Source organism: Haemaphysalis longicornis, unplaced genomic scaffold (genome assembly GCF_048455015.1).
Source record: "Haemaphysalis longicornis isolate Haplotype H1 unplaced genomic scaffold, Haemaphysalis longicornis Haplotype H1 scaffold_9, whole genome shotgun sequence".
In the NCBI taxonomy this organism is placed as follows: domain Eukaryota; kingdom Metazoa; phylum Arthropoda; class Arachnida; order Ixodida; family Ixodidae; genus Haemaphysalis; species Haemaphysalis longicornis.
In genome coordinates this window covers 52,658,497-52,730,141 of record NW_027526460.1, presented here as the reverse complement: position 1 = coordinate 52,730,141, position 71,645 = coordinate 52,658,497, and the positions used below count along the sequence as shown (strand labels likewise).

At 46.9% G+C, this 71,645-nt stretch overlaps 3 protein-coding genes across 4 annotated transcripts in view; 2 read left to right on the top strand and 1 right to left on the bottom strand.

Moving 5' to 3' along the window:
* Positions 1–11,350: 11,350 nt before the first annotated feature.
* On the bottom strand, positions 11,351–16,860 carry LOC144151669 (uncharacterized). 2 transcript variants are annotated; one of them, XM_077682785.1, is made up of 4 exons: positions 16,703–16,860; positions 13,126–14,098; positions 12,051–12,119; positions 11,351–11,465 (listed from the first exon to the last, which is right to left on the bottom strand). In XM_077682785.1, the coding sequence occupies exons 1-3, from the start codon at positions 16,737–16,739 to the stop codon at positions 12,074–12,076; spliced, it is 1,056 nt and encodes a 351-aa protein (XP_077538911.1). In that variant the 5' UTR covers positions 16,740–16,860; the 3' UTR covers positions 11,351–11,465; positions 12,051–12,073. The 2 variants fall into 2 exon arrangements, with proteins under 2 accessions (XP_077538911.1, XP_077538912.1); XM_077682786.1 differs by lacking the exon at positions 12,051–12,119.
* An 8,062-nt stretch (positions 16,861–24,922) lies between these two features.
* Positions 24,923–66,963, top strand: LOC144151397 (trophoblast glycoprotein-like). The gene is made up of 3 exons (XM_077682438.1): positions 24,923–25,962; positions 53,854–54,002; positions 65,596–66,963. Exons 1-3 carry the CDS (start codon positions 25,256–25,258, stop codon positions 65,787–65,789), a joined length of 1,050 nt encoding a protein of 349 aa, XP_077538564.1. The 5' UTR covers positions 24,923–25,255; the 3' UTR covers positions 65,790–66,963.
* Positions 66,964–71,294: 4,331 nt separating this feature from the next.
* The window catches only part of LOC144152566 (uncharacterized), an 11,143-nt gene continuing 10,792 nt past the window's right edge, over positions 71,295–71,645 (top strand). The window contains exon 1 of the mRNA XM_077683872.1: positions 71,295–71,449. Within this exon, the coding sequence (XP_077539998.1) occupies positions 71,372–71,449 (78 nt within the window). The 5' untranslated portion in view covers positions 71,295–71,371. The remainder of the gene's footprint in view (positions 71,450–71,645) is intronic.

The following is a 71,645-nucleotide window of genomic DNA, read 5'->3' as shown; positions in this document are numbered from 1 at the left end:
TAAATGCAGTGCTTTCTTCAAAAACTATGACATCATCGCAAACAGCTTGGGAAAAGGCAAAAATTGTATGACGTTTTTATACGGTGTGGAAATTACATACAGCGTGAACTCGGGTCATGATGAAAAACATACAAACATCTATGTGGACTTCCACCAGCATGTCTGCTTTGCCAGTGCCTTCAGAAGGGCGAAAGATGAAGTAACGATAAAGACGCTGTTTAGGCCGTTTCAATCAATTTTTGGTTTAGTTAGCGTCATTTATTCAAAAGCTCCATAATTGCTCTTATGGCGTACAATTTTTGATGACACATAAACCTAAAACCACATAAACGTTATTTGCAGCCATGCTCAGAAAATAAACCTGGGCTAAATATGGCTCTAAATGTTTTGGGGACACCTTCAAAGCTTGACAACTGACTCTCTGTCTAAAGACAACAAGACGTGTCCTGCTTCTAAGCAATGCCACAGCCACTTTGCTCCTGTAGATGAGCCCGCGGCTTACCTTCAACTCTAACTTAGTGTTGCGCAAAGTAAACCCCACAAAAAATGCACTGATACTGTTACCGGGGATCGTAGCTGCTTGGAAAGTGGGGTTCTTTACTGTTTGGGTTCGGGTGTCTAGTTAGGTTTTCGGGCTTAAAATGGGTGAACAAGCGCGTGGCCCGCTTCAACATTGAAAATCCGAAGCTTGAGTGGGCAAAACTTTAAATACATTCTTTCACTATCGGAATTTCACCAACAGGCGGTACAAGGACTCTTCGACTTATAAGCACGAAAGCGCACAGATTCTCGCCATTTTTGGGAGTCATTCCGTCGGCATATTCATAGCAGGCTTCTTCGCACGAAAATTAAAACAAACATCGCATGCTGGAACAAACCACGCGAGCTGAATAAAAAAGGAAAAATTTAATGACTTACTTTCCTTGCAGGAGCCCTGCTCCCAAACAAGGACGATGCAGGCAACAGCAAGTAAGAACGCAAGCTTCATGGCGGTTTCTGCCGAAAAAGGTTGTCCGAAAGTTGGTCCGCCTAATTCCTGTAACATAATTATTCATGCTTGTTTGCCACACTTCTGTATTTTCTACCTCTCTTATCTTCAATTTACGGTTTTTAGGATTACGCATAAATGAAAATTTGAGCCAGCAGCATAAAAATAAGGCACGCCTTTCACGGCACATATTTTCCATACAAGCAGTTCCATTGATGCCGGTACTACCGCCTTTTATTGGATTTTTTGAGATTTGTTTAGTGGACTATCAAGCAACTATTGTCCCTCATTCCTTTCCACAACAGGCGTGCTCTATTCCCCTCCCCCCCCCCCCCCCCTTCAAAAAAAAAGCGCTAGCCCTTTTCGTTTTCGCATTTTCGTTCTTATTGTACATTTTAAAACATCACTGTACGGTGAGATAACACAAAACATTCTACAACATTTATGTGCGCACTGAAGGCGGCTTCTTTAGGGATGAATGTTCGCTTATGATAACGCCACTTCAACGTCTCATTTTTACTGGCATCATGGCGACTAAGGCTCGATCGTTCTCACAATCGCTATAGAAAATCTCGTTTTTTAATTACACTCGTCTGTCTCAGTGCATGCTTGGAGGTCGTACTTAGCAACAGCGGAGCTTAAGACGCTACTATAAATATTTCCCTCTTTGTGCTGAATTTGGGAACGTCACAGAGAATACCTTTGTGACAAAAAAGACGTATATAGAGATGGCTGAAGCAACATTGGGCAGTTGAGTAACCCACCGCGCCTAGTTCTGCTGAAACACTTTCAAACAAAAAACAGGCGGCGTTGTAGTCAAGATTCAAAAGCGGCCTATATACGCACCCGTCAACTGAAGAAGTGGGCAGTGTATTGGGCTCTCACCGGTATGTCGCAATGCAAGCCCACGGGTGTTCCTGATATATGTACCCAACTGAAGGGGGTCACTGTGTCACCGCATCCTGAGGTGTTGCCACGTGTGCTCCCATTACCGCAAAAATGATTCACATGCACTATGCTGTGGCCCAGTTTAAAGCCGCTTAGGGCACTTGCTAGAAACATAGAAATGTTGAGCGCTCTGCTGACATCTACTTTATTTTGTTCATCTTTGTGCCGTATTAATTTAGCCTAGCGCTGCGAACGGAGAATCGATCCGTCCATTTCATCGTTCGATTCTGGCCACGGTGGCGGCTTTTGAGATAGAGGCGAAAACCTAAAACGGGCATCAACCCGTGAAAACGGCCGTGTGTCGATATTTTGCAGCCCATTAAAGACCCACAGCTGCTCAAAAATAACCCGGAGCCCTCCACAACGACGCGCCTCATAGCCCGGGTGTAGCTTCGGCACGTTAACCCCCATACCCAATTGTAGATTTCATCCATTCTATTTCATACCTTATAATTCAACCATTTAATTCATTCCCTGCCATTACATCCATCCATTCCCTGCCACTTTACCCACCCACTCATCCATACATACATACACCCACCTACATACCCACTCACCCACTCACTCACCCACTCATCCATCCATCCACTCATCCATCCATCCATCCATCCATCCATCCATCCATCCATCCATCCATCCATCCATCCATCCATCCATCCATCCATCCATCCATCCATCCATCCATCCATCCATGCATGCATGCATGCATCCATCCATGCATGCATGCATGCATCCATCCATCCATCCATCCATACACCAACCCACCCTCCTACAAATACGTCCATATGTCGTCCTTAATGGTCATTATAACCAATATTTATATTCATGGCAGACGAAGGCCTGAGCGCGACCACGGCCGGTGCTGCAAAGCGCGCCTCCATGACGTCGGCTTTGGGATTCTCGCATTTGTCGTCTGTTTCACTCGAGCTCGCTTTCCCTGCTTTATCTTTGCGCTCGGTTGACTTATGATGCTTGTAGGGCAATACATAAAGTGGGAGACCTAGCCCCAGATCCCATCCTGCTGGGCAGCCGCGGCACACCACAAGGGGCAGTGCTCTCCCCTTTGTTGTTCAATATTGCGCTCATCGGTCTCCCTCCCTCATTGGATTCTATTCCGGACATACATCACGGCGTGTATGCAGATTATATTACCATCTGGTCGAAGACAGGATCCCTAGGCGAGATAGAGGAGCGCCTACAAACTGCAGCCAACACAGTAACTCATTACGCCAAGTCTTGCGGCCTCCAATGTGCCCCACAAAAATCGGAGCTCCTCCTTGTTTGTACAAGAAAGAAACTCCTCCAGAGGCCACCCACTGTCACCATCCACATAGAGGGCCACACCATCGTACCCTCCTCGCATATCAAGATCCTTCGTATGACCTTTCAAGCCGATCGAACAAACTCCATCCTAATAAATAGGCTGAAACATACCTCGGACAAAGTCACACATATGATCAGGTGTGTGACCACCAAAACACGGGGAATGCCCGAGGAGGACACTCTCCGCCTCGTCCAAGCATTCATAATCTCAAGAATTACATACGCCATACCCTACGCTCTTCTCTCCAAGTCAGAAATGGAACGGCTGGATGTCATCATTCGGAAGGCCTACAAACAGGCACTCGGACTTCCCGTCAGCATGGCCACCGACAAGCTATTGAAGCTGGGCCTGCACAATACAGCCGACGAGCTTATAGAAGCCCATCTTTAGAGCCAAAGGTTGAGGCTGGGAGTCACAAGCACAGGGAGGACTCTTCTTTCTCGTCTGGGGCTCACATCCCCTCTGCAGCGTCAGGCATCTCAAATGAGAATTCTCGACCACAACATCAGGAAGCGGCTGTACGTCTCACCGCTCCCTAGAAACATGCATCCTGTGCATCACACTGGGCGCAGGGAAGCAAGAGCCAAGGCCATCCACACATACTACGGGAGGGAACCAACCACAGCCTACACGGACGCGTCTTCCTATCCCGGCATAAGAGCAATGACAGCCATGGTTGTCCAGAACAATAAGCACGTCACCAGCCTAACCCTACCCGGATACGACCCCTTAATAGCGGAAGAAGCGGCTATCGCTCTCGCCATAACGCAAACTACCGCCAGCGTAATCATCACAGACTCGCAGCACGCGTGCCGCAACTTCTCGTGCGGACGAATTCACCGGACAACCCACCAAATCATCTGCCAGCGTCCACCAGACAGATCTATCATGATCACATGGGCACCCGCCCACTCTGCCGTCGCGGGCAACGAAACCGCCCACCTGTTGGCCCGAGAGTTATCCCGCCGGGCCCCGGGAAGCAAGCAGGAGAGGCCAACTCCGCTGGTCACGTATCACGAGATAACACAGCACTACAAGTTGGGACGTATCACCTACCCAGCACCGCATAAACACCTAACGAAAGAGGAGGAACGGCAGCTCCGTGCACTCCAGACGAATACTGTCCCCCATCCCACTAAATGCCATATCTTGCACCCCACCGTATATTCCCCACTATGCCGCTTCTGCGGAGCCCCGGGACACTCTTTCATATGGTAGGGGGCTGCGCGCACGCCCCACTACATTCGAGAAATCCCTCCATTCCTTCTCGCGAGATTTGGGAGAGAGCTCTGACCAGCTCCGACCTCAATGACCAGCGTCTGCTGGTGTTGAGGGCTGTTGCGGCGGGGAAAGGTCAAGGGGTCTTGGACTGAGGGCTCCTCCCCATTGCTTTTCGCAATAATCACGTTTACTCTCTCTCTCTCTGCCCGCACCAGATTTTGCGTGTGCGTAACTTTTGTCATAATAATAGACTTAAAATTGCATACACTAGCTCAAGGTGTGATCAGTTAAAGTATAGCTTTGGATATCGCTGCGGAAGAAACATTGTCGGCGTCGCCCTCCTGTGCGAAGCGCGAAGAGTCGGACCTGGGCGTCAGCCTCTGTATTAAGCAATCTTTCGAACAAAGGGAGCAGCCAGCTGCTAGTAACCGACAACAGAGAAAATGCAAGACCAAAACAAATTTCAGGACTTCGGGGCTGTCGGCTTTGGCAGAAGGCATTACGATTCCCGGTAATCGTATGTAAAGTAAAACAGTTTTTGTTTCCTTGCTGAACGCTTGAAAGTATTGTATCACATCCCTTTACGCTGGTATGGCATGAAAGTATGCCTACATGCACTTTTGGCTGCAAAAACAGTAGGTTGAGTTCCAATTACCTCACTGTGTGCATAGGCGCGCTGGTTTTATACCACCTTTATTGAGCAAAAAGAGGCACGTCTACGGTGAAGATACAGTAACACTGGGTTTTTCGGACCTGGAGGGATATTTTCGTACATTTCCCACAGCCATATCTTCCAAATATTCAGATATGCGTTATAGCAAAACTGCATTTAAGAGGAGGAGGAGGAGGGTGAGGAGGAGGAATTTTTATTTAATAGTAAAATCGAGCTGATTAGTGGGCCGGGTCCTCAGTCCAGGATAAGAGAATAAGAGTAATATTCTTATATTAGTAGAACGCCATCCCGAATAGGCCAGGATTTCTTCTTACGCCTGAAAGGGTTGTAAAACAATAAAGAGCTGCTTGGAAATATTCATCGGTTTCGATTCTTGCAATACATGGACGTATGCTATAATTGTGTTCGTTCAACACCGTAATAATGTCATAATTTTTCGGGCTGAGAGTCAGGTCGTTATGTTGACGATGGTTACGATAGATATGCGGAGCACAAAAACCGCCTTCCAGTACTCTGGACAACGTTGTCTGGGGCGCGATAGCGGTGCCGTAGCACAAACCTTCTCATTGTATTTCCATGTCAATAAACAACGCACGCTGTTGATACGCACCTTCTTGCACGCAGCCATAACAAAAGCCAATTTGTGAAGAAGGGAATGTATGCCATGCAACCTGAAGAAAATATCCGCACGATTTTTTTGAGCCTCCCAAACTTCCCAAAACCTACTAATGAAATGTTTGTGACGGTTCAGAAAACTTAATGCGTTGGGCACAGAAAAAAAAATGCATCTGGTACAAGTCAACAACAACGAAAGAAATAGAAAGCCGCTTTATTTCCTGCTTCCCGATGCCCGTGTAGGGGCCGCTGCTTGGTACCGCAGCATTAGACTGTTGACTATTCTTAAGAGCATCTTAAAAATACTGTAGGGAAGCCTAGGCATTTTGAATACTCATTGAGGAGCTCTGAGCGCTGAATCTTGTGAATAAGCTAGAAAGGACGAGTTACACATGATCTTCAGACCGATGTTCTGAAGAAAGTCGTTGTCTCTCTCCTCGTGTGTTGCAAAGTTGTGGGGTATACAGCTTGAAATTATTCACATGCGTCAGAAGCTGGCAAAAATAACTGAATTACTGAAAATGCGCTTTTTAATGCACGAAAGTATCAAAGCGGGTGATTTCTAGCACAGCCAATGCTTGCCCCTCACAAGCGGAGTGTAGCAGACGGCAGCGGCGCGAGTCCCTAAGCCGACGTCAAAGCCAGAGGGGGCGCCAATCAAACATCTCACCGCCAATAGCGTTTCAACCTTTCCTTCTGGGGATGCCGGAATTCATTATTTGGCCCTGAATAGTCTTATTCCACCCCTTCATTGAGTCAATTGGCTTTCCCTGCTATTAGTCTCGTCACTCGGTAGCCATTCTGTTCTTCAGCTGGTTCACCTGTTGTCCGCTCTCCGCATAACGGAATTAACTTCTTTATCCCAATTTCAGCTATGATGTATTCTATCCGAGTTTGTAACGTAATCCAAGATGACCTTTTATTGCCCCTAATCGTTCATTCTGTTATACCGTTGCTTGCTGAACTGACCCAAGTTTTCCTTCAAGGTGTTTATTGAGCGCCAAGTTACTGCCAATGAAGTCATAACTGGAAGTACGCATTGTCTGTATACCTTTGTTTACAGCGACAACGGTACCCTCTCACTGAAAATACCCTCAGTGTATACTTAACGTACGAAGGATTTATTTTTTCTTGTTGAGATCCACACTGAAGACTTGTCTACAAGTTTTAAATTCGTCCGCCTCTTCAGGAATGTTCTTTTCTGGACCAAGGTTGCTTTGTATTTCAATGTTTCCATACTGAATCGCTGTTTACACAATCAAACAACTTTTGTTTCCTCTAAATGCAGTGTTAAGGGCTTTATTATGCTCCTAACATTTCTATTACCTGCTTGGTGACAAGAATGCGATCAATTTTTGAAGATATACCTGTTCTCTGAGTTTTTAAGTCAATTTTTAACTGGGTAAATTGTTAAGCTCCTTCACACTCTCGTTTTCTTTTCTTTGATCGGAATTAGGTTGGCAATTTTCCAAGCAGGGTACCTTTAAAGTCCTCAGGCATCTTCACGCAATATCACTCCCCAACACTGAATGGGAATTACTTTTATTCCGTCGTTTCTCGCAACTTTTCCTTTTTTTACCTCCATGGAGTTTTTTCCACCACGTCTTCACTTGCACACGGCTGCAAATTTCGCATTTCGCAGCTCAACAGCCATCCCGCTGCCTGGACCTTGAACTGTGAGGAAGCCTCCAGGAGTAGTACGTCGCGCTAAACCAATAATCTTGGCATTAGGTTTACTATATGTGTTCTTTATAAAGGCCTAATAAAGCAACCCTAGGTATGTATATCTGTGTGATCAGCATGTTCCACTGATGATTTTGGGACGTTTTCTCTCGATATACACAGTGTGACAATATTCAGTGCAGTGCCGTGCCAGAAGTAGCGCCACTAACTACTAACTCCACCTATAGACTTCTGCGAGCAAAATCGTCGTCAGTGGAGCCGGGCTGGTGGAATTGGTGGGGGAAGAATAAACCAGCTGTTTTGTGTACGCTGAACAGCTTGAGTCAGCTACATTTCTGTCGGGCCACATAAGTCACACAATTGATGAGGAGGAGGGGACATATGAAAGCGACCATTCTGTCACCTCCACCTCCTGCTATTTCATGCACTAACTATAGATAAAGCGCGTTGTATGATGGAAATGTTTGAGCCTACTGCAGCCCGAGGGAGCTGAAATGCGCAGTTAGGAGGCAGGCCGAGATTGCTACTGTGGCCATTTCGCCTTAATCTCAGGCATTTAAAAACGTGCGCAAAATTAACGCGACGATTGCAGGCTATTTCACACGCAGCGACAGTTTTAAACGCCAACAAACGTCGCGTCAGCCTAACGTTACAGTGCATTTACGGCTGGTTAGCCACACTTAAAGGGGCCATTAGCCACACTTAAAGGGGCCATGAAGACGAAACACAACTACGGTACATAAAATAGACTGGTTTTTCCCGATAACAATGATACCAATTTCATCGCAAACTTCCAACAAATAGCGAAAACATTAAGGAAAACCGGTGAAGCAGTGGCGTTCCATGGCCACTTCTCGGTGATTTTTCTATGACGTCACACGATATTGGGAATCCATAGACCACCGACCTAAACCACCACCAAGAAGCATTACTGGGCGATTGTAATGCAGCCTCTATAGTTACGTTTGATCGTATCGGTTGAATGCTAACGTGCAGTTAACTAACTACTAACTACGTCTTCAGTGCTGGGCCATATTACGTAACTCTTGCCCATAAAATAGCGCGAAATTTGAAAGTTTTCTATGTCCTGCGTTTTTTCGGTTAAAAACTTTGTTTTTTTTTTTGCGGCTGGAATGGAGCTCTGTAAGTAATCAAGGGCTAGTTTTCTTTTTTTTTTTTCAAATTGAACAAAGCTTTATTTCGTCTTCATGACATGCACCTTTAACTAACTACACGTGCACGTGTAAGGAGGGAGGGGTCGATCCGGTTCTGTGCGTTAAATTTGCGCTGGAAATGGCACGAAGCTGTTCGCAAGTTTTGCTATATTCTGCTGCTGGAGATCGTTTTCCTCTTCCCACTCTAAAGCCTCCACTCGGTGGCCTGCGGACGAGAGCGTTAACTGCGCCCATATCCCCTGACTAGAAAAACACCCCTTTGTGTATTTCGCAGATGTTGCTATATTCTGCTGCTAAAGATCGTTTCCCTCTTCGCACTCTAAGGGCTGCAATCGGTGTGCCGCGAGCGACAGCGTTAACTGCACCCATACCCACGACTACAAAAACACCCCTTTGTGTATTACCTCTATTTCCCTGCTATCGCTTTAAAAAAGGGAAATAAGTAGCCCAGAGTTGCATTCCCATTATCACCTCATATAGATTTTACCAACCTTTCAACGTATATTTCTTTTGTGGGTGACCCTCAAAAAGTATTAGTTATCGATAAGCAGAAAAGCATTCCCTTACAATATGTATTTTTTCTGGCCACGGAGAGATGACCGCAGAGAAGAAAACTTGCAGCCTTTTTTGCCTTATTTATTCTTAACGATTGGAAATCTCCGCGAAAGCGGACATGAGAACAAAGTGGAGATGGGGCTGCAGGAAGTGGAGGGAGAAGAGAGGGGAAGTAAATTCAGTTCGCCAACCAAAATCTAGCTCATCCAACCGGGATAGCCCCAGTAGCGTCTATGCCACCACGAAAATGACACTGATCGCTCGCAATTTTTTTAGTGAGGAGTAAGGGCACAGTCGTGGCTAACTGGGTAGTAGAAAAACAGGAAATGAAATGAAAGGAAGGGAGGAGTCAACAATGACTGGTTGGCTAACCTCCACAAAACCATTTATATAAACAGCAAACACTCCTAATAACGAATTCATTTTATTCAAAACCTTGCTCTGTTCGAATCGTTTCCAGGTTACCACATGCAGCAGTACATTGAAAGAAAGTCATCTACGCTTTAAACGAAGTACTGCTATAACCCAGCCTGTTTCCTGTCCCGACGATTTCGTAATAGCGAGAGTTGTTAAAGGGGCACTGACACAAAAATTTTGCATCTTGTTTTTTTTTTTTTTTTTTGCGATAAGTAGCTAGTGACCTACTTAAAACCTGTAGAAACCTCATTTGCTTCAGCGTGCGACGGTTGTTTAATTAGAGGCATTTTCAATGCGGCCAGTCGCAGTTTCGGTTTCAGCGAGTGCCGGGAAACGACGGATTTTGTGGATTTTGTGTGAACAAAGCTGACCACGTGACCGTCGGAGGTATATCACAGAGCAGAGCCGTTTTTGCGAATGCCCCCACGTACTGATCTCGTGAGGCGCTTAATTAAAAAGCGACCGTGGATGTGACGCAGGCGCTGCGAGTGCAAATGCTACCGCGGCTAAAGAACGACGCGCGACGCTCGAGACGGTGGGTGGCAAGACGCGCGCTGGGAGCAGCCGGCCGGTCTGCCTACAGGTCCGCCTACAGACGTGTTCGGCTTAGCACTGCGGCGGATATTCGAGTGCCGCTCTCGTAAGCGGTGCAGATGACAATTTTTAATGCAACCCGCAATCGCATCATTAACTCCTTTCTCATGTAAGCCGCCATGGTCGGGACTTGGGGACAATTTCGTGTAGCGGTAACAAGCTATCACTCGAGCTACCTGCACCGGCCTGGGCCACTTCGCGGCCGTGGCCGCCGCCTGCACAGCGACCGTGCGGCTAGCTCAGGGGGCTTTTCGTGCCTCCGGCGCGTTTTCGCATCCGATGGTAATAAACAGTAATAGAAACAGAGTGCCTGGAATCGCTGTAGAACTTTGGTCGCGGCCAGCTGCCCGATTAGCTGACGAAATCACGGCGCCTCCGCCGCCAACAATCGGGTCGTTCGTTCTCGAGAGCACAAGCTCCGCCCTCCGGCCCTCCGATTGGAGCGGCGAGCCGGCGAAAAACGCCGGCAGTGCGGAAGCGGCAAACACAAACTCGTGACGTGTTGGATGTTGTTTATTTACACAATATCCTCGGGATGTCGATTGCGCGTGTTCCTCTGCTGGCTGCTCGGTTGCGTTTCGCACACTTTAAAATTAATTTTAAATATGTTCTAGGCTGTATTCGCCGCTGATATTTTGCAGATGATGTATATGTGTTCCCACCAATCTATCTCCGAAGTTATCTCGCCTTCAAAATTTTGTGTCAGTGCCCTTTTAAGATTTGTGTCTAATTTTGTATAAAATAATGACGGTGTAGTAATATGATTAGGGCAAACCAGAAGAGATGAAACGTCTCCAATTTTTTCGTGTTTTGGCGCAAGCTTTGCTGTTACACTCTTAAAGTATTAGTGTCCTAGGTGTGCTGGATCCTAATTTGAGACTAACAAGGTTGCGTTTCGAGAGGTTTCGATGTCGCTTCAATGTTCATGAGATGTTTTTGTGTCCCAGGATATTGGCAGTGCATCATAAAGCTAAAGTGGTTCTGTATTTCAAGGCCAACGGGATAGACCTATTGAGAAAAAGGTCATTCGGCTGAGTGTAGTTAGATCTGCTTTTGCAGGTGGCACAAATAACATCAACGCAAGCACGACCAAATAAAACGCCCGAGATAGGTTTGTTTGCGTTTGCCCCGGAAGAAAAATAACAAGACGAAGAAAGTTTTGTTTCGAATTGAACGATCATAATTTATTCGTCTTTAGACTCATTGTCATCGGCAGGTTGGTCAGCCAGATGAACAGTCTTGAAAGCCTATCAAGATAAGTTTTGGTAGTAACTGCAAAGAAACAGAAAGAAACCAGTTAATTCTTTCGGTACAGTAAAAAGCCAGTCATTGTTAAGTGCACTGCTATAATTTCTTTCGTGCATTTTTGCCCTCATGCTTTCTTGCGACAGCTGGCTTAGAGAAGTGAATTGATTTACGCTAAAACCTGTGAGTGGCAAGCTAACTTCAAGAAATTTGCTGACGAAGAAAAAATGTGCAGCTAATACGGTGCGCCAGTGAAGGGAGTAATCATAAAGCAGACTCCCCAAGTAGAGAACATATCAGGATGACATGAGCTCGTCAAGTGGGGATTTTCCAAGCATTAAAACGTTTCTCAGGTTAGACAAATCTGAAAGCAGGACACGCAATTACAAAAGGTAATTCGCAGCTGTAGTACCTGTGCTACGCATTTACCAGCTTTAGGTCAAAAAGTACGCAGTATAACGCCAGACATCACTGCACTTTCCCTTAAAATAGAGAAGCGTTTGAAGGTAAAAATATTTTCATTATTGTCATCGCGATTTTAGTGACTACTGTTTGCTATTATTGTGATTGGACTTCTATGTAAGCATACTCATAACCAATGGGTTGACTGACCTTAGTTACGAGAGATGTTACGCTTATGAACGTGCAGCGCCGCTGCTGGAGCCGGAGCTGGACCTGGCGCTAAAAACAGAGAACGAAAGCAACTCAGTATTTTACGCAAGTACTCAAAGGAAAGACAGTGGCATTACTTTCTGCATACAAAAGTGAGTCCCTCTGCCAGCACGTTCAGATCCGGAACAAAAGGTTTAATTAGAGAAGTAATGTTAAAAGAGAAGGCTGACAAATACCTGAGATGAACATGTAATGTGTCCTATAACGTACAACAAGTACTGGAAGGTATAACTACCAGGAAGCAAAAGGTGGCTGACGTTTCTATTGACCAGAAAAATAAACATTTCTCCAGTTGCCGGAACTTGCTTATCGCGGGTACCGCACACAAGCCTGGTTTTCGTAAATGGAATCTGCGGATGGAAGTTCATGTACGTCGAGAAAAAAATTTTTATAGTTACTAACACCAAAATGTGTTCGACTTGTATTTCTAGACAATTTCCGATTATACTGCATTTTATAATTCGTCTGGCAACAATTCAGCATGAAGCCATACAAGAAAATTTGTCTTATAATTTCGATGCGGTGCATGAAAGACGAAATAGCAACCCAGATGTTATTTGCTTCTTCATTGTCAAAATTTTCAGCGACGTGTACCTATCGATTCTTAAGACTAACACAAAGTCTAACAATTACTCATCGTGCTCGAAGTATACGAATTATAGGCACAGTTGAAAGCTTCCCAGGTAAAGTTTTCCTTGAAATGTCACAGCGATTTTAACAAGACTCAAAAGCCGGCCAGGAGCTCGTTTTTAGGCTACCTACAACATGTTTTTTACCCTATTTTACCGCACGAAAATTAATACTTCTGCCATATTTCAAAGTGGCGCACATTTAATTTGCGTTCGGGCGAAACATATTTCCGTTTCTTTAGGTTTTGCTACAAAAACAAAAACAACCAACTGCCGGAAAATATGCCAAGCAGCTTGATATCACTGCGTGTTGTCTGTTGCGGAAGGCTTACTCTTTCACCATGCATAAAGAAATAGTTACTAGAAACACTTGATGAAATATTTACCTGGAGCCTGCCGCACCAGAAGCGCCGGATGCACCTAGACTTGCACCACCCAGGGAACCCTGGCTAACGCTGCTACTGGGGAAACCTGAGACGCCAAAGCCGTAGCCAGCTCCCAATCCACCAAGGAAGGGGTAGACACCGAGGCCATAGCCGCCGAGGCCGTAGCTGCCGAGACCGTAGCCGCCGAGGGCAGGGTAGCCGCTTAGGCCGTAGCCGCCGAAGCCGTAGCCGCTGAGTGGAGAGTAGAAACCGTTGACACCGAAGGGGCCGTAGCCGCCGAATCCGCCTCCCAATCCGTAGACATCATAACCTTGGCCATAACCGGGGAATCCGTAGCTGAATCCTGGGTATCCATAAACTTGCGGGGCACCCCAGAGCCCGCCATAGGATAGGCCAGAAAAGCCTCCGAGGCCGAGTCCTGGATGACCACTTAGAGCAGGGCTGCTGCTTCCGGGGGCTCCTCCCAAACTGGAGCCAGGGCTTCCAGCTCCGTGTCCCACGCCAACACTTGGGCTTCCAGAGGCACCGCTTGGTCCGAAGCTGCTTCCTTGTGCTCCTTGTCCAGGGTGCAAGTTGGGGAACCCACTTCCGACACCGAAGCTAGAGCTTCCAGACACGCCAACGGGGCTGACTCCCAAGCTTCCTGGAGCGCCAGCGGTTCCGACGGGTAAAAATCCAGCTCCACCACTAGGGTGGTTACCGGAGGGCCCAGATCCAAAGCTTGGTCCGCTCGGCAAAAATCCTGGTCCAGCGCCGACAGGGCTCGGTCCGCCGTAGCCTCCTACAACGAAGGGTCCACTAGACCCAGAACCGGTACCCGGAAGTCCTCCTAGGCCACCACTCGGCGAACCGCCAAGGGGACCACTGGGGCCGGAACTCGGGCCAAATCTGCTGCCTGGTCCACCGGCCGGTCCAGCGGCGACGGGGCCATTGGCACCAAGACCATCCTTGGTTGACGCATTGGCCAGAGAGGCTGAAATATAAATTTTGGTATATTCAGGCTCAAGCTTCCAAGATGCCAGGTTTGTTGCAGCGGTTAATTATTTTACACATGAAGAGACAGAAATTCAATCAAGACAATTACGTAAGCGCAACAGCCATGTCAGTATGTGCTAGACAATCTGTCTTGTAAATGAAGATTACCGGTGACAGTGGAAGCGAAACGTAAAATTTCGATTCCACACATGAGTAATTAGCCTTGCTAGCCTTCATTCGTCTCATTTCTTCACGAGCTTTGCGAGTCATAGAGTTTGCCAGTCTTATCTATGGTTTATTCTGTGGCTACTGTCGACGCGAGTCTGGAAAAGGGCTCAGAGGGTGCGATGAAATCACCAGTGTTCACTTCAGAGTTGGCACGGCTGCCAATGGCCTTGCAGTAACGTAGTTTAAGTTTTTTTTTCTCTCAAAAACTGCGTCGCAATGCGGTGTAACAAATAAGTCATACTCTGCACAGAGAAATTCTCGTTTTAGCCACTTAAGGTTCCAAGTAAATGTGTGTTGACATGGAAAAAACAGGCGTCACGCGTTTGTCATATGCAGCAAAATTCACCGGGACATTACAAATATTCGTATACAACTTATACAGTTCACAGAGTATTTCTGCTTTTAGTAATAACATGACAAAAATAAATTATTTAGGTATTCTTTAATACAATCCTGGCATAGAAAAATAAAAACTGCAATGCAACGCAATGCGTCCGACTGTTTACGCATAGACGACAACTGCGCTGCCTTATATTTAGCTCCTGGACAAATTACCTGCGTAAGTAAATACCCGAACGCGAACGCAGATTGCTCGCACGCCTTAATGCTAGGTTGAGATACCGCATATATATGCTACCGAACGGTGTAGCGCCCCTCTCCGTTCAAGTTCAAAGTTTACAAAAATTTCTAGTTCCACGGCATTACAAACACCCTGCTATTCCCTTCGCTACGCTGGGCCGTGAGTCATGAGCGCGCTCTGCGGCTTCTAATTTGCAGGAAAGGCAGATAAGAAGATATGAAGATATAACGGCTGATGAAACGTCATTGCATGCTGAAAATCTAATTAACAAACTGTTCATCGCGGACAGGTGATCTCCTTGGCACCATACATGTAGCCATTTGCCGCCGATCCGATTCACACGCTACCTATTGTTCCCACGAGTGCACACGATTGAAGCGCTACAGTTTCCTCTCTAGATTAAATTGAGAAGCTCAAGTTGACAGCCTGGCTACCTCTGAATTCGCAATCTTTATTTCATTTCGCCGCGCACTAGGCCTAGCTTTCTGTTTACAATGAAAACGTAATAAGAATCTAGAGACTAATGTCATTTTTTTACTCCTGAGTTGTATAATACCGATTTTATAGCTGCCACCAATTTAATTTTACGGTAGCCCGTTTCCTCTCATATGCATAGTACATGGTGCTCAACTGGTTTAAACAGTGAATAACCTCTAGAGCCTAGCATAAAAATAACTCTCTGAGAGGTCCCCGTCCATCTTCTTCGCCACAACTTCACATAATGACCGGCCATAGCGCTTATCAAAGCAAATTCGGCTATTGGTGAGTCCTTTTCAGGAATATCAGTGCTGGGACATTAAGCAGTGCGAGCAATTACGCTTTGCACTTTGCGAAGTCACAACGGAGACAGCTTTCTAAATCGAATCATGTCATTTTCGCCACCCAGCGCTTGTTTCCAACGATTGGTCCTTCGTGTCAGTTGTGGCAAAGCAGACCAACTAGAATCTATATTGTAGTTTGTCACTTAAATCAGGCGAACCCCTGTTTGCGTTAAATAAAAAACTCTACGTACAAGAGCATTGTTAAAACAACTACTCTAGGGGTTGCACGTATGGTTTATTTCTCCGTGTGCGGCTACTTGTCTTCTCTTAGGTGCTACTACATGGGCACTTAATTTCTATCCCTCGTTGTGTCAGCTGATATTGTTAATTTCTTAAATGCGCCGGAAGTAAAAATGCGTCCTTCTTCAATATTCCCTTGTGTAGCAAGGGCCAACGTTGGATACCTCAAAATGGTGTGTTGTCTTTTGCTTATTTATCCATTAGTTAAAAGTAGCAGATGAAAAATTCAAAATATTCCGTGCCCATAAAATCTCAGATTTTGTACCATGACATCAGGAAAAAATGTCAGAAAACAATTAAGTGTGTTGTTGATGTGCCCTGTGGGAAAGTTCATTGATTGTCATACGCTAATCAAGATTGTTGATGTTATTAAATTGTGGAACTAGTATCTACACGCAACATCTCACCTAGTGCTTATTCGCGCATCCTTCTCCACACATCTAATGATGCACTATTCTTGTGAAAGGCTTTTCCCCTTCCTCCCTTCTTTCCTTCTTACCTCGCAACACGGTGCAACCCAGTCCTTCATTATGTCCGATGAGCTAATACTTAGGTGGTATTAAAGCTTGTTTCCTAGGACTTTAGTTACCGATGCTGCGCATTTTTCGCAACGCTCTTGAGCCCGCATGTTAGAATTGATGTTAAAGTCGACTTCGAAGCATTATTATCTAAGTGCCGTTAGTAGCGCACGAATGCTGAGCGAAACCAAAGCGCACAATCCGAAAAACCTCACCTGCGGCCAAGATGGCGATAGTGATGAAGGGGTTCATGGCTGCACTGGTCTGCTTGCTTTCTCTTAGCCGAGAGCCTGCAGAAGAGTGCCTTCTGCCCGCCCCGAGAGGGTATTTATACAGGGCCCGATAGCTCGTTCGAGAACAAAAGAGAGGAAGGAATAAAACAATAAAAACACTGGGTCAAAAAATTGCCTACGAGGTACTTTTGAGCTGGTTATTTCTTTTTTTTTTTGCAAAAACAGCGAGAGAAAGAGCCTCCGTTCCCTGGAAAGTCTAAGCTTGAAGCACGAAGAATACATATTCTTCTACTGCTGCGTTTACGTAAGTGAGGCTCCCTTTTTGGCCTCCTACCCTGCTGTCCACGTCAATATCGAGACGTGGTCTCGAAGCAAAAAAAGAAGGCACTTCCTACGTCACTGCAAAGGTACAGATTGCGCTAGAGTGTTCTTTGCGTGTTTATTTGTACGCATTGCTTTAGCCTTCTTTTTTTTGTGGATGTCACACTAGTGGGCTCACTTGCAACGCGGTTTTCTTGAGCACAATGCTCATTGTCCTTCGCAATGGAAGGTCTTTCCAATACGCAGCAATGTTAATCGTCTAATGCCTCCTTATCCGAAACGGGTTGCTAGTTTAAAGAATTTCTTCCGTGTTTTGTAGACTGTTCCCGGATTTATTTTATCCGTTAGAAATCTTTGCTAGTCTTCTACCTCACACGCTAGTTTTCTTTTCCCGCTCTATCTACCATCCTACGGCGCCCACACGGCTGCAGTGCTGTTTTGGGAAGGCTATTTTTCGTGTAAGAGTGTAATCCAAAATAGCTTTCTCAGATGCTTCCTTCTTTCTTCACGCCTTGCATGTTCCAATGCGCATTTTATTCCAATGCCCGCACCCCTTATAAGAACGCATATATGAACTCGAACGCGCATAAAAAGGGCCTCATTACGGTGTGTGGATGCTTAGTTTATGTCTGACGTGTTTGGTTCTGTTGCATTTACCGACCAGCTATACAATCGAACCCGGACAAAATGTGGCTGTATATTGTCACCAGCTACACTGTAGATCTCGAGCCATGCTTATTGTCGTGAGAAAGCAAATAGGCTAACACCACAGGTGATCACAGCCTGTTGCGTACAGGTCGTCAGCATGACAGGCTGCATACATCCACATGGGATTACTAGCACAAGTGAGCGTCCCATGGTCTGAGCACAAAACGAATGGTCGTCTGCTCTGCCGCCCTATCCTACCACTAATCTCATACAGTTCAGCTCACCTCGCCCGCTTTGCTCAATGTACGCTAGGTAGTCGCCGCACGCGAAGCGCGTGCCGTGCAGCGCTTGCAACATTCACCCCTTGATGTACTCATGGGCTTGATTTTGATCGGCGCGGAGTCCTCCAAAAGCCACATAAAGTTTGCCGGCTCTCTTGAATATTTTATTTCCTGTGTATCGCTATAGTTAGGGTCCATTGTTTCTGATTTTTCTGGTTTGTGAATTCGAGAAGCCGTATCGAGCGGTGTCTAAGTCAGTGTTGCTAACGGGGAGATACCGGGTTTTTTAAGATAGTTCCCAAGCTAGCGTTTATTTTTTTTTTTAATGCCAGCACGGCACTACTCGGTCATGCAGTACACCAATGGACCTACGGAGCCAGCTCGCATATCCAACGTTGCCCGTTAACAACATTCGAGGCCTAATCTTTACGCATTAAGAAAGCGCGCTTTAGGCGCCTAAACTAGGCAGGGAAAACACCGTTTCAGGCTTACAACGTCGGAAATTAGGCACCATATTTTTTTTACATAAATGCAAATAATTTCGAACTAATACATGCGCGACCTGTATGTACTACAGGAAAAGCAAAATTGCTATTGTTAATGACGGCACAAAGCCGTCAACGGTTGAACAAAGCCGTTCGGTTGTCCCATAAAACTGCTCAACTATGGCGATCCATTGTTTTAATTCAACGAGCGCACTGCTGACACTCATGTTCAATGGCCACTGTCGCTTGCTCGGGCGTCGCATATAAAAAACAGGAATGAAAATTACTTGCGAGCTGTGAATGCTGACTAAAAAAAAAAAAAACGCTACTTTGTCGGTCAGGCGAAATGTAATTACGACGCATCAGGAACAGACAGAAATAGTAAACGCAAGAGAGATCACGATTCATCAAAAATCAATACTCTCTTACGTGAGGACTGTTATGTACATCCCTAGCAATTTTCTCATGTACAATTATATACGAATCGAACAATCAAGATGTCCGAAATTTGGCAAACACACTTTCACACATTTGAAGAGCGTTTTTCAGAAGGTGTTCAGCACCGGAACAGATTTCTGATTGAAAAGCGCGTGTTAAAGCCACCAGCAGTGCGATTTTGAAGGCGTAAGAAAATGTAGCTGCGCAGGGATGTTTCGTCGTTGACTCTTCGATATACTGATCTGCTAACAAAGGCGTTTGCGATGCTCAATCGTTGCGCTGAAAGTAGTGTCATTTGAGTAGGCTTGTAAAAACGAGGATGCGAGTGCGCATGTTTCAAGAAATCTCTTTGGACAGCACAGGAACGTAGCCTAAGAATCACTGAGAAAACTTTGGAAACAATAACAAACTACCACCATCTCCAGATTTGTTATTCAAAATTGCGCCTCTTGTCGCTGAGAATGATCATCCCATTCTTCTGGTACTAGCGGTTGTTTTCTGGGAGTTGGTTGAACTGAGAGAGAGAGAGAGAGAGAGAGAGAGAGAGAGAGAGAGAGAGAGAGAGAGAGAGAGAGAGAGAGAGAGAGAGAGAGAGAGAGAGAGAGAGAGAGAGAGAGAGAGAGAGAGAGAGAGAGAGAGAGTATCTTTAATGAGAACTGGTGAGGTCAGCCCTGCTACAGGTTGAACTGGAGGACTAGGTTGAATCCCATAGAGTTCTGAACACTCAATGCTGCGCAAAAACGTGAATAAGGACCTCGAAGTGCACCCGAAAGCGAAATTTGAGGCTAAATTGTGTTGACATAGGCGCCGCTATTGAAAATAGGCTTTGTAGGTAGGCATTTATAGGAATTAGTAGGCATTTTGGCACAAACAGTAAAATAGGCATTTATAGGCACTATAAAAACACCATAAAAGCCCTTCTTAACTTCTAATTCGTGCTCATATATCGAAATGGCGCGATAGGAGCGCAAAGAACAGAATAGGCGTTTGTATAAACACCGGTCTCTAGTCGTCATACATGCACCCCTAATCTGTATCATTTGATATGGCACTGTACGCACTTCACGACTGGTGGCGAGCCACTATAGGAACTCCCTTCCCCTCCTGCAGACGCGTTCGAGCAGGCCTTTGCATTGCCAGGGAGAATAAATGAACATTCACTAACCAGTGGACTATGCACGCTGGCGTAACAACCTGGACCGACCCCTGTCATAACCATTCTTGCGCCCTTGTCTCTCTGCAGAACCTGCGATCTACTGAATGATTTTCACGGAACCCAGCAATTCAAAAATCTTCTCTACCACTTCAAGTGATTGGTGACCTCACGAACCTTGCACAAATCGCACAACCTTGAACCGTGAAACTTCTTCGATCATTCCCTCCTTCCGTGTCCCTCAATAGATCCCAGGCCATCGCTTGGCGACAAATACAGACAGGAACTTTCCCTAACCCACTCCTGCATAGCTACTACTACCCCGGGTCGGTCAGCGATCTTTGCAAAACATGCGGCCAAAGGGCAGACCTCAAACACATAAAATGGGCATGCAGAGAAAAGCAAAAAAGCACACGAAGAATAAACATCTTTAGTGAAGAACAGTGGGAGACGGCGCTGCTCAGCTCCGAAGAACTACTACAACAACTACTGATCCAAGAAGCTGAAGAAGCCGCCAGGGGTCAAGGACTTTTGGCCGACGACTGAAAACAAGACCAGGGAAATCCCACTCCTTCCCCTTCTGGCTTTCTGGAAAAAAATTAAGTCGTTTCTCTCTCTCTCTCTCTCTCTCTCTCTCTCTCTCTCTCTCTCTCTCTCTCTCTCTCTCTCTCTCTCTCTCTCTCTCTCTCTCTCTCTCTCTCTCTCTCTCTCTCTCTCTCTCGCTCTCTCTCTCTCTCGCTCGCTCGCTCTCTCTCTCGCTCTCTCTCTCTCTCTATCTCTCTCTCTCTCTCTCTCTCTGTCTCCGTGTCCCTGTCTTCCCCCGCTCCCCCAACCAGGGAATTCATGCCCCCTCAGGCAACAAAGCTATTCTCTCACACTCAAACAAAAAAAAAACATGGTTTTCAATATAGTCTCACCATCTCTACAAAGGCGAAAATTGTGTATTGTACACAAAAAAGAAACGGCGACAGTGTGAAAACGAATGTATCAAAATCGCAGAATCTCTTTGTTTTCGGCCGGCCATTTTCGTCGTTCCACGACTGAAATCCGCTGAAATTCCGATTTATGGCTGGCGTCGTTGTGTCATCTTCTGTTTACTTTACCCGGAAATTTCCTCGATGTTTGCGCTCATGTTTTGGCCATTATTTTCAAGCATGTGAATGTAAAACCCATTTCCAAGAAGGTTTTTGTTGATCTTTCTAATATTATTCGCTCATTCGAGGAAATATTTGCTTTCATTGGGAAATACTGTTACGATTTTATGTCTTAATGGGGGATGAGAGATGGGGATGGTTTTATTTCCTCTAAACTATGAACCAACCAGCCCAGCTTCCAAATCAGCAACCTGTTCTTTGAGCTCGTAAAAATGGTTGCATTTCTCGTATCGTGTAGCTCGCCGTCTGGCATGCGGCAGTCGACTCGTAGTTAATAAGAAACCACTCAGAGCTTAGCATCGCCTGCAAGGGGCATCGGCGTCGGATGGCTTACTAGGACAATGCACTTTGGAAGCTGCAGCATTCACGACACTTCGGCGTTCCACTCACGCAAAGCTAAAACACGGGCGTAGGATACAAGTTAATTAATAAAGGAGTGCCTTCTGTAAAACCTATCATGTAGCTTGTTGCATTAGACTAACCATCTCCATGTGCATATAGTTGCCGGAATTAGTCGGTACGCATATTTCCAACTCAGAAACTCGGTGCTGGTTATTCCGACTTGCTACTTCTTACACAAAACCAGGTTGTTTAACTTCACTACAGTCAAATCCCATTTTTACACCCACAACTTGAGGCTGTTAGTCAAGGCACGTAAATCACGTAGAACGGATCATACCTCCTTCAATGAATCCAACTAACAGGTTATTTATGAGCTTCGTTGGGACCGCTCACTGTCTTCACTACACACACAAGCTCAGTACAATTGCCGTCCAAAATGGCGTTTGGAAGAATTGTACTCATAATAATGAATGAATTCTGTTTTACCTCTGCTCGGTTTAGATGTGGACGTTATACAGTATTATCAGAGTGCTTCAATAAAGCCTTGAAGGTTTATGGTAGTTGCGTGTGAATTCCAAGTAAAAGGATGCCGGCCTGCGGTGCAAACCTTGAAAGAGATAATCGGTTATTAAAGGAGAATGCCCTTTTTCGTCTGGTAACTGTCTAGTTGTGGTTGCTGTTACGTTTATTGTTTTCCTAAGGGTTGTATGGGATTAGAGACCGGTGGATTTGTTGTTACTTGAGCATGGGTTGTGCTTTAATGTAAATTTCCCTTTCACTCGCTTTTCTTCTTTCCACTCTGCTTCTCAAGAGAGCAGAATGGACCTCTTCCGCACAAACGGGGTTAAACTACGTCACTACTCCGACTCATAGTTTGTCAATCATTTCCCGAACAACCTGCCCGCCCGAGAAGTAGAAGTGACGGAATCGGTGGGCTGGCTACTGCAGCTGTGCTCGTCGTCAGCTCCACGTTTGTTCTCGTTGCGTTCAGACACTCGATTCCACAGGTTAACGTTTCGAAGTAGCGGAAGACGTAGATTCTACAGTGACGGGTGCTTCTAAGTTCATGCGGCCGAAGATGTCGCAACTAGAGCGACGTTCTGTGCTTGTACTGCAGCCGTGGACTTTCTTTCGTCGCAAAGAAAATACGCCCTCGTGCTACAGTGTGATGTCGCCATTCGTGCACCTGACGTGTACGTATCTGAAATAGTCTACTCAGAATAGTTAGTGCATTCTAGATACTTTTGCGAACATTTTTATATTTTATTAATATTTGGGGGGACTTCAATACTTTCAGGTGGTATTTTCTAATTGAAGGATACTTTTCAACACACTTTAACAGGGTGGACTGTTTTCCGGTGTAAAGATGTATTAAGCGAACCCGGAAAACGACTCGTTCCTCGTACCGTCAATCCCACCTTCGAGATCAGCCAAGGTCAACCCGGCGCCTTGTGCGGTTGCGCCGTGAAAGCCTCTAATTGTTCGTTTGTTCCAAGGGAGGGGTATGGAGAGGGGAATGGTGGGAAAGAGTAAGGATCAGTGCCATAAGAAAATGATACAAGGGGGCGCTGGCTGCACCCAAGTTCACCATTTGTTCGCGCCTACAGCGCCGACAATGCCAAGCAGAGTCTGTGTTTTATCTTGCGGTACAGTTGTGAGCACGTTCTCTGCGCGCTATCGGCGTAGAAACCGAGCTAACGCTCGACGAACTTGGTTTAACACCGTTCAACCGCGTAAACTTTGTGCCTAATTATGTGTCACCTCTATGTCGTGTGCTTAAATTCTTCGCTGGTCACGCCCCTTCACAGTGGGGAACGGCTTATGATTTTTTTAAGTGTCTCCCTTGTTGTGTGTGCTGTAATGTTAAAAACCATAATCATGACGCCCATGACAGTAGACCCTGGCTCCTGACCCATCCTTGGTCTGACCTAAAATCAGGTATGAACGGAAAGGAGTTGATAAAAAAGAAAGAAGAAAACGTGGCACGAACTAGACGTGGACGAAGAAGACAAAATGAAACATATTGATGCCTGTATATGTCTCATCTTTTCTTCTTCGTTCACGTCTAGTTTGCGCCCCCTTTCCTTCTTTCTTTAAGTATTACCAAGTATTAAGTATTCACCAACTAGCTCAGCAACAAGTTTTGTTGAGTCGATAAGGCTTGGCACAAGGCGACCACTTTAATTCCTTCAGCAACCCGTTGGTGGACAAGGGTGAAAGTGCACTTGTGCAAGAATTACGCGGCTACTTTTAGTACAACAGTGATGTGAGGTCGATATTGAAGGACCCGTGCCTCTCCAAGTTTCTTCTCAAACACGAGGCTGCTGTGGCCCTCGGCGCGTCTGAATAGAACGGCGATATGGTCACGAAGAGGTACTGTCTCGAGCGAATGTTTAAAAGCAGCTCTTTTAGAAAGGGCACAAATGTGTTTTGGTAATTAAGTCCACTGCTTTTTTTTCTTTTTTTTTGCTTACGAAGCGTAATAATGATGCACAGATTTTTCTTGCTCATTCAACATTTGCAATGTACAATTGTCTTGAACGCAATGAAATACTTCTTCAGTAATCCGCATGCTACTTGGGTACCTTTATAATTTGATAATTTGTGTATTTAATAGCTCAGTGAGTAATTTTTTGTTTATTATCTTAGACACTTCCTTTAAGCATATCGTTAATTTCTGAAAAAGCGCTACTGGCATGCACTGTTGCAGCACCACTTCAAAACGTCAGGTTGACATTTCATAATGTGACATCGCAGATCATATTTCTTTGTAATCAAATAATAGGCCGTGTATCGGGTGAGCCTATACGTCGCGCGTTTGACAGCATAATTGGCCTCTCTGATTCGTAGTGGTGAACCAGACCGACGGCGATTTTAAAGAATGTACAGCGTGGCGGAAACGACATAAAATTACCAACCGGATGCGCCACATAGAACCAGTTCGATGGCAGCGCACAAAATACAGCGACCAGCTCGGGCACATGTACACTGAACCCACGTCGCACGCACGTAGGTCCGGGCGCGCCAGATATCAGGGAATGCCGTCAGGCATGCCACCGACGGTCTTCACGAACGCGTAACACCGGCACGCTCTGGCTGCTTTTCTTGTCGTAGACTCGTAGAGGAGCGATTCGTTAAGGCACAGACGAGGGAGAAAAAAGAGAGAAAAGGAGACCGGCAGGCTCGTTTCTTTCCTTTTCTTTTTTCTGTATCGAGCTCTCGCCTGCAGTGTTGAAGTGCCGTTCATCCGCAATCTTCCGCTACCTGGTGTCGTATCTGCGAAATTCGGCTGTCCCGTTATCGGCGGGAGGCTTAATACCCGGCCCGGACATTGGGGGCGACACGCTCGCCCGCTCTGGCCGCGTGCGAGCTCCGGAACTCCCCGGGTCCGAAAGAGCGAAGGACGCAGTCCGAACGGGAACGAAGGTAAAAGAAGAGCGGCACACAGCGGAGCAGCCAGGTGAGGCGGCTCGAACATTATCAGCGAGGTCCGCCAGTGCTCGCCCTCTCGTTCCTCGCCGGCGATTCTTTTCGGTACCGGCTGTGACAGCAAGCGCCGGCGACAGCAGAAAGCACGGGAAGCGGCTCAGCACGACCCGACAACGAGGACGGCCGCCCAGAGGCCCGCCACACTTCTTGTGCAGACACGCAGGCCCCAATCCGCGCTATCTTCATCAAAACTGCCGCCTCTGCCGCCGCCGCACGGTGCACTCATGGCCGCCTCCGATGCTCAGCCACGATCGCGTCGCCGCTCTGTTGCTAAGCTGACCTTCCTCGTGCCGCCGCTGTTCGTCGCCTTCCAGCTGCTGTGCCCGAGCCCGGCATGCGCTGCGTGTCCCAGGAAACAAGCTATACGGCCCTGCACATGCTTCAACTTCCACAACTACGAGCGCGTCGAGTGCAAGTCCGCGGACCAGAGGACGCTCAAGACTGCTCTCACCGCGCTCCGCGGTTCCTTCGTGTTCGAGTTCGAACTGACGAGGTACACCATGGCGGAAATTCCTGCGGACGCCTTCGACAGTGTCCATATCAGCGAACTGTACACCTACCTCGCAGATTTCTCCAACTTGTCGACCACGAACAACCTGTTCGACAGTTTCGACGATAACCTGACCATGATCGAGATAAAGCGCGGTAGGGGACTCGAGTTTCTGAACTGGGGCGCGTTTGGGCGTCTTAAGAACCTGGAACGCCTGCTGGTGTTTTCTTCGGACTTCCCGAAGCTGGACAGAAGCTTCTCGCACATGCCCCAGTCCCTCACGCGTGTCATGATTCAGGGGGGCACCCTCGAGTTCGTTGAGGATGGCGCCTTCCACGGTCTGGACATCCGTGACGTAGAGATCTCCTTCACGAAGCTCCAGACGATCTCAAGAAAAATCTTCCCCATGCCCGCGGCCTCTCTAAGCGTCCTATCGCTCAGGTATGTTACAATGTGTCGTGTCCATTGTCAATTAGTAACAAATATCTTGTAGCGCATACGATGGAATGTGTTGGAACGCTGTTTCTTGCTCATATTGTCTGAAGTGTTTACGCGATTCCGGTGAGCGGGAAGGGCATATTGGTCTTGCTTTACTCCTGAAAGTGTCTGTGAGCGTCGGTAGGTCTGAAAAAGTGATGCGTGTTACGATTGCCAGTACGAAAACGACCGACCCCAACGCTTTGGTAGACAAGGCAACCACGTGGGCCGTTAAAGAAGGTTCCGCAAATGACGAGCTCCCCGCAGTGGTGTTCTCGCGTAACGCTCTGCGTCAGAATGTTAAGAAATCCGTGCGAGAAGCGCAAAATAACTGTGAAATCTTATCTAGCAATACCGCGTATACATGTGTGTGTGTGGGGGGGGGGGGGGGGGGAAGGGGGGAGAGTGCAGTGGACTTTCATTCTATTCCTCCCTAACTTAAACAGCGAACTGAGGACGGAATCGTATCATCTGACTCATCAGTGGTGACGGACGGAGCCGTAAAAGAACACAGACATCATGCCTTTGAATATTACTGTTGTAATGCTTCCATCAATTAAACAAAAAACCAAAGCCCCTGCCATCAGAGAAAAATAATTAAAACCCGAAGCTTTCATCAGTGCAATCTGAGTCAGAGTAAAATCCCAAATTAAAAACACTTAGACCGTGTCGGGATGGCGTAATCGGATAGACGTCGGCTAAATAACGCGTTGGACCCAAGCTCGATTGCGACCACGGGAAGCATTTTTCATGCTTTTTTTTCTCTTGGGGCGCTTGATGTACCTGTCAGTAGGCATTCCTGCAGTGTGTTATGGCGAAACAACGGCACAGGTGACGCATAGAAAGCTTAGCTTTGAAAACAAGTTACCCAAAACAAAAAAAAACAATATCAGGCGTCTTCAACCGGTCTGTTTACTGGTCTTACGAGTAACACGGTTTATCATTTGGTCGTTATCCCGTGCAAAATTAAACAGCTTGTGCCTACCGTTAAAGCCATTTGGGGCCCATCTTGGGCCTGCGTGCATATATCTTCCAACTCCGTGCGGTAGCAGTCAAGCATGGTAACATTCCGCATTCACCTTGTGTGGCTGCATTAGATATGCTGCATTGATATCCAGTGCGGCTCATTGTTTTAGAGTGCTGAAGAAGGCGGCACTGATATACATTGGCTGTGTCAGTTACCACGTTTTAAAGATAACGCGCATATCATTCCGACGTTTTTCGTCTCTGTGCGCCGTATGCACGCATGTCCTCAGTCGGCCATGTCAATTCTACGCAGCAGTACAAAAGAAAACTAATTTCTGAACAGTAAAACATGGTCTCTTCCTTGCACTGCCTTCAGTCATCCCGTTAACTAATAGTTGCGAAGGGATGGCAAATGAAATGAGGGAAGACCAAGTATGCTCAATGCAGGGATGGTCCAAAAAATTCCGGGGAAAACATCCTTCTCGGCTAACTCGTGATAGGAGCGTCCTAAAATCTTTGGGAGAGGCTGTCGTCCTGCAGCCGACACCAACCGGTGGGTAATGGTGATGATGATGGTGGTGGTGATGGTGACGGTGGTGGTGGTGGTGGTAGTGATGATGATGATGGTGGTGGTGGTGGTGGGAGTGGTGGGGGTGATAGGGTGGTAAAGAAGAAGAAGAAAAAAAGAAACTGAATATTATGATGATGAATACACTGTCCGAAAGGAAGTTTAACGCAAGTATCACAGTTATTAAACTTACAGAAGGTGGCAGCATAGCTCGGTGGTTCTACAAACACAAACAGTGAGGGCATCCTCGTTGTACTTTCTTTCGTTTTTTCATGTTCAACAAGCGAGAAATAAGAGGAAGTATACGAGAAGTGTTGCTGGTCTCTTGCCGATCAGCACTCGTTTAATGCGTGAAATCTCCGAACAATCGTGATTCTCGAGTACAGATTTGCACCATGTTCTCTGCCGTGTTGACGCAATGATTTTTTTTTCCTATTCCCTCTGTCCATTCGTTCGGAACTTTGTACACGGCAAGCTGTCGAGGCCGACCGCGACACGCTGTGTGGCGTGGCGAAGTCTCCCGCGCGATAAGTGCGTGCGGGTACTTGACCTTTTTAGTTTGTTTTCCGCATCTCGCTTGAAACAAATATGTCCCACTTTGTCCGATGGCATCCGCGATCGACGGACGTCGAATACACCAAGCATTCCCATAGCATGTTCCCTGTTCGCTGCCCTCACGCCTTGTAGAGGAGAAGTAAATGCATGCTTCTTTCTGAGACGATAAGTTCAAACTTTGGTTTCCATCTCATGGTAATTTTTATATTTTTTTTTTCTTGGGAGGTATGTAAGAGTCGAAGCTAAACATGGGCTATGAGGGGCGCCGTCATGGGGGGCTCCGGATGAGGAGGAGGAGGATAAACTTTATTGACAGCATCTTAGTGTGGTGTGGGGCCCTCAGTCCAGGACTCCATTGGAGGCCCCTGCCGCCACGGATCAATTTTGACCACCTGGCGATCTTTATCGTGCGTCCAAGTCTAGACACACAGGGCGTTTTCGCTTTTCGCCTTCATGGGAACAACGGCTGCCGTCGCAGGGTTGGCAAACGCGCGGGCCTTGGGCTCAGCAGCACAACTCTTCAGCCACTGAGCTGCCGCGGCAGGCCATCTTAGGGCTCAATAACAAGTTTTTCGTCAGAATCAGCACCGTTTATGCTATACGTTCAATGATGTAAATGGGAGCGGCCTGGCTGACAGCTTTCAATGACGGCTATCAACAATCAAGGCACAAAAACTGGTCGACAGTTGCCAATGACAGCTGTCAATCAAGCTGTGCTCTCACAATCACCGGCAGGTGCGTGTAGGGTGGCACAGCTTCATATACTGCGCCGCTAACAAAAACCAACCGTTAACACAAAAGGACCCTGTATATAACACACCTAAAAAAGAAAAGTGACGTTTATCCATATCCGGTTGATACGGCCGATCTCGATAGCCTGGCGTTCAACCGCCACGTTTTGAGGGCGACTTTTTGTACACCCACCCGCAGAGGGAGGGGATGGAAGAGGAAACGACGCATACCTCGCTCTTATTGATCCATATCGTTGTTGTGTAATCGCTCTCTCAAGGCTCATTTATCGCCATATTTTTCAACCTTGTAGAAGCTGAGGGGGATGAAGAGAAGGAGGAGTCGGATGATGATGACGACGACGGTGATGATGATGATGGCGGGAGGAGGAGGAGGAGGAGGAGGAGGAGGAGGAGGAGGAGGAGGAGGTTACAGAATGTTACCCCTCTTTTTCACTCCCGAGAGTATTATCGCCCAGGCGGGCACTATCATCCAACTAAAACTGCTTTAAGATTGCCAGAGTGTCTGGCCAGCTTTTGTCATCTTTTTATCTTTCCCCACCTGTCAATCTCTCCACCGCACCAAACTGGAGCACCGCAAGGACAGATTACAGTGTGGGCAGAAACAGAAAATTCGATGGCTGGCCTTGGCAAAACAACGCAAAGACGTAGGTTTAGGTCTATCAGGTAATTGTGACGTTCATATCCGCAACGAGAGAAAAGCGAATCATGTATGAGTGGGATGTTGCTGGAACTAACTAGCTTGCTGGTTTTAGAGAGGATAATAAAGCTTAGAAGATGGTGCGCGAACAGGAGACAAAACTTTGGATAAGGGGAGGCCTCAGCCCTATGCCATCATTTCGGCACAAGGATTTATCTTCGTCAGTTCTCGTCCGTTTACGGGGAGTGGAGTGGATGAACTTAATAGAAACTTCGCACGTTCAGAAAGCGGTGTGGCGAGAAATTGCGATGTCGGTCGTTAATCCTTCTGCAAATAGGTTTCAGATTCGCACGTTAATCGTCGCCCAAGATAATCAGACAGGGGGGGTGAAACCTCCCCTGTCTGCACCGGTGCGAAGTGCACCGGTGCGAAGTTGCGTGCTCTAGTCACGCGTTTATTCCATCCTTCCCTTCGCTTACAATGTCACGTCGAGGTGCCTGCGCAACAGTTTTATTAGCATAAGATAAAGCAGCTAGCCTTCGCAGTCACGTGATCTGCTAATTCTGGTTATCGCGTGCTCGCTTAGAACAAGGTCGTCGTCCTTGGTGGGCGTCGCAATTATTGTCCGCGAATGCGTCACGGCCACATTCATGGAAATACTTGTTTGTTAAGCCATACATGTGTGGGTAAAAAGGTAGTACCTGTCACGGTATTTTTGTTTCATGCTGTCGACCCAGCGTATAGAGGAGGAACTGATGGTGGGACGAAATTCGCACTTCTAGCAAATAGCAAAGAGCAACGTCCACGGCAATCTCGCTCACAATGGGAAATTTTAAGAAACGGTTAAATCAGTCTACAGACGGGATATGCTCCTACAGCAACCTTCTAAATTCTGCAAAAGCACTTTGCAGTATGTTCTGGAATCTTAGTGTAATTATTCGTGAAAAGTTGCACCCCTCCCCCGTTCCCGAGCTCAAAGATACATAAGAGGATTGGAAACAACAGAAAGGCGCGGACGCAGCCCTTCCTGTGCCCTGTGCATTGGGTTGAGTAGCTGGTATTTTGACTTTCTTCGACGTCATGCTAAACGCTGCAAAATGGTGACACACAAAAAAGAGAAGGCAAAAGCCATTTTAACACCGATGCGCTGGACAAAAATGAACTCTCACACAAGGACCTGGTGGAGCAACCCCCATGGAACACGAAAAAAAACTGTTCATTTCAATTAGAGGGAAATACCTTGCGGAACACTCAACATCGTCAAAAAATGCGACGAACTGGAAAGCCGCACTTAGTCCTCTAGTTTAGCGTAGTTCTGTGAATATTTTTCGTACTTCTCTCACCGAATACATCTAAGATTTCAATGGCTAAACCCGATGTTCTCACCCGTACGAGAAGGCCGACGCGTTGTCGCTAAGGGGTGGGGTGTGCCCACAAGTTCGCGAGTTCAGTTTTTAACCCTGAAAACGTCATTTCTGTTTAAAGGAGCCATGAAGACAAAATACAAGTTGGGTTGATTAGAAAGACTGCTGAGTCCCGATAACAATGATACCAATATCGTTGAAATCTTCGAAAAAATAACGGAGATATTAGAGAAAACGTGTGAAGCAGTCGCGACCCCCTAGCCAATTTCCCGCAACTTTTCTATGACGTCACAGAACCTTATTTGTGCGATTGGCGACCGCCTAACAGACCTGTCGCGACGACACATGACTGGACGTCTGTAATGGGGCCTCTAGTTCCATTTGACCGCATCATTTGAATGCTAGCGTGCAGTTAACCCACTGAAAATTATATTTTGTTGTTGGCCCATATGACGTCATTCTTGCTCATAACACGTCACTGTGGCGCAAAATTTGAAATTTTTGAAATACTTCTTGCTTTTTTTCGTTAAAAAACACCTTTTGTGGCTCTAATGGAACTGAGTGAGATACTGAATCCTAGTTCTTTCAAATTAAACGAAGTTGTATTTTCTCTTCATGGCCCCTTTAAGTAAATCGCAAAAAACGCTGTCCGTATAATATTTTGGCAGACTGCGAGGGTCACCAAATGCTCTAATTCATCTGGGCATTGTTCGCTATAGAACGTGCTTCATAATGTCCAGGTGTAACGTGGGCACCTCAAGGCAGATTTAAAATTTCGCCCACTGGAGCAGCATAAAAGTATGGTACCCTGTAACACCCTAGAATCACCACGAAATGGGTAATTTTCCCTTTTCGTCTCGTTCCTTCACTAAATGCAATAGCTTCAGCAAGGACCTACCAAAGTGCATTGACGTTTTAATTAGAGTCATTGGATATTGACATGTTTACCTGTTCAAGTAAAGAAACACCCCTTGTGAGTGCACTCGAGGGAGGACAAGCCATTATTGCACATCTGTGGCGCAGATATGAATACGAGATCAAGTTTTCACCTTCCGGAAATGTAGGATAACTTCAATAAAAGGTTCTCACTTTCTAATGAAGTTATCCTAGACTGCATTGAGAAATGCAGCTAAGATTCTTTTGAAGTATAGTTTAATGATTGCGCCATATTATAATATACTTAACAATCCTAATTGCATATAATGAGATCGCTCTGAGCTCTTCATGAAAGGATTAAAAATTCGAATAAACGGGCCATTTAAAGTCGTCATATGGTTATTCATGACTTATGCACTAGTATACCAGATACATCATTCAATTTAGTTTATTTAAGAGAGAAAAAATGAATTCAGGCATAATAGATTAATTGAAATGACAAAAAAACATCCTATTGGGAAAGTTTCCATCTTCTGGTGTTCACAATCTTCGCTACGCTATATTTGTATATTTGTAGTCCTGCCAGATTTTAGAGAACAAAATGTTTATCTTGTCGATGTCTCGGTCCTTATATTTTTATCGTTGAATATTAAGTATGGCTTGCACTGAGTAAATATTTATTCGTAAGTAAGTGTACATTTTTACGTAGGCACAGCTAGACATTGCCATCTTCATCGCCACCGTAGTATCCATAGTGAAAGGCCTAGACGAGTCCTACCCAAAGGTGAACTATTGGGGAAGAGGTTACACTACAGTACGTAAGCACTTCAACTTTGTTTCACTATTTCCCGTTTTATTAAGGTGCATGATTCAATCAGTTCAGTTCCATCATTAAGGCCAGAAAGGTATCTCTCTCTCTCTCTCTCTCTATATATATATATATATATATATATATATATATATATATATATATATATATATATATATATATATATATATATATATATATATATATATATATATATATATATATATATATATAGAGCTTCCCTGCAGAGTTCCAAGCACCTGCGAATGTACGTAAATGCAACGCGAGGTGTCCTGTCGACGGCGACTAGCGGCGTCGCAGCCGGACAAGGTCACGCCATGCTATTTCTGGGTCGCGTCAGTGTTTGCTGCCTGCCTAGCGAAACCTCGGGAAAGTAGAACCAACGCGCCAAGACGGGACAGTTGGTTATTGCGGTTACAAAGCTAAAAATCCCCTAGAGAGCTTTTCGCTCTAATACACGTCACTTGACCTATACATTTGAGCTCCTTCAAATTACTTGGAAAACGGAACTAAGACTACATTCTCCGCAGTTACTTTCGCACCATTAAATGTGTGTTAAGGGTTTGAAGATGAAGATGCAGATGCGCATAAGATATTGAATATATTTGGAGTATATACCCGCGAGAGCATTGACGAAGTGTCTGCAAGAGTCAAGGCGACGAGACCAGTGGCGCGGGCGCTGGTCCGCTGAGTCGGTCGCCGCGAGTCTTCTGTCAGCGGCAGCAGTTAATGGGGCCGGCGGAGACACGGGGCGTCCTGATAGGCGCAACGAGGACTCACGGCGCGCGCACTCCAAAAACTGCTGCCGGCCGCCAACAGAATCGGGTGCTCCAGCGACCGGCACGCGTGGGCGTATTCGCGCGAGAACCCCGATTGCGCGGAGCAGTACACAACAGGAACGCACAGGGCACGAGCGATGCCTTGAGAGCCATACGTGCGCGTCGTCGAAAACACTGTCACGGCCGTACGACAAAATGGGGGAGGCAATCGAACGGCTCTGCCACTGCGATCGAGAAGCTGCGCCACTGCGTAGAGTTTTCGGCCGGTGAACAGCTACTCTACGAGTACCAAGGAGTATCTGAGTATCTACAACACGGCTGTGCCCATTATTTGATAAACATCGTCCTGAAAACATTCTACACATTGATCCAAGCTGAATACATCCCAAAGCAAACACAGAGTTTGATGAGCTTTTATTGCACTAAATTGGAAAAATGCTGCGGAAAGTGATCTGCCACGGCTAGTCTGACGAAGGGCGACCTTGGCGAAGGCTCCAAACCATCAGTAAACAAGAGAAAATGCTATGTTGGAAGTAGAAGCAACTACTGCAAAATCGACCCTTGGAGTCCATTTTCCTCACGAAGTGGCTTTTGCCGTGCTTTCCAAATACACTCACTATGGCTGCTCCCTTCCGCCAACTCCGCACATTTTTATGCCCATGTTGTTCTATAAACGCCGTTATTAAGTGCACAAAAATAACGTAGCGAATACGCCGTCCTTGGGCGTCCTTAGAAGTAAATGATGCATCCATCCTATGTTCTCGGGTAGACCTCGATGTGCCTTATCAAATGGCATTCCTCTGGGGTTTTTTCACATAACATGTTTTGCAAGCCCAGTTTCATGGAAAAAGGGCTACAGAAGTCGTCACAGAAGTTTGACACAACATAGCCACAGTAGTCAGACGGGTTTGTTTGCGTTCTTTGTCATATAAAATATTGGCTCAATGGTAGTAAAACCAGCATTTTCACGAAATAACATTTGTTGGTCACGGGAAATCAACTGTGTATAAGGGTATGCTAGGTATGGTTTTGAACGTGTCCTCGCAAGGGATTGACAGGAACGCGACAAAACGGCTATGAGACACTCAGCAGCAGAAACGACTAAAAACTGAGTGAAGTCTCCTTACAACAAAATCGATTTATCCTAAATGTTTCACGGTCCTCTCTGCCCAGCACACAAAGTAAATCAAACCCGCTTTTTGATAAGTACTGCCTATAACGAAGCCAGTTTTTTTACATGCAGTAAACTCGGTCTGGGACAAACACATTTGTTCAACAAAAACGTTTGTTCGATTGTTTCATGAATGGAAACCCTTAATATAATCATAGTCCTTCAATGCTTTGAAGGACTCTGATATAATGAAATACTGCAAATAACTTTGTACATCAAACAATTACGGCACACACTCACTGGTTACGACGTGATGTCAAACCAACAAACGTGGTGATGTGGTTCTGCAGGGCCCCTCTTACGAGCTACCTATCATACTTTTAGTCCTTTCCCGGCCGCGGAGGATTGCCTAATTCAGGGGCCATGCCACTTACACTACACCACACTACACTGGCGTTCTTGTTGATAACTACAACTGCAACGAATCTGTGTCGTCGCAAACCCGCAAGCGACATAACTTTCTGCCACCTTATCAGTGATGACATCACTTTCGGTCATGACGTCGCATCTGTCATCGAAGAATTCCATCACCCCCCCCCCTTTCCATACATAACAAACACTTTCTGAGCCAACGATCTCGCAGCGTCCTTGCGGTGGCCTTGGAATAACCTCTTTATCTTCCCGACGCCTATGAGACCACGTCATGGAAAGGAACACGTAGATGACATTATCATTAACGTTGTTGGCTCGGAAGAATGCGTTTGTGCGCCCGTGACGGTGACCTATTGTTCACTGCTGAGAAGTTTGGAGGGGCTTGTGGTATGGCCGTTTGGCATCGTAGCGCTTTGAGGAATGCGCGGTTCTTTCAGTGTTGGCCGAACGCGTTTGTTCCGGTATTCTCTGCGATGTCATGGTGAGCACGTACCTATCACAGGGTCACTAATAGTGTCTGGTGGGAGGCACGTGTCTTTTGTTTTTTGTTGTTTTTTAGGGAGGGGAAGGGGAGGGGGTATATAATGCGGTGTGGCAACTTGTTGGTGCTGAACCGAAGAATAGAGCCCTGAATGTCGGTAAGGGCATGATGCGCGTTTGTTCTGCGTGATATTCATGTCGTGTATACAAGCGTGGCACACTAATATTTCTGGTCGCCCTCATCACGACGCCGCCTGTGATAGGCAGGTCGCTATCTATAAAGCCGGTCGCGGTCATCATCACAACCGGCTTTACAAATGGCGACCTGCCCATGCGCGCCGATTCCGCGTGCCGAATTTATTACTGCTTGTTTGGTTGTTTTTAGTCCTTTCCGACGCCACTGCACCGGCTGACGCTGCATTTATAATCTCCATTGCTCTGCTGTAGACGCGTTTGCTCGGCCTGCCATCGTTGTTCTTTCGTCTTTTAACACGAAAGTGTTTTATTCCGGGATACACGAAGATTTGAGTGACGTCATATCCATCACGAAAATTACGCCAGTACAACGAAACAATAGGCGTGTAAAGAGTGCACCCCTGCACACAGGGCCTTCTTGCGGGGGATACACGAAGATTTGAGTGACGTCATATCCGTCACGAAAATGACGCCAGTACAACGAAACAATATGCCTGTAAAGAGTGCACCCCTGCACACAGGGTCTTCTTGCGGGGAAGCAACCTTTAGTACTAAAGAGTACGTTATGCCAGAGTCCTTCAATGCTTTAAAGCATTGAAGGACTCTGGTTATGCTTAGGGTTGTTCGATTTCGGGTTTTATATTTTAACTCGAAAGAGTTTTATGCCGGCACGCATCAAGATTTCACTGATGTCATATCCGTTGGGAAAATTACACCAGCACACCTTTGGCGAAGCTACCCGCCAGCAGTACGTCACTTAAAATGCACACCCAAAAGACAGCCGCCGATCCGCAAATCATGCTCAGTTGCAGATTTCGCTGCACATTTCACTTTCCTGTTTCACCGGTTACTGTGACAGGGGAATCAACCACAGTTTTTTTCTGTGAAAGTTGCGCTCAAGTTTTCCCTATTCCCACTGGGGTAGTTGCACACCTTTCGTGGGCTCGACCGCGGGCTCGAATAAGTTGTTTTAACGCGCAATATTCACTTGACTAGGCTGGCGAATGCACGCACACGGCTGGAGTCCACCGAGCGTGCACCCACCAAAATATCGTCCACAAGGAACTGCCCACAGCTGCTAATACTTTGCTAACGCGTTTCGTGGCGTTCTACGAGTTTGACAGCACGCGTACACGCGAAACAATAAAACCACCAAAAATATTCAGCGCATTTTGTTCTATAGCATGGATCAGGAAAAATGAACAGGAAGAAGCACTTTGCGCGCACTGTTTCAGATCCCATCGGCTTACGGCGCATAGCACGAGTACAACAACCAAAGAAGAACGACCGTGCGTCACGAATTTCCCGAGCAGTCTTAGTTGGCCTTCAGCTACTATGTAAGCAGTGTAGTAGCAGCATGAATAGTAATTCTCCAAAACGTAGTTGCAGTGAGTCCGATGCCGAGATTGTAGGTTATGGACGACTTAGGCAGGAGCTCGGCTCGGAGACAAACCTAGCAAAAGATATGCTTTCCTATAAGAATATGCTGAAAGATACGGCAATATTTTTGTAGTGCATACTTTCACTGAACATATCGTACGCCATGGTATTTTTTGCGTACAGCTGAGCAAGCCCGGTAAGCACACGGTAAAGCCAATTTGTTTTCATCCGATCGCTTCGACACGTGGGCAGCGACTCAAAAAGATATCTCGAAGATAACTGCGGTTCTCACAGCAAGCATTGACCGCGGGCGGCTGCCATACCCAACTTTGCCGTTTGTGGGGCTTGTAAACCACCCCGACGGAGCTCCTACAAGCGTGGAGATTCAGTTATGAAAATGCCACGGCCGCTGGTAAGGTTGCCGCCGATTGGTGCTCTCTTCGCTGGAAAAGCATTGTTTTTCCGCAAGAATGACGGCGCTTCCACGCACAGAATGGCGCTGATGGAGCTGATTCAAGCCTTCCCTGTGAACTTTTGCACATCCACAGACGAGCTTCACGTAATATGAAAGCTCTTCGATGTAAAGCGACAGTCGACTACGTTTCCGCTTTTACATGAACGAAAATGCTCGAAAATAAAGAATGCTAGTCGATCAGGCAGATGTGATAGCCACGTCGTTTAGATATACGCTGACGTTTGCACCGCCAAGAAACGGGTCTAGATTTAGCCGGGAATTCTCTATGCTCGCCGGTATTATAGGTAATGACCGGTACAATCGGCATTGATTGGTACGACCGCTACATTATATGCGAGCAGTCGCAGCGAAGCAAAACCGGGGCAAGCGAAGCAAACCCGTGCGAGCGAAGCAAAACCGGCGTGTTTGGGTATTGCACTTAGCCCCACCTGAAAGAGCGCGCCGTCCCTACACGGCAAATTTTCGGCACGTTGGCTCCCATTGTCGCCGACTGGGATGGGCAGGTCGATATCTATAATACCGGTCGTGGTCATTGTAAGGTCCTGTTCAATCTGTCTTCTTTGCCCTCCAACTTGTAGCGTCAATTTATTATCTCTGTCCCTGGCACTGACATCATACTGACGTGTGGCGTTAATGCTGCTCCCGTCCCTCCTGACGTGTATCTGGTTTCGCACTAAGTGAATCCGCGTACCGTATGAACCTTGCGAGAAAACAGGCCGATGGGCCCAAAAAAAGTCCAGGACACCCAAGCCCTTTTTTATGGCGAAGTGAATGCAATAACTTTAGTGTTGAATCTTCGAACGGGTATGCCGCGCCGCCATGTTGTACTGGGGATGACATCGTGGCGTGTTTTATCCGCCTTGTACACCGCACTTCTTGCGCTACCATTTATTGTAAAAGCGCCGTAAGATCGCGGTTGTTTCAGAGCTGCTATTGAGGCAGACGCCTATAGACCATGAGGTCCATCGCACTAGCTTCAGCTTCTTCGCTGCCATACCTCCTGGTTCTGCCTTCCTGCCGTCTCCTAATGTTGCGCTCTCAGCATTCCTTAGCGCTTGGATGGCCGCTTGTGTGGTTCTCTTGGCAGCGTTTCGCCGCTACCGCTCTTCTTATTTCCGCGAACAACCGCGTTTAAACGTTGCTGTTGAAGTAGATGGTTGAGAGTCCATCACTGAAGCAACAATACAACTGCCTCCGGCTCCTTCAAACAAACACCTTTCCTCACCCAGCCAAACTCCACTTGCTTCATCCTACGCAGTAATTCTGCGCTGCCCCGGGCACCCTGTACCACATGGTATAAGAGTGTTCGGCAAACTGTACGATTCAAATAATCGCACACTCTTCCCGTGACCAGGCGGAGGAGATGTCCAGCTCTGGTCCCCACTCCCAGGTCCGTTGCAGCAGGGTTCTCTAATAGAGACCTGGACTGAGGACCTAACCCACATAACGATGCTCTTAATAAAGTTATAATCACGATGTGTCGCGTACGGGTCGTGCACTGTTTGTGCAGTCAACCATTTTTGTATTCCGTGGATCCCCGATTTCCGACCGACATAGTAACTAATGTTTTCGCATTAAAACATCACTCTACGAAGGCTCCCTAAATTTCAAAAATTAAGGAAGCTCACACTGACGCGTGAGACTTGAAGGTAGCGAAGCTGTACGCAGCCATCACGACCATCACGACGCTTTAAGTCCACGATTGCAGCCGATTTGCCTCTTCTTCGCTGCCGCAACGACATTGACTCCATCATTTTTGCTATAAGTGTGAGCTTCTTTCATTTTTTTCGAAGTGATGGTCATTGGACATCAACTTGGAGGGGTTTTGGCTATGGCGTGTCTTTCTTGTTCCGAGCAAGTGATGCCGCGATTACGGCCAACGCTGAATTTTTTTTTCGGCCAATCTTGACCAATCTCCCTAAGTGGGTATGCTTGGCTTAACCTACGTGCGCAGGGGACGCTGGGTGGTCGTTGTGAGGCACGCACACACGAGCGCCAGACATTTTCTTGGTTTTGTCAATTGCCGGGCGGTCGCCGTAAGGTCCGCGCTCATGTACGCACGCTCGGCAATTTCTCGGTATTTTTCCTGCAGACACGAAAAATTACGACTTGCTACACAGCTTCGCTGCTAAAATGGGTTTCTCGGAAGCTTCCGCGTAGAACTATTATACGGCCAGCAACAGGCGCTGCTGCCTGAAAGCTTTAAACAAAGGGCATTCTTTATTGAGGCCGAAAACATGACCGCCACTGGAATCCACAAGCTTTATTCCCCGAGCAATGCTGGGACGCAAATACTGAGAAAGTGGAGTGAGGCTTCTTGTGATTTGTCTTCCATAAGACAAGACAAGGACAAAGGAGAGGGGGCAAATTCGAACGAGCAAGAAAAGCTCCACGCGAGCACATCCATAGCCTGTCTTGTATCTAAGGAGCTTTGATATGTGTTTAGCTGCTTGAAAAGTGGGTTAAAAGAGATGTGTTCAGTGACCTGACTTTACAAATGTCTCTGTTAAGAATTTTAATAACACGACCAAAGAGATTTCGGCTATCATCTTTTGTTCAATGAAAGAAACTACACTCAACCTGCGACAGGCAGAGATCACCCTAGGCCATCTTTGTTCGAGCTTGGAGCATTGTTTCGGAGCACGAAAACGCAGTCACGTGTTGTGATGCCGATCATCACTGCGCGTTTTTGTCGTTTATTTTTGGACCTGCAAACGGGCTTCTTCAGTGTAAGCGCTTTTTTTCTCGATTGTATTTATAGTTCCTGGGGAAATATTGCAGGTCGCTTTATGAAATCTGTAACATTACTTTATTCAGTTTGTTGAGTGACACGCGCAGATGAGACTCACTATCTAAGTAATAATTATAAGAATAGTAATAATATAACTGATAAAAATAATGAATAATAAAAAAATAATTGATTTTATTATCCATCATAACAGCGCATGTGCAACGCTGCAGAAAGTTAACTTGTTTGTTCTCTCCTATTACGGTAAAAGCTAGTTAATCCGAACTCGGTTAATTCGAACTTCCGGTTAATTCGAACTCCCACCCCGGTCCCGGCACAGGACTGTATGTTTCAGTGGGGGGAAACTCCCGATAATTCGAACGCGTCGGTATCCAGAACGGTTAATTCAAACTATGATCTCCTGGTTTCCATCGCTCCTGGCCGAAGACGTCTGCCCACAGTAATTACAAGGTGTTGCAAATCCAAACCAAACCAAATTTACTAGAGATGCAAAACAACAAAACAGCAAAACAACAGCGTGGCGCGCGCTCTACGCTCTTGCAACAGCTTATATCGCTTCTACAGGGCGCCACGGCACCGGCACCAGTGCTCCGGCGCATGCCATTATTATTTACGAAACATTGTTTACGAAATCACCTGCCACAAACGTGTAGTAGCGCCAAATACGGGATAACGAGTCCAGAGGTGGCTTCTTTGTGTTCCGCCCGCGCAGTGTGGTGCGATTTCTATTCGTTCTAGCGCCCTCCCGCTGATTCGAACAATGTTATGGTCCCCTTCAAGTTCGAATTAATGAGCTTTTACTGTAATTATAATAATAGCAATAAAAGTATTAATAATAAAAAATAACAAATAATAAAATAATAATCGTTTTTATTATCCGTCATAACAGCACATGTGCAAGGCTGCATGAAGTTAAATTGTTTGTTCTAGCATCTTATTATTGTGCGGCAGTGCAAAGAAAGGGCCCTGAATAAACGCGCATAGATGGCCCTGTTGACTACTAATTCGTTGTGGAAACAAAGTTACTTTCTTCCTATAGAATAGCCATCGAAGCAACCACGAAAGAAGGTGCGCCACAGGAAGTGCTGTATAGAAAATAGGTCGCTTCAAAAAAAAAAGTATAGAAAGCGGCCTAGTTATACGGGTCACCTGCGTAGGCATTCGATGTCACAAAGGCGTGAAATATGGGGTTCCTAAAAGATACAGTCCACATTTATTAATGTAGAGCGATTTTTTGTTCTAGCAGAATAATGTCAATGTGCTCCATTCGAATCGAAATCGGGTCTTAGCGAAATAAGACTGAAACTGGGGCGCCAGACACGGCTGTAGAGTGTAATGACTGCCGTGGTCCAATTAAAATAAGACCACTATCATCCCACCCGCTTGTTGCTTCGTTCTTGTTTCAGAGGTAAACCAAAACCCGTTTGGAGATTCCATTGATAGTTACAATTTGGAGCAAAGCTCGAGCCATTGTTTTATCTAAAATTACAAGCGTTCCACCGTCACCCGACGATCCTGTGTCTTTAAACAAACACTATCTTTCACAGTATTTTTTTCTAATATAAATTAATTAGTTGTTAAACTTAATGTACAAATCTGGATTGCCCTTCTTGTACGACAAATTTCCGGGCGTACATTTCTTTGCAGAACAAAACGAAAACCAATGCGCAAACGAGCTCCTGTGTTCCCGATTTTATCGAAAATATTTCGTTTTCGTTTAAATGCACGACGATTCACCGGGATACGCACAGAAGATCTAGTGCAGAATGTATCAATGGTTTTACCCTCTGGTGCTTACGCACGCCGGTTCCAGCGATAGCTCTATCTATGCCGGAGTCTCAGCTCCCTGGACGCAATGAAAAATCCGCTTAGCCCTCAGAAGCTCTCCAAAGTGGCCGCAGTCCGACTTGAAGTGTTTTCAGCGTGCGTAGCCGATTCTGTTTGCGTCTACGCCGAAACTGCGAAATACGGGCCGCGTCAGAGCTGCGGAAATTGCGACAATACGGAAATGGTGGCGTCGTACATTTATCTATAACCCACTTATAACACTATTTAAGTGCCACCAAAAAGTGTTGTTATAACCAGTAATTGTTATAACAGGGTTTGGCAGAAAAAGTTACTTCGGTAAGCATTTAGGGGTTTTCCCTAGTATTTACAAAACGGAAATGTAACTGCACGGCCAACCACCCAGACTTTGTCATGCGGGTGCCAACCGACTCCACAGGGCTCCAAGGAAGAACCATTGCCTTTCACATAGGAGGAAGTCTGCGCATCAAATCCTTGACTCTTTCTTTCTTTTTTAACGATTGGCATATTGCATGTTAATAAAGTGGCGGTGTTTTCTGCCTTTTTTAACATCGGTAGTCAACAGTAGCCTTTACCCACTGTGGCTTTATTTTAATATGGACAGTGTTGGAGAGCTGCCCCCTGCCTGTCTTATCTCCTGGGCAAACTTACAGCAGAGGATAAGAGGGGCAGTCAGGAAGTCTCTTCCTTCAGGGGTAGATGGCTACTTTAAAGGCACCAACTTTTTCTGAGTGTTGTAAAGATACAAGAGGCCGCAACTTATTTCATTTTTAAGAGGTCATGCTTGATCACACACAATACACCCGTGATCTCTCACAGATCTCCTGATGCTAAACTTAGGTAGGCTCATACTGTCAGGCTTAATTGTTATAACCAATAATAAGGAAAATGGCAATTGTTATAAGCGGTTTATTTTACCATATAACATATAGCAAAGTTGATGGTACCTCGACTGTTCATTGTTATATCCAATATATTGTTATAACCGGTGTTATTATAAATAAGTTACACTGTATATAAGAGAGATATTTCGTAGGACTATATCTGATTTGTCACGCGTTGACTGTGTCTACGATCGCGATGGCATTCGTCCTGCCCGAGATAAAGGAACGTTTATCGTCCCGTACCGGCACTAGTGCACCCTCGATTGCAAAAGAACAAAAAACTGTTTAAAAAGGGACCTTGAAGACAAACTAGAAGTTTGGTTTATTGACAATCAAAGACGCTTTTGCCTTAAAAACATCGATGTCCATTTCAATGAAAACTACAGGAAGGAAAACAGATGTAATAGCAACTCCGCGCTCGTTCTGTTTGTTTTCTTTGCCTTCTCTTGTTCCCGTTATTTCGCGCTGTACCGCACAATGCAAGCACACCAACTCGCCCAGTTATCCACCAATCACGAGCCTTGTTTCTCACCGGGTCGTAATGACGTCACAGAATCTTGTTTGCGCACTTGGCTGTCGCTGACCTAAGGCACCACCAAGAAACACGACTGTGCGATTGTAATGGTGCCTCTAGTTCCGGTCGATCGTACAAGTTGAACGGCAACACACTGATTACTTTGCTTTCAGTATTCCCCCTCAGACGCCACTGCACATATCGCGCAGCGCGAAATTTGAAACTTTTTTGATACCGCTTATCGTTCCTTTTTTCGATTAAAGAACGGCTTTCGGGCCCGGAGCGCCGTTGAGCGTTATCAGAGGCTAGTTTTTTGAAATTAACTTTTGTCTTCATGGCCTTCGTAGGCAGCCTGTAATGTACTACCGACCACATTTGCACGACCATCGCAAACCTCTTTTAGGCACGCTGTAATGCGTTCCGAAATTCGAGGTCGCACCTAACGCCCAACCGCGCCCATACCTCCACTCGTAGACAAAAACAACACCCCACCCGCCGCGCTATAAGTTCTATCGCACAAAGCAACTAGCCCATATTGCACAAAAGTGTTTCCCGCAAACCCCAGCAATGGCATATTTTAAGATACGCTGCTCCCCAATCCCAAGCATGCGCAATAATCTCTACGGACGACTAACACACTGAAGTTGCTCATCGGGGACAGCTTTGTCCTCGCAGAATCCGCTGTACTCCAAAACAGCCCTGGCCTCTGACCACACCACGTCCCCCACCAATATCGCTACTGTTTACGCAGACACCAAATGCGCTTGCTATCGTCCGGTTCAGGGTCTAACGAACCCCTCGGCGACAGCGTTCCTGGCACACGTCAAGGTACCCGTCAAGGTGCACCAGATACATGCATGGATACGCACTGGAATGGAAGAGAAAATACGAGCTCATAAGGCTGCCACAGGAAGCTCCTGCCGAACCCTGCCACCACTCACTCAAGCTAGGCTGAACCTGCAAAGAATTAGCCCTTGTAGCCTTAGCTGCGGTCTTGAGAACCTGCCCGAAGACGCGCTTCGAACTAACTAGGCAGGACCAAATGCTACTGCGCCGACCCCAACCTCCAATGACACCTGCATTCTGTCTCTAATACTCCCGCATACGATCCCCCTCCCCTATACTCGCATTCTAAAGTTCCAACCAATCAGGACCACTTCTTGTAGTACCTCGTAGAATCAACAACCGACTGACTGCCCGATTTCTTATGGGACTGGCCGTACACGGCTTTCTGCAGAACGCATCGCACAAATGAGTGGCAGGCCACCCGGGTCATCCTTCCAGACCAGCGGAACCTGGTGACCCACCTCAATTTGGCCACGCGTAACTGCCCTAATTGTAACTGCGTTGTAAATTATGTTATAAAATGTGAATATAGAGTGACACAGTGTACGTCAACGTGAATCATTGTTGAATACCTTGATGCGGGAAATTCAGCGTTTCTAATTTTAAAGTTGCTAGAAACACTTCATACAGCCGTCCAATAACGACGCCAATTTCAATTAGGTTTGCCGAGTACACGTGAGCGCCGCTATTCCCTGTTAGAATCAAATTCGCCGACAGCTGGAGTAGCCAAAGTTGGCGGAGATTGGAGTGGCTACGCGCAAACGTCACACTAAGGCCATGCTTTCACCTGCGGCACAAAATGGGCACATGTACTGCCTACGAAAAGTCAACCAGGTGCGCTGTCCCTGCCAACGTGCACCTTAGAGTCGCGTTCATTTGTGGTTTTTATACGCCGAGGTTCCGCTTGGCCTTATGTGGCGGGTGTCGTGGTGGAGGATCCCGGCCTATAGTTTAGACGACCACCTAGAAATCTTCGTAGTGGGCCGTAAGCACGGCGCTCAAGCGTTAATTTTTGGAGGCTCGGGCCGTTGGCGTCTCCTGTCGTCGTCGTCGTAATCTTCGTTCGTCTCATGTATTCGCGGTACTAAAACACCGGGACACTCGTTTACGCCTCGCGCTACAGTGATTCGTGCTTCAAAGACAAGACACTTTTACAGCAAAGCTGTATACCTCTACCCCCCAACGGTTTCATCTCTGTTGGCAAAAACGCCAAGGCGCCAAAAATACTTATACACTGCATGCTTTGCCCCTCCCAAGGTTTCAGGTTAGTGGAGATGACCCGGGATTTTTGTCTGCCTCTACTAGAACAAAATTGCCGCTGCTGTCCACTAACTTGTGCTAAATAATCGAAGGCGTGTAAGTCAAGCGCCACCTGGGCGGGTACCGTGGCTTAGTGTCGTCAGGCCTACTCCTATTGCGTACTATTTATATACGTGTATACGTGCTGTACTTCTTCAGGAAGGCAAAATCCGCGTGCAACTTGTTGGGTGCATAAATGCTATCGATTAATGCAGACCATTATTAGCCCCCCCCCCCCCCCCGCCCCCCTCCTCAGAATCTAGTTTAGCTTCTGCGCGTGACTTAAATTCAAACAATTTTCATGCTGGTTCGTATGGTCTTATAAATGGCATAGCGGGTACAGCATGTGCGCAACGTACACAAAATCATGAAAAGCGATAGGAGCAATAAAGAAAAAATGAAAGAAAAGATCTGTACACCCGTCTGCAACATATGTAACAAAAGCGAAAACGATTTTGTACAACACCGCAATAAAATGTAAAAAAATTTACTTTACGACCTGCTTTTCGCAGTTCCTCGACACCAACGAAAACGTTGAATTGTTTTTTTTTTTTTTTTTTTGTCACGTTATGTATCTAGGCTGAGCACGCCTCCGTTCTCAAAGTTTTCACATCACCTCAATCCCTCTAGCAACTTCGCGGAAATGCTGCCTGCTCGAACAGCTGGCATGCCAAACGATGCCGACATTCATTCATTCATTCATTCATTCATTCATTCATTCATTCATTCATTCATTCATTCATTCATTCATTCGTCGTGGTGTTTAACGCACCGAAACTACACAGGCTATGATACGCACCGTAGTGGAAAGTTCCGGGTTAATTTTGACCATCTGAGGATCTTCAACGTGCGCCGAAATCTCGAACACACGGGCGTTTTCACTTTTCGCCTTCACCATAAAAGCGGCCGCTGTGGTCTGGAATTTAACCCGTGTCCTTGGGCTCAGCAGAACAACGGTCTCTCCCAGATTGTAATACCCCGACAAAATCTTACACCCGACAAAATGAAGCATAAAAAAGTCCGAGGAAACCTGATTGATTGATTGTAGGGTTTAACGCGCCGACGCAGCGCAGGCGATGAGGCGCGCCGTAGTGGAGGGCTCCGGATTAATTTTCACCACCTGGGGATCTTTAACGTGCGCCGAAATCTCGTACACACGGGCGTTTTTGCTTTTCGCCTCCATCAGAAAAGCGGCCGCCGCGGCCGGGAATCGAACCCGCGACCTCGTGCTCGTCCGAGGAAACCTAGGCACCACCTTGTAGTTGTGAATGCGAAAGCATTAATTCCCAATCGAACGGCGCGGCGTGCTACTTCGAGAGGATATGTCGACGTCGCAGTTAATGGTAATTGGTGAATTGGCCGTGAGCTTCTAACGGTTACTGTCACTGGCCAATTCCCCTGAACGGGTCCGAATTTTGGGTGGCTATGTTGACTTCGCAGCAAATGAGAGTTGTTAAACGGTCGTGATCTTCTGACGGCAGCTGTCATTGTCGCGGGCCAGTACATTTGAGTGAATACCCTATGTTGTTATGCCTATATTCAGCTTTAGCAGGTGGTTATCCGAACGCTGGGCGTAACTCCGTTCCAAGCAACGTCATACTTATTGCACGTCCGGCTGCGTGAACCGGTTGTTGAATTTCGCCAAATCGAGTGCCACAACGCATATACTATGTTCACCGTTTTTCATTTGTAGCGTACCCGTCTCGTATTCCTGGGGCCGTTGGTTAGATTCCTATCCAGTATGAAAATTTTAAGCGATGCTTATTACTCCCAGTGCAAACCCAGAAAATGCCTCGCAGCGTCCTTCTGACCTTCAAGCTCAGCCAAGGTCAAGCAAGTGCCTCGTTAGGTTTCGCGGCGCCGACGGAAGCGCCTCATACCACGCTTCGTCCGCCGACAGAAGCAATTCACGGTTCCAGAGGAAGCGCGGTAGAACAGTATATCGTGGTCTTACGTGAGCAGCGTGTCTAGTTTGTCGTCGCAGAGAAATACTTCGAAAAGCAGTTTGTAAGGGGAGAATACGGATTTGTAATTCACGTCTATTCCCAGCTATGCGTGGAATTCATCTTTTTTTTTTTCATTTTAAACTTAATTACCTTCCCTTTATTCTCCTTAAACCATCAGCCATTTCATGGGGCGTTTAGCTGCTACAGATGTCGGGTTTTTCTGCTGAATGGGCCATTTAGCGCGAAACTGAACGTGTCGGTTAACCTTTTTTACCGGCCTGACAACATAGTGCTTGCACTGCGTTTAAATCAGTAAAAGAATGTTTAAAAATGTTGGTTTTCACATTTCTGGAATTGATTGATTGATTGATTGATTGATTGATTGATTGATTGATTGATTGATTGATTGATTGATTGATTGATTGATTGATTGATTGATTGATTGATTGATTGATTGATTGATTGATTGCGAGGTTTGACACGCCGACGCTACACTGGCGATGAGGGGCGTTATAGTGGAGGGCTCCGAATCAATTTTGACCATCTGGGGATGTTGTAACGTACACCGAAATCTCTAACACACAGGCGTTTTCGCTTTTCGCCTCCATCAGAAAAGCGGGCCGCCGCACATTCCCGGAATCTTGGCGTAAAATGTACTTCTTCGTGAGAGGCGTATACCCTCCAGGTTATTATACAAACGCGCAAAAATAAAACTGCATTGTGTCAGAAGCCAGGCGACGATGCGGGCGAGTTTACTGGTTCGAACAATGGGTGAAATATACCTAGCCACGTCTTCGCAGCAGGTGAAATGTTCATTGTCCAAAAATAGTATCCGAACAATAACGTTTTTTTTAACATTTTTATTAAGCATCAGGTATTGCGTAGGACTATAGGAAAACACGATCCTTCGAGGCGTGTATGCAGGGAAGGCGATGATCTGTGGCCCAATTCTCTAAAGCGAGAGGCCGTTGTTTCGAAACGACGGGGCAGCGCCGTGCAAATGCGCGTGTTCTGGGTGCTGGGGCGTCGCTTTGAGCTGTTGCGGGACGTGAGAATCCCTGCAGAAATCAGCGTGGCAGGGGCGCAAAGCGACACCCACTGCCCCCCGTCGTTTCGCTTGTCGTTTCGGGCCCTTGCCACGCTGCTTTTCTGCAGGGATTCTCACGTCCCGCAACAGCTCAAAGTGACGCCCCAGCACCCAGAACACGGGCATGTGCATGGCGCGACCCCGTCGTTTCGAAACGACGGCCTCTCGCTTTAGAGAATTGGGCCCCTGGAGCCAGTTCATGTTTCGTGACTTGAGTATTGGTATCGGGACGCTGCACCTCAAACTCGTCAGCTTCTGGCGTTGAAGTACGAAGCATTCTGCGTAGCCGTACCTGTATCTGCACCATTTACACCTGCACAGCGATAAAGTTGTGTTCTGGAGCTTGCTTAGATACACGCTCGGAGGAATAAAGAGAAAACTCAAGCGGGTACGCAGCAGCGGCACGTTGTGAACCTTCATATCACCCGACGCCAGAGGAACGTTAATTTGTCCAGATATGTTAGTTAAGTTTTGGATAATATAATTTAGTTAGCTGATGCATAAACGAGACCCCCCCCTCCCCCCGTAACAGCTTGTGAACTTGGCAGGGCAACGCTAACAAACCGCATACTTTGGACATAACTGAAAAGAGATTTCGCGAACGCTCCCTAAACTTCGGGAATCAGAAGCCGAGACTTCGCGTTTGGGCACTGCAATTTGCGGGAACGTACGAGTTCTGTGCGCCATCGACGCGTTGGCCAGAGCCGTCATCACGCTCAGGAACGCCCTGCTGTCGATGAGCATTACGAAATGACGCCTAAACACAGTCGCTCAAAAGCTCTATAAATTGTCGATTTATACTGTAGTATTCTCTTCCCTAGCCACTCGAAAATACTAAAACAGGGCAAGGGCACAAGATATCACGACGTACCTGAATAGAAACGCTGCGTCGTAAAGTTTTCTACTTCGTGGCTAAGCGTATCAAAAGAGGGAACAGGGGGGCTCTTCGATTTCCAGTCTGCGACTCACCGCGGCCTCACCGAGAAGCAGTCCGGTATTCGATTTTGCCGTGTATTCCTATGGCCTCGGGGAATCCTCGGACTACCCGCGGACTATCCGCGGTGAGTTCGATACTTTAAATCGAAGAGACCCAGGCTTTGCGACTAGTTTGATATTGTCCGTACCGCAGATGGTAACAGAACTCCGGCACTAGACCTGTATAGTCGAAATTGGCTCAAACGAATCCTTCTCTTCAGATGATTTGCACGAACGAACTTTAACTTTGACGACTGTCGCATCAGCGTGATTTCATCGTGGCATTATCCTATGGATTAATAATTCCATTTTTTTTTCTCATTCGTGCACAGGCAAAAGCTACAGGCTCGCGAATATTGTCTATTCACGTTATTCTATTTCTTGTCTTTAAGATAATAAAAAACTCATATTAGAACTTCACGCCCTTAGCCCAAACGTGGGTTATCAGGGAATCCATGGTGAAAGACTGAATTAATAGGTATCATCTGGAAAGCCGTACGCGGTATTTAGTTGCCCGACACAAGAGGAGGGGGAGAGGGGGGTGAAAGAAGCAAAACAACGCGATTTAAAGGAGATGAATAAAAGAACAAATAACGTGAATTGTAAAAATAAGGAATCTAGGGTTATCGTGGGCATCCTGTACATGCTCTTAGAATTATTTTCTTCGTTCGTTTTTCGCCACTGAAATTTCAAAATGGTTGATTGTCGTGACGCTCCCAGGCATAGAAGTCTCGTAAGCTTAAATGTTTCTCTAGCGGCGCTGAAAGAATCACGGGTAGTCTTTATAAATAATGTGTACAGTCTGTGGACTGTACATATCATCAATAAAGTATCCCCCTTCCCCATCTGAAAATTTGGGTGAGTTGGGGAAGGCACGGGCACGCCAGTGACATCTGCAGATATTTAACGTGCACTAAATAACGTACCAAGCAGTGGCGTAAGCTTTAAATATTTCCGGCATTCATTATCTCCTCGATACAAGAATTTTTTCCATCTAACTAGGCTCCGACATCCTGCCTACCGTCTCGGAATATTCAGTGTCTAATGCCGCATCAAGAAACAAACAAAAATTGGCGTTTCTCACGCACGGCTGGGAATGAGCTTTAAAATCACACTCCTCGTCTCCCATGGCCGCCACGCGTTGTTCCGCTTGTCGCATCTGTGCGTAGTGCTCGCGACGCTCGTCGTCTTCCATGGCCGCCATGCGTCGTTGCCTTGCTTGACGTCTGCAAGCCAGCATCGCGGTCTGCACTACGTTGCGCTGCGTAGCGGGGACGCTCGTGCTCCGTGCGACGCGGCCTGGGCATCCCCGACTCTCAGTGAACGTTTCGGGGTCATATCGCTTAAACGTGTTTGCGTGCTACTTGTGCACACACGGCCAGCGCAGTGTTAAGACGCCAGCTACAAGCGCGCAGCACGTGCCCTACGCACCATATTATGAAACGCTTGCCGGGATGCGCGGAGGCGATTGCCATGTAGTGGTGTTGTAAGGAACCCAGCGGCGTGCCAACGCTCATTCGATTGATTGTTTGTGAATGGTATCCTCTTTGTAAAGGGGTGTTATCTGTTCAAACAAGCTAACAGGTTTATGCTGTACTGCTGGTTTGATCTTAGTGCTGCTACTATAGGGCAGGCTCAAGGCTATATACCCTGTCTGGTCTTCTTCCAACAGCATTCAAATCTTTTATTCAACCATGCAGCCTCGTAATTTACCTCTTCTCTTGTTTTATTCCGGGGGCTTCGTGAAGGCGAATATTTCCCTCATATATATTTGGGTGTATGGAATAACAATCTGACCCGCCGCGGTGGCTCAGTGGCTAAGGCGTTGCGCTGCTGAGCACGAGGTCGCGGGTTCGATTCCCGGCCGCGGCGGCCGCTTTTCTGATGGAGGCGAAAAGCAAAAACGCCCGTGTGTACGAGATTTCGGCGCACGATAAAGATCCCCAGGTGGTCAAAATTAATCCGGAGCCCTCCACTACGGCGCGCCTCATCGCCTGCGTTGCGTCGGCGCGTTAAACCCTACAATCAATCAATAACAATCTGACGCATGGCAGCAGGAATGCGCGGACGCGAGCGCCATCTAGTAGTGTTATAAGAAACCCAGCGCATGCTGGGTTTCTTATAACACACCCTACCCTAACAAACCCTACCACAGCAGCGCCTGGAGAGTCGAGAGAACAGGCAGAGAAAGCTTCGCTTTAATACATTGATTGCATCCCTTCGGTGAGAATCAGTCAGGCGAGCGCTTTTTGGAGTCCTCTTAGGCCTCACGCCTTCCCGCTGCTTTTGTTTGGTGTCACATGGCGCGAAAACTTTTTTCCGCGCGTACACGGTTGCAGCAAACCGCTTGGCTTGCACGCGGGAGTAATGGCATTCCTCCACGATAAAGGCAGCGTTGCCTGATAAACGACGTCGCCGAGTGAATGGCCAAAATAAAAGTAAGCCACCGAGCAAAGCTAAGGAAGTGGCTGATAGAAGGCCACTCGAACAGCCGTCTCCGGATTCCGGAGCGATCATGGCCAAACGACTGTTAGCGCCCCGATGTTTGCGCGCACCAGTACACGAGGAGTGTTCGCGCTGCGTTGCTAACGTACTAGATTTCTACACCCGAAATTCCGCCTGCGTACACAATTTCCTTACACTGTGCGTGACGTTGATTGTTTGGTTACCGAAATTTTTAAGGAGAAATTCTTAAATGGCCCTTCGAGCGAAAAGAGCGGTGTCGGGCCTCTGTAACAGAAAGACGGTTTCATCACGAGGCGTTCTAACAGGTGGCGTTTTACAGCACGAGCTTGAACGAAAAAGCCGGCGTGCTGCGTCAGCTTTAGGAATATATATAAAAAAAAGTTTCGTTCGGAGGCTTCTATACCACGAGGCATTCAACAACGCGAGCTTAAACTCGGCGTTAGCGAGAGGTGGTCCTCCACGCCAGTGCACCGCAGATGGAGAGAGCGGAAGAAGAATTGAAATTCGCCATCGTCTTCAACCCTTCCACAACACGGTGGCAGACTCAGTGGCTAAGGCGTTGCGCTGCTGAGCACGAGGTCGCGGGTTCGGTTCCCGGCCGCGGCGGCCGCTTTTCTGATGGAGGCGAAAAGCAAAAACGCCCGTGTGTACGAGATTTCGGCGCACGTTAAAGATCCCCATGTGGTCAAAATTAATCCGGAGCCCTCCACTACGGCGCGCCTCATCGCCTGCGTTGCGTCGGCGCGTTAAACCCTACAATCAATCAATCAATCAATCAACACGGTGGCAGAAATGAGCGGTGGCGCAACGCGTAGGAGATGTATCGAAGCCATTCAAAAGCGTTAAGGCGATCGCAAAGCAAGGGGTCTCCAGAGACAATATTGCAATGCCCTTCGACAACGCGAGGCGGAATCAAGGCGTCTCAGGGGTTCAGCTGGACCATCCGACTTTGGCCGTCACAACTCCTACGAAGTGTTTAGGAGTCTTTGGGGTTTACTTTTACTACCAACGCGAAGCGGAACGAGATTCCGGAAGTTGTTGCGCCGACGTTTACTCCGATTTTTTTTTCTTTTTTTACTTTTTATGAAATGTATCTCTTCGCTTTGTGTTCACGCGAGTGGAGCTATTTGTTTCAGATATATAAAAAAACGCTTTGTCAGTAGTTGTGATCGTCCAGTACCTCGATTAATTCTTTTGTGGAGATCATACACGCTGACACAATCGCTTTGGTGTTATGTAACTAACACTACGAGGTAACTTCGGAAGGCAAAAAAATAATTTATCGATGTTTCGTAGTATTTGCCTCCAATGAATGCAGCATAAACGGGCTGTTGCTATATTTACACGGATAATCGTCCGCTGCCAAAAAAAAAAAATAGTTAAGGCAGACGTCACCTGTGATGGATGTTTTTAGATGCAAAGCATTGTTTCGCTTGAGAGAAATGCGGGCATAATTACTCGGAACAACTTGAATTCGTTGAAATTGAAAGGAATTGGGATACGTACTTAGACTGCTGTTATGTATTCGAGCGCATTTGCGATGAGAGGCCTCCCAGACAGTCAGCCGGCTATAGGCTTTGGAAACAGTGATTAGCGGGGAACAAAGTTAACAGAAGATCTATTTGTGGATCTTTTAAAAATGCGTCCTTTCTTTTGCGATCCTGAGGCTAAAAGAGGGAACGAAGAAAATCTGGTGTAAACGTAATTGCGAGCGGATGCAATGCTTTAATTTTTGAGTTACAGCTGAGAGACTGAGCTCGACGAGTGTACTAACTCGCGCGGCTTGCACTTCTTTTTGCCAACGGCACATATCATGTGAACCGAAAATTCTGACGTTGCGTTCGACGACGCTCATGGTTTCCTCTACGGCGTCTTCTCACGCAGGAACAACATTATCCGATCTATTCCCGAGGATATGTTCAGCGAGATGCCCGCCCTGACCTTGCTCGACCTGAGCAACAACGCCCTAATGACGCTTTCCGAGGCCACCATGGCGCCCGTGCTGAAAAACCTCCGACTCCTCGAGATCAGCAGTGAGTGCACGTCTCGGTTTTCTTCCCTTCTCCTCAGTCACAACAAATCGAGTGGTTTAAAGCAAGCGGCGCGTTGTCGCTTCATGTGAGGAACGTTTTCGCTGCAACGACACGGGATACTCGTGCGCGTGCCTCAGAAGGGAAACCTACATATTAGGTCATCACGTCTGAACAGCCGACAGACTTTACACAAGTTTCGGTCAAGATGTACCCCAAAGCGAGAGGAGACGCTGGAGTAGAGATGTAAGTTTTCATAAAATTTTGAGAGGCGTGAAAAAAAAGGGTTTTTTTGTTGTTGTTGTTGTTTTCAGAAAAATATGAAAAATTGAAAAAAGACGATTCCAAACAGATCGTCAAAAATTTGACATACTTCTTAAGGGCGAAAGCCTTCACAAAAGTCCTTCACAAAAGTGCATCGCAAAAGTCGATCACAAAAGTCCCAGCAGAGCTACCGCTCCCAAAATCGGCGCACGGTTTCACGTCGAGGCATTTATTTCAGAAACCGTTTTCCTGACTACAGATTGGTCGCATCACAACAAATTTCCCCTAACAAGGTCTTTGTTTTTTTTTTATGTTATCGTGGCTGAAAAAAGAAATGTTTTTTCTAAAGCTTTCTAACTTTTTTTTCAACCACTCATAGCTCTACACTGGAACAACTGACATCTCTTGCTCCTGATCACGTACGGCGCACCATCTCGGCTAAACAACAGCGCCTGAAAAAAAGGAGTTCTGTATAGGCAATTAACTTTCCCAGCTACTGGCACTGGTGGCAGGATTCATGCATGTCAACATTATTTAGCGCAGAGGAAATTATGAGCTCGTTTGGAGCAAAATAAAGGGCATAACCGAGGTTAGCATGATCCTGTAAATTACGCACACACATTCCATTGGTTGTTACGACAAAGAAATTCGGAGAGGTACGCAAGCGAGCCTCACTTGGTTCATTTACGTTATTAAGCGGGTCCAAATGGATCTTGCTTTTTCTCTTCAACGTGTGTGATTAGATAGACTCAGCGTATGTTACTGCATATAAAGCGTTTTCCAATGCACCTCTACGGGAATGTGGTTTGAGTATGTCACTGCGCAAGCCTTCAGAATACGTAGGAGGAGATAGCCTGTATTACATCAGGAAGACGCTAGGTCAAGTGGGGGAAGCGGGAGTAGAGGGTGGGATGTTCGGAGCTTACGAGCAGCTTTTTTTTTTTACCTCCCAGGGCCTCCGAACTACATTATTCAGTGACTGATTGTTCGAACTTGTTGACTGACAGAAATAATAGGGCTGATTGCCCGTTTTAGAAAACGTTGTCGAGTACATCACCTGGGGTTTGTGCTACCTTCTTAATGTGTAACAATGTGCTTGACATTGAAGTACGCGTACAGGCTTCGGAATGGGCGCAGAGATTTCTCGCGGTCGACACTCTTATGGTTTGCGTCAGGATAGATTAAAATAGGGCCATCTAGGATGAAAGAGAGTATCGTGAGGAGGCGGAAAAGTGGGAATCGGTATTTGCGTGTATTAATTTGAGGAACGGTGGCATTTCTTTGTTTTTGCGTAACATATACTCGGAAATGATTCACCGTCTTGTTCTCAGAAAAATGAAACTCAGCGAAGCAATCTATTCTCCTGAGCTTCCGCTACTGCGAAACAATTACGGCTACACTGCCTCATCGATTACTTCTGTTGAGATAGCTCACAAAACACCCATACTTTCTCAAAGGTGGATAATATCTACCGAGCTTGTCGGGAGTACTACAACATTTCCATAGAGCTGCACATAATGTACTGTGACTTAAAAAAAACTACTCAATAAAAACAACAAAAGCCTCCGTATTTAAAATTTGAGCGGGACCGAAATCGCTCCCACTCGGATTTCAAATCTCCGCTTTTCATAGTCTGAGAAGTACGCTAGGCCTTTTTTAAAGACGATAGTCTTTCTTGGGTTACTTGAAGGGAAACATTTTGGTCTGTCCGTTTGTATGTCTGTCTGTCTGTCTGTCACTCGATTCAGCCAGCCGGCCAAAGCAACACATGTCCTGCGCAATAGTCTTATATACCCACAGCCAAATCTAAACGTCTAAGTCCGGTGTTAATGTTCATACCAGTCAACATTGTTGAACAAGAACAAGACATTACGCAAATATAAGGCAGAAAATCAATACATGAGTGATATTTGTAGTGTTCCTTTATTACAAAATTTACGGATGCTTGCTTTTTTTCGATAGCCAATAAAATACTACATCAACTGCAAACAGTGGCGGTCCCAAGGGGGGGGGGGGAGAGAGGGTGGTCGCCTTCCCCCCCCCCCCCCCAAAGAGGTCCTCAGTTTCTTATTTTTAGTTTTTTTTAGCATTCCACTTGCGCGAAATTCAATCCCAGCGGGTTGCACCGCACACGCGCACACGCCTTTATGGTTATCACCACCTCCGCAGAATTGGCGCAAGGAGGGGAGCGATTCTTTATTCGCCTCGCCCCCCCCCCCCCCAAAAAAAAAAAAAAAAAAAATCGCTCCCCCCCCCCCCCCCCCCCAAACCGATCTCTGGGACCGCTACTGACTGCAAAATCCTTCAAGTGCTGTTGCCCCCGCTACCTGGCGGAATTCAAAAAATAAAATGGCAACAGCAACGAAAGGTTCCACTAGATAGGTTTCGCGTTCCGCTTGGAACGGTCGTGGAGTAGGGCAACGTGGTTCTATAAACGTTGTAGTCGGGTGCCCCTATTCACGCGCGTCTCCGCCGTACGGCAGCGCTGGCATCGAGACACCCGATTTGGAGCAGTGTAACGCGGTAAATATTAATTGATTTGAGCAAACCTGTAGCGTGCACTTTGGAAGGAACAAGACTGGAGATGAACAGCATGAGAGGTGAGCGGGAAAGAGAAGGTACGCATTTACTTGCCACGGGCACCAGTCGACTACCGTCTTGCGTCGACAGTTGCAACTAAAGGAGCAGATATGCGGCCAATTTTTTATTTGCCTGCACAATACACTTTCTGAACTCTTAGAAGCACAGCGAGTAGGTCAGCTCGCTCACCTATCCCTCCCCCCCCACGGGCCACACCGTTTTGACACACCTGGGCCGTTCCATTCTTACATCATTGGACGTACCACAACGCATGTCCCCACAAATCCGCGCACACATCAAGGTCTTGCCAATTCCGCGCCATATGCACCCTACTTACAACGTGGGTCGAAGACAAGCACGCGTTCGTCTCCTAGAGAAAAAAAAACTCCAACGACCCCGACACCCGATACACGGATGTCGCAACCTACTCCAACCGAACAGCCCATGCAATGGTTGCCCTCAATGCTCAAGGCTCTATCCTGACATCCGCCACCATCGCTGATACCAACACCACTACTGCCGAAGAGACAGCCATAGCCCTCGCCGCCACCACAGCACCTACCGGCTATGTAACCATCCTTACCGACTCACATAAAGCTTGCCGGAATTTTCTGACCGAATGCATTTCACCTCCCGCCCTCAAACTTCTCTAGACAATAAAGACCCTGTCCTACATCCAAATGTATGGACCCCAGGTCATGCCTCACTACCAGGGAATGAGGCGGCGCACGCCGCTGCCCGCGATATCCTACTCCGGGCATTCCCACCGGGGGCGGGCGACGGCAGCACCGTCCTCCAACCTTCCCGTTCCCAGTCGCTACACCGATATACTGCACCACTACCGTCAGAGCCACCACCATTACCCACCCCCTCATCCCTCCCTCAACACTTGCGACGCCCGAATATGGCGCAGACTCCAGACGGAAACATATTTTAACACCCCTATTCTTCACCATATATCTCCCACTACATACCCTTACAACTGCCCTGCCTGCCATACTCCCAATACGACGTACCATCTTGTATGGGCATGCGCCGACCATCCGAACCCGCTCCCTTAGTCAACCCCGGAGCAGTGAGAGTGCGGGCTGACCAGCTCTCAGCTCGGGACTCAGGAACACCTGATCTCCCGGGCTAGAGAAGCAGCAGTCGCTCGCGGCTTTCTGAACTGAGAAGAGGCCACCCACCTTTTTTTTCTTTTCTTTTTTGTCGGCTCAAAAAAAAAAAAAACGTTTTTCCACCACCACCACCTGCTCATAACAGCTTTGAGAAGTTCCTGGGCAGCCCAGAACTGCTCCAGCTATTGAAATTCTATGGTCAGATAAAATATGGTCAGAAAAAAAAAGCAGCTGACAGTTCACAGTGTCTAGAAACAGTGGACATAGACTTCATGCGAGGACAACAGCAACAAGATGCAGACACCCGCGTGGCGATCCGATAGTCTCAGCTGTCTGCGACAGTAAGTTGAGATGGATTGTATTCATAAAATTCTCATCATGGGAAAGGTCGGTAATGTAGCGGAATCAGCTCTTGGATCGGAATAACATAAAAAGAGCTACGCTACAATGACACAAAAGATGACCATTCCACAAGCAAAATGCTTTGTGTACTGCAGAGTTAAGACCTGTTTAACCTGTACATATCCCGCACTTCTTTTTCAGCTACGAGTTCACGCGCAGTCAACGTGGCCCGCTGACGTCATGCGTGCGATAGCGCTCGCTGCTCCCAGCCGCCGCGGAGCGAGGTGTCATGTCAAGCAGACATGGCGCGCTTCCCGAAATGTCATCTGCACATTAGGGTCACATGATGTAGCTGGCTGTATGCTACACTGCGTCTGACACGCACTACATTCATATAAGGCTCGCACAAAATGCTTATGATCAGGGTAGCACTTCCACAGGCTTGACCGTTTTCATTTCCCCTGTGTTTTTCGACGCGTAATACCAGAGTCCTTTCACACAGAAGGACTCTGGTAATGCTAATGTGTTAGCGCACTGAAGTGGCATTCAGTAGTGTGGTGACTTCAGAATTGTGACACCTTCCCTAAGCTCGTGATGCATATAATCTTATACCTTGAGCTCTAAGAGAGAGAGAAATAACTTTTATTTACATAAAGGGTTAAGGGCGCGGTGGGCACGACCCTGAGGGTCGCGACGACTTCAGCCGCTCGAGTCACAGCTGCTTCTGGAGCTGGGGGTCCGAGCGGCCCACTGGTCAGGAGAATTAATTGGAGGGGATGGGTCCTCTACACAAGCCCACATTTGGTGCTGGACCGTGGCCTTTTCACCGCAGTGGGGGCAGAGTGAGGATGGGTAGAGGGAGGGGTGGACATGACGAAGGACGGCTCTGCAGGGTAGAGATTCTGTTTGGAGTTGACGCCAGAGGCGTTCCTCCTCCAGAGTGAGGCATGAGTGAGCGGAAAGTGACAAATGTAAATGGTGCTCCGTTTGCAAAGGTTAGCCTCCAAGATATATTATGGCCATGCCGCATGAAAAACAGCAATATTTCGCAAGCAAAACTGATGTTCAGACTTCAGGGAAGTGGGAGAGCGTCTTGCTCAGCTCCAAACCGGAGACTCAACTAAACGCCGTCCAAGTGGCCGAAGATGCTGCCAGAATTCAATGGCTCCTATCTGCCATTTGAGGAGGAAGAGCTGGCAAAGGCCAGCTCTCTTTCCTTACTCCATTTTGAGCCCAAAAGACGTTTACTCCTCTTCCTCCACGAACGCGTATATAAGCATTGTGACTGCACTTGGTCAAAACTGCGCACACAAGCGTGGGATATCTCCAACAAAACAACTCTGCAAGCAACCTTACATAGTAAATGAGACAAAAGAATATAAATCCAATGTCTCGACAGGTAACACCTAAAAAACAACCGGTTCTCCTACCTTACATGTACAGGAAGAACAATGAGGAGAGAGCGTGGACACAAGGCAACCCATACGCAACATTAACTAGCGTTTGGTTTAAAGCTTTTGGGGAAACTGAACAAGGAAACAAAAAGGAGCGTTTGCTGCGCCTGACATGCGTCGCGTATGCGTTAACAGCCCGGTATTGCCACAGCGCTGCAGTGCTCGGCGATCGCTTTATGCGCCATCGGTCTCCCATTGTTAACACATAATAGGTGTTAAGCAAGCGACGCCCGAGTTGCAGCTGCTAAGAGAAGGCCAAGAGGCCTTCTCTTTGTTCAGCCGTGTTTGTTTGCTCCGCTTATTGCGATCAAACGTCGCACCAGTACAGTCCACGTGCTATTTGCTCGGGCAGAAGGGGTGAGGACATGGCAGCGGTCAGGGCAAACATGGTCTCTGGCTTATTACAGCGAAGCTGCTTGCCCGGGGTTCTGACCACACTTGCGTGCGTTTATCGGGATGCGTCGACAAAGAGTCGCACGTTCTCGCTCTAGAGTTGGCGCACCATGCTCTGTAGTTGTCAATCTCATATAGGTATCTTGGAAAAAATACTGAAATTAGCCGCTAAAACGACTCTATTGTTATGTCGAGTTTCATTTACTTGTCCTAATTAGTTGGTTCACAGTGAACTTGTAAACGTCACAGATTTCCGTCTTGTCTCAATACATGGCCGTCTGTGTGCGTGCCTCGCGATGACCGCCCAGCGTCCCCTGCGTACGTTCGTCAAGCCAAGCATACCCACTTAGGGAGATTGGCCAAGATTGCGGCGACCGCCCGGCAGTTAAAAAAACCAAGAAAATGCCGTGCGCTCGTGTGTGTGTGTGTGCCTCGCGGTGACCGTCTGGCGCTCGTTTGTCAAGCCAAGCATATCCACTTAAGGAGATTGGCCAAGGTTGCCTCCACCCAAAAAAATTCCAGCGTTCGGCGCACTGATCCTGGCAACACTTGCTCGGAACGAGAAAGACACGTCATAGCGTACGCCCCTCCAAGGTGATGTCCACTGATAACCACTCCCAAAAAAATAAAGGAAGCTAAGACTTATAGCAAAAATGGTGGAGTAAAGGTCCTTGCGGCAGCGAAGAAGAAGCAAATCGACTGTAATCGTGGACCTAAACCTTCGTGATGGTCGTGGAGGCTGCGTACAGGCTACCTTCAAGTATTACACGTTAGTGTGAGCTTCCTTCATTTTTTGTTTTATCGAAACTGTTTGGAAACAAATTATATGAGAAATAATTTAGAATTATTTCTAAGCGAGGTATGTGTATGTGTATTTATTGGATCAATATAGTGAGTTCCCACACAAAACTCAATGTAGTTATCCCCCATCACAACTTCGCTGGTATCCCATCTTCACTGTAGTGGAAGAGCCCTAAATTTTATTTTCCTTTATTTGTTTATTTAATTATTTGCTGAAATTATTTTTGACTCTTTCAGTTCAGTCACCAGTGTGGTTGTGGAGTTCCATCAGCACGAACGAGCGCAAACTACAACCACATACGCTTAAATCTCACTTCACAGTTCCTCTTTCAAAGCGTTGCGCAATCTACAAGTCACGCGCATGCGTACTTCCCCGTGGCAACTCCCGGAGGCAACACGCCATCCTCATCAAAGCACTGCATTGGCTATCGCCGACACTTGAGAGCGCAACAATTAGGCAGCGTGGATGAAAGCTTGCGTTGCACCAAAACCACGAAACAAAGCTTTTTATCGCCATCGATATATCGCTATATGTCGCCCATTGTTCACACCTGCGGTTTTGTCGTGGTCCTCCGCAGCGCTTGCTAAAAGGGCGCTTGATTAGATCACGGAATTAATTAATACGCGTGATCACAAGGACGGTTTGCCGGCAGTCACCCCACAGCACTGCTGAGACGATAAAGGAACGGGGCGACATTTCGTGTATGCTGCAATGCTGTGCGTGGGATCGAGATACGACACCTTGGGACGTCCATTGTCGAGATAAGCTATGATATCGGGCTTCAGAAGAAACTAAGCACGTGCCTCGTGTCTATCTCTTATCTTTTAAATGTCCACTCCCTTTTTTTTTCTTTGTTACTTATCAGAGAAAAAAAAAATCGAACGAAGGACACTTTCTTTTCCGCACTATATATACGCGTTATTGGTTCGGAGAACTCTGCGAGGTGATTTTCTCAACGCTTCAAATCCTTAATGGGCGAACCCTTTATCTTTGCACGGTGTTGGAACAGATCAATTCCTGGACGGGGCACTGCAATCTGAAGAGCATTTTCCCGGAAGGCAAAAAAAGCTGTTACCTGTGAGGTGGACCAACAACCGCTCAAGAAGGAGACGAGCCTATGTTTTCAATCAAACGCGTTTTAAAGACGATAGTCTTTCTTGGGCTGCTTAAACCCAGAAATTTTGGTCTGTCTGTATGTGACTCGATTCAGCCACCCGGCCAAAGCAAAACAATGCCTGCGCAATAGTCTTATATAGTCACAGCTAAATCTACCCGTCTATGTCCGGTGTAAGGTTGATACTTGTCAACATTGTTGAAGTAGAACAAGACATTACGCAAATATGAGAGAACAAATCAATACAGAAGTGATATTTGCAGTGTTCCTTTATAAAAAAGTCAAACATGCTTGACTTTTGCGAAATTAAATACTTCATGAACTGCAGAAAAAGAATTCACTCCGCCGTCGCCTGCTGTCGCCCGCGCCACTATAGCTTCTGGCGCCATTTTAAGAAATCAACCGGCAACAGTTACGCAAGGTTCCACTATATAGGTTCCACGTTCTGCTTGCAACGCACGTGGAGTAGGGAAACGCGGTTCTATAAACGTTGAAGTAAGGCGCCTCGATTAACGCGCGTCTTCGCCGTACGGCAGCGTTCGCATCGAGACACCCGGTTTGGAGCAGTGGAACGCGGGAAATTTAAAATGATTTAAGCAAACCTTTGGCGTCTTTACCTTGGGAGGAGCGCGACGCAAGAGGAACAACATGAGAGGTGAGCGGGAAAGCGAAGGGAGGCATTTACTTCGCAAAAGCCGATAAAGACTATCGTCTTTTGACGACATTTGCAACGAAAGTAGCAGATACGCGGCCAATTTTTTGGGGTTTCTTACCGACGTAAAATTTTTCGATCTCATTTCTTATCATGCATCTTGACAGCCTGGCCCTCTACACCACTCATATTCATTACCATGTATTTTACTTCGCTTATTTTTACTGAAATGCGTTACTTTTACTTCCATGTCCCTCACATGAAATGACTTTCGTTTGGCGCTCTTTGCCCTTAGTTGGCCTTGCGCCATTAAAATCCAAACATCATCATCATCATCATTATCTACTGCTCAAGAAGAGTTATAAAACGCAAATTTGGCCTCATAAGACTGATTGGATGTTAAGAGAGAGAGACGGGTTGTTCCTTGAAACCGCGTGTATTAGATCGCAGACTCCGAACGGTGCGAGGACACCGAGCGAACGATGATGATAGTTATACAGAGATGATAATGATCATGGGCGGTTGGCTATGACGGCTGGCATATGCCAGCCATCACACACCGGGAGCTTCGGGACTACGTTGGGTGTGCGTTTACGAAATCAATAAAACTTAGGCCTACCGGCAGGTGTATAGCAGGACGTACCGAACATCTTTTAGCAGACAAATCGAAAAGAACTGGTTACTAGGAAACACAATCACTCGCCTATTTGCGTAAGCAATAGCGAAGGCCACGGAGTGGCCAACTCTGTTTCAAATATCTCTACGTTTAACAACCTCTTTTTTTTTATGGTAACCGCGAATCATGTCCTCGGAATCGCGCATGTAGTACACAAGAAGGAACATTTCAGAAGCGTTGTAAATGAATATGTCCCAGATTTGAAGGTATCTTTCAAATCCAGTCGGGGTCAGCATTTTCTTATGCGTCAAATGAAATACTCAGAGGGGTAAAAAAAAAGATATATGTAGTTTGAAGCATTTATCCACCGATAACCGCAATTTGTTCGCACGCAGTCCAAATAACTCAGAGAAAAACGCCGAACGTTGTCTTGCTTCAGCATGTAGCGTCGCACATTCGCTACGTTGCGAAGGTCTCGTGTACTTCGTAGGCAGTAAATTATCTCAGCGGCACAGCTTCCGCTTCCGCCGCCGTTGTCCTCTCCGCCTTCCACGTGGCTTTGCGCATGACCAGGCGTTGCCTAGCAACGCGCGCTGGTTTTCCTTGCGTTTCATTTCTTAGGTACGCGCTACGGAACGAATCGCAGCCAACGGAAGGCACGTGGCACGCTCGTGGCATGCTCCTTGCATGCCTTTTTCTTCAACGATAAAGTTGTTCTCTCTCTCTCTCTCTCTCTCTCTCTCTCTCTCTCTCTCTCTCTCTCTCTCTCTCTCTCTCTCTCTCTCTCTCTCTCTCTCTCTCTCTCTCTCTCTCTCTCTCTCTCTCTCTCTCTCTCAACGGCTTTTAAATTCTGCCGCAACTTTGATCACGGCGGAGGTTTCCACACAGTGATCCAAGTAGTGCGCTCGCGCTAAAAACTGCAACCTACCTGTAGTCTTGTGATTGCGCTTGACGCTCCGGCTAAAATATGCGCGGAGGCGGATAGCTAGATATGCAGTGCACTCGTATAGCATTGAATTTGTTCGTCCTTGCCTTGCTGCCATTTTTGTGCTGACCATCTACGCCAAGGACAACGACTTATCTCAAGCATTGTTCTTCATTCGAGTGCTTACGCACACGATCAGAATCACAGTTGCGCAGCTAGTGCACACGACACTAAACTTTAATGAACGCTGGTAGACAAACTGTGTTTTTATTGTGCAGTTTTACGCACCGAAGCTCGATCGATTATCGATTATGAGGTTTAACGCGCCGACGCAACGCAGGCGATGAGGCGCGCCGTAGTAGATGGCTCCGGATTAATTTTGACCACCTGGGGATCTTAAACATGCGCCGACATCTCGAACACACGGGCGTTTTTGCTTTTCGCCTCCATCAGAAAAGTGGCTACCACAGCCGGGATCGAACCCACGTCCTCCGGCTCAGCAGCATGACGCGTTAGCCACTGAGCCACCAAGGCGGGTCAAATTGTGTCTTTTGGCGATTCCTTTATTTCGAATTCTACTGTCGAAGCAGGGGCTGCACGAAATCTAAATGTCTATTGAAGGCTACGGAAGGACTTCTGCGAGAGTATGTTTACAGAGGCCTAGATGCCGCTATCAGCTGTGCAACGCAGATATTTATGCGTGCCCCTCCAAATACCTCCGAAATCCGCAGAATTTCACATCGAGCTTGCACGCCCCTCGTCGAATCAACGGCGTGCTTATTGAGGCAGAAACAATGCGAGGGAAACGCCACTTTTAATTAAGACTCACTTTTGTCTTTAAAAATGCGTGGGCGTCGACAGAGAGTACCTCCATATTCTCAATTTGCTAGGGTCATTAGGCATAAATCACTTCAGTGTCCCGTTGAGTGAGGGTGCCAGACGTGCACAGAAGATACAGCGCCGCATGGTTGAGGTGCAGGCGTGGCAGTGGAGATGTTTTTGCGAGTCCCTTGATCCTTGAAAGCTCATGTGACGCATGTTGAGGGCAGTGAATGGTTTGGCAAGGCACATGCGCAGCGCCACCACCTGTTGAAGAAATTGGAACTCTATACAAACATATCCGAACTATAAACATATCCCTTTCTATATTCCCTAACCACCTGGGGGTTCGTGCCTCTTCACTTAATGAAGACAATCAATGAACCAACACGCCCTATCTTTTATCGTTCCCTGCCTTTCGGTGTAGTACACCAGCCAACAAGCATTAAATCCAGTTTTTTTTTTTATGACTTGACTAATTCCCGCTCTACTTCTGTTTATTTCTTCCCACTTCCAGATAACCACTACTTCTGCGACTGCAACCTGACGTGGGTAGGCCGGGCGTTCACCAACTCCAACTACCTGGACGGGTACTCGCGCCGCACGAACATCACGTGCAGTGCGCCACCACACTTCTACGGCACGAATGTCCTGACACTCACAGAAGACGACCTAGGGTGCGCCAACCTCGTGCCTCTCCTCCTACTCTGACACCTGCGGTGTACGGACGGTGCACAGTTATTCCTCCGGAGCCGCCGCCCCTGCGACGATGCCGGGAACACCCGCGCGTATTTATAACCAGCGCAGGGCCCCCTTTGACTCAATGGGGTTGGCGGGGTGCTGGCGTGGTGCTCGCGGGTACGTGGCAAAACACCGATGCCGACTCCCGCGCTGTTTTAACGGTGGTGGAACTCTGTGGAGAAGATAAGGTGTGGTCCCAGGATGAAGGTCGCCCCTGCAAGAGCGCCCTCGTTATCGTTCGTTCATCGCTCACGGTCATAGATCTGTGATACAGTGGGCGCCTTCAACCATTGTCATCGAGCGGGCCTCTGGAACCGTAGTGACCCCCGACCTGTCGCCCCTGGACATTGTTGATGTGACTGTGCGTCTCCTTCCTCCGGTTGCTGACTCTCTGTAATAGCATCTAGACCCGGTGACGGTGCAATAATCGGAAACTGAAGCTGTCCTGTGTATTTCAGGGTTCGATTACGTTGACAGACATGCGTCGAGTTTTTTCCCCAACGCACAAGGGTCGGAGTTGAGCTTTGCGCGCACGCGCAAGTGTCTTAGAGCTGCAATATCTGTTGCTCAGGTATTCTGAATCTCGAGTCTGTTTGTCGACTACCAGCCGCTTCTGAAGGGTAGGTAAAGATTGTGCGTGCATATATCTGCGCGCGCACCTAAAAAAACGCGCTGACTACTATAATATTTTAAAAGTTGCTTGCAGACGTGATCCCTTCCAGCAAAGGTACCGGAATACATTCGTTGCAAAAATCTTCTGGCTTTGGCAGATGTAGAAGAACGGAAAGTTGGGCTAGTTGGTAGGAGTTCATCTTGGTGGAAACAAAAGCGCCCAAAAAACGGGGACGTGCTGTCTACGTCTTCCTTCGTCCCTGTTTTTTGAGCGCTTCTGTTTCCACCAAGTTGTCAGATGTGTAACACTGAAGCGAAGTGTCTTCCAACACCGCGGACAAGTCTCATCTGTGCAGCGTTTGAGTGACAGGGCTCAGCTGACGTACTAAGCGGCCACTTCACATTGGTACGGCTGGCACGTTGCTCGTCACTAATACTAGGTTTTCCCTATGATCTTGAAAAACGTGTATAGGTATAACGCATTCCACTCATTTTTCGCGCCTAATAAAAGCGACACATCAAACCATTGCAATTTGTATGTTGTTGCATTTCTCTTTAACTTTACGACACAAACACGCTCATGCACACGCACTCATACGCACACATTCCTCTCGCAGGCACTCGTAGAATAGTTCAATTTATTTGTACAGCGTTTCTTACATCTGCAAGCACTTATTTTTTGCCTCCGGCCTTCCGCTTCAGATGGGATATATGTGTGGCTTACGAGGCACCAATATCCCGTTTTTTTAAGATAATGAACGCCAAGAACAAGGACTAACTCTTAAGACGATCCTAGGACCATGGACTTGCCCCTCAAAGCAGCTTCAGGCTCTAAAAAATTTGTTTTCCTATTTGGAGGACATTGGTCGCATTTTAAAATTGTGAATTCTGTGACGACATGATCTGAAAAATAGTTTGTCAAGCACGTCAAGCCACGCCAGTGTTTTTTTTTTTATTATTGTTTTTTTTTTCTGCCCACCTCTTTCTAGGGCCTTTTTCCCTACATCCGCGATCCCTAGCAGAGAATCATCTAGGCGATTGCAAACGCCAGCAGAAATCTCTGATCTTCAATAAAGAGCCTTCTTATAGCGTTGTTGTTCCATTTGTGCATCCAACCACGGCCCGAACTTCTTCAAACGTGCGAGTCCAGCGTTAACGTTTCTTATTTTAGCACTGCTGTTTCTGTTCCTCGCATAGGTAGAGAGTTGTTGGTTTTATATCTACACGCACAATGCGCCTCGCGCTCATTCCCAACATTACATCGGCCACATCAGGTGGGAAATGTTGCAGAGCTCCTGACCCCGCCCCCCGCCCACTTTCCTTCTTGCCCCTTGTCTTCCTGTAATCATCACCACTCCATCAGCCCACGTACCCTTTTATTCCTACCTATCTTCCTCTTTGCTCTCGTCCTCTCCCTCCCGTGTTCTCTACAGACCTGTCGAGGCCCAAAGGGCCCGTGCAACACTTCCGATAAACGCCTTCACTCTTTCCTTAACGCCTGGAAGCACTGCGGAAGCTGCAGTTATCGCTATCCCCAACCGGCACTGCGTGATTTGCTCGTCGCAGCAGAACGCCTTCAGTTTCTTCTTTGCTTTTGTGGCGCTTTTTTTTTTAAGTGGCTATTGAAGTAGCGTATTGCTGCAAGTGGAAGGAAGCCGGCCAATAGTCGCGACACCACTCTAATGACGTAATTCTAGCGCTCGAAGAACGCCGAGACCGTGTTGATTCATTGAAACTTTTATTGGAGCAAGGAGGGCGTGTGCCGTACGGTGGGGAGAGGGTATGGAAGGAAGGGAATTGCTAATCAGGGTCCGTATTCAAAGAGAGGATTCTTGTTATACGGGTCTGAAAGTCTTCACCGGGGTCGGCCCCAGTTAGACTACTTGCGCCAGACCACTCTTAATTGCAAAAGCGGGAATTTTGCGTAATAAAAATCCGTCTAGTCCAGTATGTGCTTCATGTTGTATAGGGTGTTGGGATTAATGTTTGTTAGGCTTTCTGGGCAACGTTTGGCAAAATGTGGGCACGTCCACACTAGGTGAAATTCTCAAAGAATGATCAGACCCAGCAACAGACTTTCCTACTTTCATAAAGCGTAATCAGAATGCTGCCCAAACCTCGAAAGAGCCCATCACATGCTCGGAAGACACACCTGCCATGAACGCTTACCTGGTCAATCTGTGGGGCCGAGCTAGACACCTCACTCGTGAATACAGGCGACTAGGGAAACAAGACCGGGAAAAAATTATTTGAGCAAGTTTCTAAGTTATCTGATGGATGTAGAACTAATTTTGGGCAGAAGTATTTTGTGACCCCCTATTTTGTGACTACGTTCTGAAAACCTTCAGGATTTAGAAAAAAGGTAGAAAAGTGTTGCAGGGTCCCTTTATTGATGGTAAGATGAACACACCAACCTAACAGCCGACACTTTTACCGCGCATGGATGGCCACCGTGTAAAACCATCGGTTTGAATATTGGTGGATGGTCACCTGAAGTCGGTTGTTTCGTCCAGAAGTTTTCTGCGACCTTCTGACGCCGTTGAGATGTCTGTCAATGTCACTATATGTGGCAACACATTCTGCGATGGTCTGCCAATTAGCTTGTGAAGCGTTTGCACGAAGGTTATTAAAGATGCTGGACGGAGCTCTTGATATGTTTTACACACTGTTGCGCAGTACATAAACTCCTCTGTAACACGGGAAGAAGACGTGTCTTACACAGCATGTGCAAATTCATTTGGGCCGTAGCTATTGACACTACATCGTTGGGCAACAGACCGGGATAATGTTCACTTGACAAGACGCATTCGGTGCAGGCAAAGTGATATTGTGAGAGTTGATGTCCGCTCATCGCGATGCCATCTGCTCGTAAATTTGCTCTACGCTTTCCCGAGCAGCGACTCGGTGCTGCTCTACGTCGTCTGGGTCGACTGCTGCTCATTTTCGCTGTGTCTCTAGGGGTTCGGTTCAAAGGGGCAGTTTTCAGTACAACCGAGGGAAATGCGACGCAGTGTCCAGGTAAGGTTAAGGTAGAATACCCCCATATATATGCCGCAAAATAAACGTTCATAAAAAAAAAAGCAGCGAGACCACTGGTGCGGTATGTCAACGCTGTTTCGCCGATGCAGAGCGAACCTCTGATTGTATAGGGGTGCACATTTGTTTTCCTGCGTACAAAAAAATACTGTTATTTGAAGCAAATTGTATAAAAGTAGTTTAGAAGAACTTGTTGGTGGGCGAGTTGGTGCATCTTCAACGTAAAGTAAAAACTGCGCGATTTTGGACGGCCACAAAAAGGCCGTCTGTCTGTCTGCGCCTGTCATGTGTTCCCTCCCTTTTTGTGGCCGTCCAAAATCGCGCAGTTTTTTACTTTATATTGTATACAATTTTGGCAGCGTATGCCAAGGTGTGTACGCGTTTCGACGAGCAATTTGCGTGCCACCGACGCAAGCTACCCACTAGGTGCCGCGCAAATTAGCTGTGATGCACGCTGGTAATGATTTGAGACGTAAAACACTTACAGTAGTAAGCATCAACAGAGCGAAATCAGATACCAGCAGGTGAGAGTAAAAATGATGTGACCCTGCTTCCTCGTGTCTTGAATGTCACAAGTTCCGTAGTTCAAAAAGGTAACGGTTCTCTTCACCGTTAGAGGGAAGGCCTGAAAGCCAATCGTTCAATCCGATGTCAGACATGCCACAATTTTTCGGATATTTCATGATGGAGTGTATAATCTTAGCTCGGTCACGTAATATTTCGAGGAACCTCACGCCAATTCTTCCACACTCTTCATCATAACGCTGCAAGTTGCCACGCCATCCCTTCGTGTTTCCTCCGTTGCCTCCCGTCGGCACACCCGGAGGATGAAGTGACCTTTCCACTTATATACGTTGCCACGATAACTCCTAAGGAATGTTTAAACGCGGGCAGAGGGGAAACGCATCGATCACATCTCACCACTAGATTTCTTGCAAAGTATAACCTCCTCATCCCCCTTCTTCTCACCATCCCAATGTAACATCCCATACCCAGATCCGTAAGTTATTTGAAACAAATAGACAAACAACCCGTCTCAGCGTGTCCCGATCCTTCTTCGTCTCCGGAGGCAGTCCCAGGTAACGAAGCACTGTTTTTCGTCCCGTGCTCCCGCTATCGATTTAGAGGGAAGTCGGCTATTTCGGGGAACCGCGGCCACGGAACCCTTTCGTGACGAGCGAGTTCGCTTTCGTCAATATGGGCCGCATCCGTCAGCCGGGGAGCACGGACCGGCGGGAGTCGACGCCGGGGAACAAAAGGAGGCTCGGGAGGAACTCGGCCCAACGCTCAGGTATGTCTCTGGCGCCTGCGACGAGACCTCGCGCTGGCTCATTAAGGCGCGGGCGTTGCGTTTCAACGTTATTGTTTGTTGGCAGGATGGATTTCAGTAAGACGTACTCTGGGGTGCCATAAAAGCGTTTCTACTTGTGCGCATTGTTACTGTGAAACAGACGAGGCGTACTCGAAGCAGAAATACCATAGCTTTTGTTGTTCGACAAAACTTTATCCGTATATTGTAAACAAATAGTTACTCCATGGCGCACCACCACATTTAAACAAATTATGCCTGAAATAAATTAAAATGTGGAAAGCCGCACGCACACCCGGAAATAAATACGAAACGACGTGTAGACCATCTTTTGATATTACGCCATGGTTTTCCAGCTTCATACCTCAAGCAACAGTGTTAGGGTGAATGAGTGCTTATATCTTAAAATATCCATCTTAAAATAAGATTTAGCAGGACAATGATAACAGTTCCAGCCTGCAAGAAAGAAAGGAAATACGAATTTATTTGCCCAACAGGCGACTGTGCAGACGACAGCGAAGAAGAAACTGTGATATTACTTGAGAAGAAGTCTGCCTCGTCGAGACGTCTAACAGACATCGTCGGATAATCCTGGATGGCCCTGTTTGAAGAATTATGCTGTTGCGGATGCTCTCTGAAGATAGGCGCACGCTACGTCGGCATCTTCTACATCGTAAGTCAAGTTCGCACTATAGTTTCGAACACACGCCAACAGGACTCTGGCTCGCTAACGGTAATTGCGTTGAATGCATAACGCGATTACTGGCACAGCGAAGCAGCATAAACACTTCGTATATCGAAATCCCCTTATCAAAATTCTCGCTTTAATCGTAGTTTTACACGGTCCAAACAGCGATGCAGGGGGAGCA

Bases quoted from the DNA above. Each gene is read 5' to 3' on its own strand.
- LOC144151669 (XM_077682785.1), bottom strand. From the start codon at position 16,739: ATGAACCCCTTCATCACTATCGCCATCTTGGCCGCAG. The intron at 14,099-16,702 runs GTGAGGTTTTTC...TTTATATTTCAG, and splicing joins TATCGCCATCTTGGCCGCAG to CCTCTCTGGCCAATGCGTCA. The intron at 12,120-13,125 runs GTAAATATTTCA...CTCTGTTTTTAG, and splicing joins TCTGGTGCGGCAGGCTCCAG to CGCCAGGTCCAGCTCCGGCT.
- LOC144151397 (XM_077682438.1), top strand. From the start codon at position 25,256: ATGGCCGCCTCCGATGCTCAGCCACGATCGCGTCGCCGCTCTGTTGCT. The intron at 25,963-53,853 runs GTATGTTACAAT...CTTCTCACGCAG, and splicing joins CTAAGCGTCCTATCGCTCAG to GAACAACATTATCCGATCTA. The intron at 54,003-65,595 runs GTGAGTGCACGT...TCCCACTTCCAG, and splicing joins CCGACTCCTCGAGATCAGCA to ATAACCACTACTTCTGCGAC.